Here is a 62,229-nt window from a genome sequence, read left to right on the forward strand (position 1 = left end):
GGCTTTTTATGGGGGTGGAGCAGACAGGCAGAGAGAGAGTAGGCCCTTGTTCCTGTGGGCTGGCTGAGGGCCCGAAACGCTTTTTCTGGACCTTGTCCCCAGAACCCTCTACACACCCGTACACCCACCCACTCAGGGCCCTCCATCTGGGCTCTGGAGCTGTCCGCGACCCCAGGTGCTGAAATTTCAGCTCCAGTGCCTGGCAGGGGGTGTGCGCTCCAAACGTATCCCTGACTTCATGCCCGACGGCAACGCTCTTTCTTTGCTATTAGTATGCGCTGATTTCCCAACCTGTATTGTACAGACTCCTAAAAAGAGGCAGGTATGTGTTGCTCTAAGTCAGTTCCAAACTCCCTGCTCTGCAGGAGGTTACTGCGCCTTTAAGTATAGCTGACTGCATCACTTCTAAGGTCACAACCGCCGAGGCTCTAAAGACAGGCCTGAGTTTAGGCTGTGGATTGGCTGATGGGTCCATGAATATGTAGATAATCTCCACCTCCACCTCGTTCTGGTAGGCTCAGGAAAGAGAGGGGCGGAGATGAGGCGGGGTCGTGGCCAGGGGCTGGGGGCATAGTCAGGGCTGTGTGTGTGTGTGTGTGTGTGTGTGTGTGTGTGTGCAATTTGTTCCCGGCTGTGTCTCCAGGACCTACCTATAGCAGCGCCTGGCACACGACTGGAGCTCAATAAATGCCTGTTGACATTCGAATCCCCAGTGTTCACTTTTCTGATTCAGGAGATCTTGTATATCAGTGTTGTATTATAATGACAATGGCTGTTATTCGTATGCATTAATCTTGATTGTCTCAACAATCCTGGATGGTGCACAGTATTTTACAGATTAAGAAACAGGCTTGGAGAGAGAATGACAAATATTGAGGATCCAGATGTAAGCATACTGGTCTCTGTCCTCGTGGGCTTCACATCCTATGTCACCATGTTTAACCACCACATGCCCTGCTTGCACCCTCCGTGTAGCTGTGAGGCCAACCAGGGTGAAAGGTTCCCTGTTCTGTCACTAGGACCTAGGTCATTGCCACCTCTCCACCTCGGCCAGTTCTGTTCCCTCTGCTCAGAAGATTTCCTGTGCCCTCATCCCAAGTCAGTGTCTCAGAACTCCAGGGTGGGAGGGTTTCCCGGTGGAGGAAACCACAGATGGAGAGTCCTGGCAGCTGGAGAGAAGAGGGGACAGAAGGGAGGTGGGATTGATCCCACAGGCTTTAAGGGACGGGCTAAGAAATTTGGGCAAGGTAGCTTTCATGTCCCAGGAGAGAGCCCAGGGGTCTCCTTCACCACCTCATCCAGCCCCCAGCACGCGTGCAACACACATTTGTTGTTTAGTCGCTATGTCGTGTCTGACTCTTTTGCGACCCCATGGACTGTAGCCTGCCAGGCTTCTCTGTCCATGGGATTTCCTAGGCAAGAATACTGAAATGGGTTGCCATTTCCTTCTCCAGGAGATCTTCCCGATCCAAGAATCGGACCCGTTTCTCCTGTTTGGCAGGCGGATTCTTTACCACTGAGCAACTGGGAAGCCTCATTGGGTGCTCAATAAATGCTTGTTCCATTTCAAGCGAAGGCGCCAATACTACTGAAAGAAGGCGTGGGTCTCTGTTGCCCCCTACTGGTGGCCAGGAGCCAAGATTCTGGAAAGTGAATTTTCTATGGGATTGATTTCTTTTCCACGCTTCTGTAGCACTTACTCTTGGCTTTATAGATATTAACTCACTCATTCACACAACAACTCTCAGAAGTGTGTGCCCATTTAGCCTCATATTCCAGCCGTGGGGGCGACTGAGCCTCAGAGAGATGAGCCACTGGCCTGATAAATGTCATAATTGAGATTCAAACCCTGGGCAGTCTCTAGACTTAAGCTTAAGCCTCCAGATTTAAACACTATAATTTTAGGACAGTCAGCAAGCATATACTATGTACTGGGATCTACGGAACAGAAGAGCAAATAAAACAGGACAGGCACTGATGATGCATAATTTTAGTTACTATCGTTTTATAACATGTCTTTCTGTTCTGTAGGGCCATGTGGATTCTTTATCCCAGTTCAGTGGGCAGACCATGGCCAGTCACCCAATCTCTCTGTATTCCCCATCTGTGAACGAGATATCACCTCCTGGGGTGATAAATGAGTTAAACCTAATGGTGCACCAGGAACTGTGCCCGACACATAGTATATGCTAAATAAACAGCCATTCATCTCAGAACATTCCAGCCTTGCTTCCCTTACGATTCAATGATCCACATGAATTTGAGAAATGGCCTATCCAGTTCCAAGCAAACTTTGTAGGGATCTGAATTGTGATGAAGTTCAAGGTTCATCTGGGAGAGAACTGATCCCTTAAGATCGTGAGTTGCCCCAGGTACCTCTGTCACCCAGTTCACCACTTGTCTGCTTTTCCATTTATGTCTTTCAGTAAGATCTTACCATTTTCTCTCTACAGGTTTTTCTGAGGTTTATTCCAGGTACGTAGTAGTCTCTGTCATAGTTGATGAGCTTTTGCTGATGTGTTGTTTACCACTGCTGCGTGGTAAATTTACCTTAAAACTTCATGGCTTAAACCATTTCCTAGTTTCAGAAATCTAGGGGTGCTTACCTGGGTTCTCTGCTTTAGGGTCTCCCACAGGCTGCAATCAAGGTGTTGTGCTGGGGTGGTGTCTCATCTGAAAGCTTGACTGAGGCAGGATCCACTTCCAAGCCCAAGTGGTTGCTGGTAGACTTCAGTTCCTTGCAGGCTGTTGGCTGGAGGAGGCCCCCACTCCCCACCCCATTCCTTGCCCTGAGGGCCTCTCTGAAGGACAGTGGAGCACTTGAGTTAAATGTAGGTATTTTCCCCCAAATAACTCTCATACCTGTCATTTCCATTCTTTCATCTTCAAAAAAAGAATATTTGGGGACTTCCCTGGTAGTCCAGTGGTTAAGACTTCACCTTCTAAAGCAAGGGTTGTGGGTTCAATCCCTGGTCAGGGAGCTAGGATCCCACATACCTTGTGGCCAAAGAACAAAAATATAAAACAGAAGCAATGTTGTAACAAATTCAATTAAAGACTTTAAAGATGGTCCACATCAAAAAATCTTTTTTAAAAAAGAATATTTAAAACTAATTCTTAATTTCCTAAATAATAATATATTCATCTTGTAAAGACTGCAGCTGAGGTTCAACTCTGCTTAATCTTGGCCTCCAATTCTTCACTTCCCCAAAGCCACCCCCATCATTATTTTGGTAAATGTACTTCTAGCCTTTTCTTCTCATTCTTACAATAATATACGTGTCCTCAGAGAGAATGTTTTAAATATGTATGTTATTTTTTCTCTCTCCAGCTCTCTCTCTCCCCCATGTTGGATCATGCTCTCTCTGGGAGAAGCCAGCTTCCATGTCATGAGCAGCCCTGTGGGCAGGTCCATGCAGTAAGGAACTGAGACCTCCAGCCAACAGCTATGTGAGGGTGCCAGCTTGGATGCAGCTCCTCCAGCCTCAGCTGAGCCTCAGATGATGTCTTAACTTTGACTTTGTGAGAGACCCTGAACCACAACAACTCAGTTAAGTTACTCCTGGATTTCTGATCCATAGAAACTGGGTGAGATAATAAATGTATGGGGTGTTTTAAGCAGCTAATTTGAAGATGGAATATTTGTTATGCAGCAACAGCTAACTGATACACCCTGGGTGTCACTTAGCCTACTTTCCCTGGATGAACACCCTACCTAATAACCAGGACTCAGCCATCCCAAGCACACCCCTAAGTCACTCTATGGAGATACTCAGGTACAATTGCACATTTTAAATGTTTAATGACTTTGAGTTAAATTTAAAAGCTTAAATTGGACTATCTCAAATAACAACTTGGACTAAGATCTAATACATCTCATTTCAGCCACTACACAGTACAGGGAAATAGGATAGCACAGTGGTTGAGCCCAACCTGAGATCCTGGGTTCACCTCTGGCTATGCAGCCTCAGGCAGGTTATTTAACCTCTCTGAGCTTCAGATTACTGACTCACAAAGTGAGGCTATTGATAGGACACACCTCACAAGGTTGTGACAGGCTATGTCATGTACAATGTTTAGACTGGTGTTGTCCGAGAGAACTCCAGAAGTGATGAACATGTGGCTCTTGAGCCCTTGAAATGTGGCTTAGTGTGACTGAGGAAATTATAGATTGATAAACTGATCGAAATGTAAATAGCCACAGGTGGCCAGTGGCTACTGTACTGGATGACATAGGTTTGAAACAACACTTGGCAAACAGTAAGTGCTTAATAAATGCTTAATAGAAATATTACCCTGCCCAGTTGTTCTCCAGAATGCCAATTTACACCTCAATAGCAGCACAGAAGTCACCTGAGGTATCCTATCACGCCCCTCCCCTCTTCAAAATCCTCTGTGACTCCCTATTGACATCAAGATAATGTCCCAGGGAATTCCCTGGGGGTCCAGTTAGGACTCCCCATTTCCACTGCAGGAGGCATGTGTTCGATCTCCGGTTGGAGAACTAAGATCACACATGCCATGTGCCACTGCCAAAAGAAAAAAAAAAGGTAATGTCCCAGATTTGTTGGTCTCATTGTGATTACAACTTTTAGCACATTGCAAATTACTTTTTCTTGTGGGGATGGAGTACTCTTGATTTTTTTTTTTTTGTCCTATAAGTACTTTCTCCTCAACTGCAACTTTGGAGGGCAGAGACAAGGTCCAGCACATGGTAGGTGCTCAGTCACAAAAGAACCTCTGTAACCCATCACCTCTGCATACATCTCTTCATCCAGTGCTGTGGTCTTAGCCAGTGGCCCAACTACAAACCACATCCCAAGCGTTTGAGCCTTTGCCCAGGCTGTTCCTTCCACCCAGAAAACCCTTCCAGGTGGACTCGGACTCACCTTTCCATCTCCCACCTGAGCTGGGCCTCTCTGCTGGAGCTGGACCAAGCATTTCCTGTCTCTGAGCCTCAGTTTCCTCAACTGTAAAATGGAGTCATTGATAAGATTAAAAGACATAGTTTCTGCAAAGCCCCTGGCAGGACATGAGTAGCTCATTAAATCAAGTGCTTAGTATCCATCCCATGAATTTGGAAAGACTCAGCTTGGGTGTGGCCACCCCCCTCTACTCACATCCCCACTACAGGCTCTTACCCTGGAGCCCACTCTTCTGCATCCCAGGTCTCAGGATTTTTTTTTTAGGACCTTTGAGGACTTCATTGGAGTGGGGCAGGGTCTGCAGGCTGTCTTATATGTGCTTTTTCAGCCAAAGCCAATTCCTTTCTTGGATCTTACCTCCTTCAGGTCTCACCTTTTCAGTACACTTCTGGGTCCTTGACTGCCTCAGCTCCAATGGGGGGATTTCTCCCTCCACATTCCAATTTGAATCTGTTGTATAACAAGTATTGGTGAGGATGTGGAGGCATGGGAACTCTCATGAGCTGCTGGTGGGAACACAGGGTGACCAGGACCCAGCAATTCTGCCCCTAGTATGTACCTTAGAGAACTGAGATGGGTGTTCAGGCAGAAACTTACACATGAATAATTATAGTAGCATAATTCATAGTGACCAAAAAGCAGACCCAAATGTCCATCAATGGATGAATGGTCCATCCACAGACTGGAATATGATTCAGATTTAAAAAGAAGAGAAGCACTGTCACTCGTTACAACGTGGCTAGACCTTGAGAACACGATGACGATGTTCAGTGAGAGAAGCCAGACACAAAAGGACACACAGCCATGGGATTTATCTGGTGGTCCAGTGGCTCAGGCTCCGTGCTTTCAATGCAGGGGACCTGGGTTCCATCCTTGGTTAGGGAACTAGATCCCATATGCTGAAACTGAAGAGTTCAAACGGCGCAACTAAAGACCCCATGTGCTGCAACTAAGACCTGGCACAGCCAAATAAATGAATATATTTTTTAAAAAGGACGCAAGGTCATTTTGCTATACACCTGAAACTAAAACAGCACTGTAAATCAACTATAGCCCCAATAAAAATTTTTAAAAAAGAAAAAGAGGACACACAGTGTGTGATTCCCTTGATGGGAAATGTCCAGAACAGGCAAATCCATAGAGAGTGGGTTCCTGGTTTTCAGGGGCTTGGGGAGGGGCTGGGGAGTGAGTGTTCATGGGGACAGGGCTTCTTTTTGGGGTGATGAACTCTATCGTCTGGGACTAGATAGACATGATGGTTGCACAACATTGTGAATGTACTTAATGACACTGAATTGTATGCTTGAAAATGGTGAATTTTACCCCAATTACAAAAATATGTATTGTACAGTGTCTCCCCTGCCCCCACCACTGGCTGCCTCCTTGAGGCCAGAGCCCAGAAACATCTGGTCACTGTTATGTCCCTGATGGCCAGCATGGGGTCAGTCATTCAGCTGCTGCTGTTTTAGTTGCTGAGTGGTGTCGACTCCTTTGCAACCCCATGGACTGTAGCCGCCAGGCTCCTCTGACCATGGCATTTCCCAGGCAAGAAAACTGGAGTGGGTTGCCACTCCCTTCTATAGGGGATTTTCCCTATCCAGAGATTGAACCCTCATCCCCTGCATTCACAGGTGGATTCTTTACCACTAAGCCGCCAGGGAAGCCATAGTCACTCAGTTGGCATTCAATAAACAGTAGACATTTGTTGAATGAATGAATGAATGAACGTGTGAATCAACAAACTTAGGCACCTGCTCTTCCTGAGAAAGAACGCTCCATTTCTTCAGTGTCTGGATGATTCTGTCAGAATTCAGCCATGGGAACATCAAACCCTTCTCCCCACACACCCCTCACTCTAAATCCGGATTCATCTCTAGCCCAGGCACCCGACTTGACCAGAAGCACGTGGTCTTTCATCGACAAGAGGAGGGCAAATGAGGGAGGGCCCAGTCCTTTAGCAAGTAAAACTTTTATTAAATAAACTTTCAGTTTCTCCAGACCAAAGAGAGGCATTTTGGACATGAAGGTGATGACTGCAGCTTCTCACCTGAAACACGCCACAGTGACAAGGACCTCAAGATTCAAAGCAAGTCAACTCAAAGTTCCCTCCAAGTCTTTTTCTCCTCTTTGTGTGTGTGTGTGTGTGTGCGTGTGCGTGTGTGTATGTGTGTGTGGCGGTTTGTCTCCAAAAGTCAGTTTTGCAAGTTGAAACTTCATGAAATTACTCGTAGCAGAAATAAAGTACATCGTACAAATCACGTCGGTCTTTGATGTGGAGTATAAAAATGGTATTTACAGCCAGTAAACATGGACCAAAGGACACACACCACTGCACGCCGGCACGCAGTCCCAAGCAGGCCTGGCGGGGGCCAGGTGGGGCAGGACATAGCCGAAGCCCCGCGGCCCCTGAGCACACACACACGCAGACTCACAGAACACAGGCACACTAGAGAGGGTCTCGGAACAATTATCAAACTCTGGAATATCGAAACAGGTTTGTCAGATTTTTTTCTTCTTCTTTTTTTTTTTTGCTATGTTTTTTTTTCTTCCTTTTTTTTTTTTTTTTTTTTGCTTTTTTGTTTTTTTTCTGGGTCCGTCAACACATTTTGGTAGAAACAAAAGGGGATGCTTTTTTTTTTTCCTTTTCAAAAATTTTTTTTCTCTTGAGCTTATGAAGTTCTCTGGTGCCTCGTCTGGCGTGAGGCCCCACCGGATGTCCAATAAAAAGAAAAAAAAGAACTTGACTCTGTGCTTCAAGGGGGGTTTTCACGGTTTGAGTAGCTATACAGAGGCGCCCCACGGGATATCCCTCCCCGCCCCAACTAAGAAACAAAAAAAATCCATTGTCGTTTGATGTTCCCCCCATTCCTTTTCTTCTTTGTACCTGCTCAGAAAGACCAAAAAAAAAAAAAAAATTCTTTGTAGAGGTATCTCCGGTGAAGGGGTGCTGGGCCAGCGCGCACTGGGCTCCTCCGGTGCACGTGGCGATCTTGGTCATGACATTGTGAATTCCAGGCTGGTGATCCAAAGGCAGGGAGGGTGGCTGCCTGCCCTCGGGAGGGGGCTCAAGGGGTGGGGGGCGCTTCCCCCGGCCCTGTCTGCCCCTGACGGAAAGCTAAGGGCTATTGGCCACATGAGTAAGGCTATGACTGGGGGTGGGGGGAAGGGTCGGGGGAGGCCAAGGGGTCTCTTTTGTGCCTACGTCCGGAGAAGGCAGGGCCCTGGGATGCGGGGGAGGGGGCTCAGGAAGCTGCAGCTAGGACCAGGGACACTAAAGCCGGCTGAGCCCTCAGGCCCACGAGAATTATCGGTGGCGGGGGGGTCAAAAGTCCTGGAGGTATATCGCGTTCGTTGGCTGATTCCCAGTGCTTGACCGGCGCCCTGGTCTGACATGACAGCGGGAGGTGGGGAGACACTGGGCTGCCCCGCCAGCCTCAGCCCTTCTGAGCATCCCTGCTGGGTGACTGGCCCAGGGTCACCTTCTCTTGGATGGAAAGAAGTCGGAAAAGTTTGGTCCCATGATCTATACTCAAAAAATATATATACTGTCTATAGCTCTATATATATATGCATATATATATATATAGGAAAAGTTGCGATTTCGTTTGGGGAAGCCATTAAGGTTGTGTGTGTGGGAAGGGGGTGGAAGCAAGGAAACCTCCGTGGAGGGGGCAGTGAATCCTTGGCCCCCACCTCGGGAGTCCCCCGAAGACCACGAAGCCCCTTCCCCACTCCATGGGGCCTTGGGCAGCGTTTCACATTTTGGGGAGGGAAGCAGGGGAGAAGGGAGAGGAGGGAAGGGGGCTGGTGTCCAAACTCTGTTGTAATTTACGGAAAAGTCCTGGATCGGTTGGAAGCGGGAAACCCTCCTGGGGTGGGAAGGCCCCTGACCTGGCGGAGAAGGGAGGGGCGTTAGGGCGCCGCGTGAAGAGAGGGGGAGGGTGGGCGCCGCGTAGGCCGCCGCATCACCTCCCTCAGCTCCCCTGCCCTGGCCAGACTGGGATCTGGGACCCCAAGGACCCCTGTCTTTGCAGAAAGAGTCCATTTTGGGGTTTGGAGGTTGACACACACGGCTCGGAGGGGTCGCCAAGCCCCGTGTCCTCGTCTGGCCACTGGGCACAAATATTTGTTTCCTTCCGTCTCCTCTCCCCTGCTCCCTGTGGCTCCACGAAGCAGCGCCCCGCCCCCATTTCTGTTCACTCGTGGCGCTGGAAACAGTGCCTGGTGCACAGTAGGTGCTTAGTAAAGACTTGCTGTCAGAGTGTTCCAAGCGCGCGGATCACAGATGTTGGCTTCCGGTGGCGGGTCTCCGAACATGCCCCCAAAGACCTACAACCCTCGAATCTGTGGGTGCTGAACACCCTCGAATGTGTGGGTCCTGCCCTGGCAGGGGGTCTGGGAGCAGACCCTCACTGAACACCTACTTCACACCAGACCCTACGGTGGGGAGCCTCTGTGATGACCGCGGCAATGGTGGGTTTAGTGGAGAAAAATCGAAATAAGTTATCAAGAGCTTTCCAGGTGGTGGGTCCTGGGCTCAGCTGGGAAAACACCAAGTGCCCCGTGTGAATCCACCCTGCAGCCCCTGGGGGAGGCCACGTGCATGAGCCCATTTCACAGATGAGACTTGTCGAGGCTAGAGCACAGTTATAAGTTTCCCCACTGGCCGTGGAGGCTCACAGTTCATGCCTCCAAAGAAGTGATGAGTTGACAGGGTCATTCACTCTGATGGTGCAGACATTAGGGGATTTGTTTGTTTGTTCAGGGGATTTCCGCCCCTCCCCACCGTCACCCCTGGCATGCCCTTAGGTGGGGCAAACATTCCACTCTCTCTCAACCCACTGGGTGTGAATTGTGCCAAAGGAAGGGCTCCCAAAGGGGCCTAGCTGGGAGAACTGATTCTTAGGACAGGACAGAAGCCCCTCCCCACAGCCCGCCTCACCCCAGACCATGCCCATCTCTCAGGTGAACTTCTATTCATCCTTCAAAGCCTTCTCCAGGAAAGATTCCCTAACTGCCCTTCCCACCCCCATCTTACTGCTCCGGTTCCAGCCCTGACCATGGGGTGGGGGTAGAGGGTTGGGGGGACTGGGGGGAGTATCTTTGTCCAGCTCTGTCCCCGTCAAACCTGGGGGCTCCTTGAAGCCTCTTGCAGCATCCCCCCAGCCTGGGGAGGGTTTGGAGAAGAGGAGAGGGTGCGGACAAGAAGGGGTGGGAGCAGGGCAGGGGTGGGGCCGCCTAGCGGCTCACCTGGGCCAAGCCCGCAGCCTCTGAGTGGCTGTGGGCCCGGTCAGTAGGGGTGTCCCGGGTCTTTGGGCCGCTTCAGCTGCACTTTGAGCCTCTTCATGCCGATCTGAAAGCCATTCATGGCCTGGATGGCGGTCTGCGCGCTGGCCGGGTTGTCAAAGCTCACGAAGCCTGCGGAGACCGGGGTGGACCCACGATGGTGGGCAACGTGGGCGTCCTCGGCTCGCTCCAGTGCTGCAGCCCTGGCTGCCCGGCTTGTGGGGTCCTGGGGGTGGGGGTGTGCGCTCACAGGAGCAGACGACCCGGGGGAGGTAGGGGGGCTTCCCAGAACAAGCACAGCAGTCCTGATCTGGTTCTGACATCCTGGGGGCTTGCATGCCTCTGGGGATAGGGCACTCACTCCTTACCTGGGCTCTGCTCTGATGAGGCTTCCCAACTGATGCGGGAAGAGGGGGACAGGTGGGGCTTCTGGGGATCCAGGGAACGCCACGGTCTCCCTCCCCAACCCCATGCCCACCTCCTTCTAGGCTCTGGATCCCTACCTTTTGCCTCCTCTAAGCCCTCCATCCATTTGAGGTCTTGTCTGTCAATCTGACTCCTCCTATCTGTCTCTGTGTCTGTCCATCCTTGTCTCTCTTCTTCTCTCCTTGTGTGTGTGTCTTTGTGTTTCTTCTCTATGTCTCTCCCTCCCTCTCTTTTCTCTTTTTGTGTCTGTCTCTCTCTTTGCCACCATCAGTCATTCCAGCCCCAGATACCCCCCAACCTGGACCATCAGAAACACTCTGGCGCACCACCTCCTGACACACACACCTTAAGCTTCCACCACATAATTCCCTCCACCCGGCCCTACTCCTACCCCTTACCTGTTGGTTCTCATAGACTTCCTGGGGGGCTCTGCAGAGGCTACAGGGGCTGAGGGCCACCCCAGGGGGAGGGGAACCACAAGTGTGAGCATTTGGGAGCAAAGTACCTGAGATCCCTGGGAAAGGCAGAGAGGTCAGGCAGAGAGATGGTGGGATCAGGGATGAGGGGTCTGGCTGAGGCCCACGGGGAGCCATAGGGGAATCTGGAAATGGGGTAGGGGGGTGTCTTCATATCACTCACACCTCCCATTATACAGACGAGGAAACTGAGGCTCAGAGAAGGCATGTGACCACCTGACTGCTGAATGTTATGGAGGTTTTCTTCTAGAAATTTCTTTCTTCTTCCTAGAAGCAGGATGTTTCCAGAGGCAAAAACGACACCCAGTTGTGGATGTGACTGGTGATGGAAGTAAAGTTCGATGCTGTAAAGAACAATACTGCATAGGAACCTGGAATGTTAGGTCCATGAATCAAGGTAAACTGGAAGTGGTCAAGCAGGAGATGGCAAGGGTGAACATCGACATTTTAGGAATCAGTGAACTAAAATGGACTGGAATGGGTGAATTTAACTCAGATGACCATTATATCTACTACTGTGGGCAAGAATCCCTTAGAAGAAATGAGGTAGCCCTACAGGTGAAAAAAATGTCTGAAATGCAGTACTTGGATGCAAATCTCAAAAACAACAGAATGATCTCTGTTAGTTTCCAAGGCAAACCATTCAATATTACAGTAATCCAAGTCTATGCCCCTACCAGTAAAGCTGAAGAAGCTGAAGTTGAATGGTTCTATTAAGACCTGCAAGACCTTCTAGAAATAACACCCAAAAAAGATGTCCTTTTCATCACAGGGGACTGGAATGCAAAACTAGGAAGTCAAGAGATATGTAGCAAGGCAAATTTGGCCCTGGAGTACAAAATGAAACAGGGCAAAGGCTAAGAGTTTTGCCAAGAGAATGCACTGGTCATAGCAAACACCCTCTGCCAACAACACAAGAGAAGACTCTACACATGGACATCACCAGATGCTCAATACCGAAATCAGACTGATTACATTCTCTGCAGCCAAAGATGGAAAAGCTCTATAACGTCAGCAAAAACAAGACCGGGAGCTGACTGTGGCTCAGATCATGAACTCCTTATTGCCAAATTCAGACTTAAATTGAAGAAAGTAGGGAAAACCACGAGACCATTCAGATATTACCTAAATCAAATCCCTTATGACTATACAGTGGAAGTGACAAATATATTCAAGGGATTAGATCTGATAGACAGAGTGCCTAAAGAACTACGGACGGAGGTTCATGACATTGGTACAGGATGCAGTGATCAAGACCATCCCCAAGAAAAAGAAATGCAAAATGGAAAAATGGTTGTCTGAGGAGGCCTTACAAATAGCTGAGAAAAGAAGAGAAGCTAAAGGCAAAGGAGAAAAGGAAAGATAAACCCATTTAAATGCAGAGCTCCAAAGAATAGCAAGGAGACATAAGAAAGCCTTCCTTAGTCAATGCAAATAAATAGAGGAAAACAATAGAATGGAAAAGACTAGTGATCTCTTCAAGAAAATTAGAGATACCAAGGGAACATTTCATGCAAAGATGGGGACAATAAAGGACAGAAATGGTATGGATCTAACAGAAGCAGAAGATACTAAGAAGAGGTGGCAAGAATATACAGAAGAAGTATACAAAAAAGATCTTCATGACCCAGATAATCACAATGGTGTGATCACCCACCTAGAGCCAGACATCCTGGAATGCAAAGTCAAGTGGGCCTCAGGAAGCATCACTATGAACAAAGCTAGTGGAGGTAATGGAACTCCAGTTGAGCTCTTTCAAATCCTAAATGATGATGCTGTGAAAGTGCTGCACTCAATATGCCAACAAATTTGGAAAACTCAGCAGTGGCCACAGGACTGGAAAAGTCAGTTTTCATTCCAATCCCAAAGAAAGGCAATGCCAAAGGATGTTCAAACTACACTCAATTGCACTCATCTCACACGCTGGCAAAGTAATACTCAAAATTCTCCAAGCCAGGCTTCAATAGTACGTGAACTGTGAACTTCCAGATCTTCAAGCTGGATTTAGAAAAGGCAGAGGAACCAGAGATCAAATTGCCAACATCTGTTAGATCATAGAAAAAGCAAGAAAGTTCCAGAAAAACATCTACTTCTGCTTTATTGACTATGCCAAAGCCTTTGTCTGTGTGGATCACAACAAACTGTGGAAAATTCTTAAAGAAATGGGAATACCAGACCACCTTACCTGTCTCCTGAGAAATCTATATGCAGGTCAAGAAGCAACAGTTAGAACTGGACACGAAACAACATACTGTTGTTTGTTCCCAAATCGGGAAAGGAGTACATCAAGGTTGTATATTGTCACCCTGCTTATTTAACTTATATGCAGAGTACATCATGCTAAATGCTGGATAAAGCGCAAGCTGGAATCAAGATTGCCGGGAGAAATATCAATAACTTCAGATATGCAGATGACATCATCCTTATGGCAGAAAGTGAAGAAGAACTAAAGAGCCTCTTGATGAAAGTGAAAGGAGAGTGAAAAAGTTGGCTTAAAACTCAACCTTCAGGAAACTAAGATCATGGCATCCGGTCCCATCACTTCATGGCAAATAGATGGGGAAACAATGGAAACCGCGAGACTTTCTTTCTTGGGGCTCCAAAATCACTGCAGATGGTGATTGCAGCCATGAAATTAAAAGACAATTGCTCCTTGGAAGAAAAGCTATGACCAACCTAGACCCCATATTAAAAAGCAGAGACATTACTTTGCCATCAAAGGTCCGTCTAGTCAAAAGCTACGGTTTTTCCAACAGTTATATATGGATGTGAGAGTTGGACTATAAAGAAAGCTGAGTGCTGAAGAATGATGCTTTTGAACTGTGGTGTTGGAGAAGACTCTTGAGAGTCCCTTGGACTGCAAGAAGATCAAACCAGTCAATCCTAAAGGAAATCAGCCCTGAATATTCATTGGAAGGACTGATGCTGAAGCTGAAATTCCAATACTTTGGCCACCTGATGGGAAATGACTCATTGGAAAAGACGCTGATGCTGGGAAAGATTGAAGGCAGGAGAAGAAGGGGACGACAGAGGACGAGATGGTTGGATGGCATCACCGACTTGATGGACATGAGTTTGAGCAAGCTCTGGGAGTTGGTGATGGACAGGCAAGCCTGGTGTGCTGCAGTCCATGGGGTTGCAAAGAGTCAGACATGACTGAGTGACTGAACTGAACTGAGAAGCAGGATGTGGGAGCAGGGGGGCTGGGTACTGGGTCGGGGGGGGTGGTGTTGTTCCTAACTTGCTGTGTGACCTCAAGCATGTTGTTTGACCATTCTGTACCTCTCCTTCCTCCCCATTTAAATGGGGACAAGTCTTCCCTTTTATGGTTGGATAATGAGTACATACAGCAGGGCTTCCCAGGTGGCTCAGTGGTCAAGAATCTACCTGCCAATGCAGGAAACCTGGGTTCGATCCCTGGGTCTGGAAGATACCCTGGAAAAGGGAATGGCAACCCACTGCAGTATTCTTGCCTGGGAAACCCATGGACAGATGAGTCTGGTGGTATACAGTCCATGGGGCTGCAAAGAATTGGACACAACTTAGTGACTAAACAGCAGGAGCTTAATAAACAGTCAAGAATCAGCCCTTCTCAAAGGACAGGGTGGGGTTCAGAGTCCAGATTTTGGAGTCAAACAGATTGTTTCTAATTTAGGTTCTTGCCTGTGACTTTGGGCAAGTTACATATCTCTGAGCCTTAACATCCTCTGTGTCTGGGGACAAGGAAGTCCTCCCTGTGGCCCACAAGGCCCTTCACGACCTGCACTTCCCCTCCTTACCTTCCTCTCCTCCCTCTCTCCTCCTGGCTCACTTTGCTTCAGACACTCGGGCTTCCTCATTGTTCCCCCAATGTACCAGGCCCTGTCCTGCCCCAGGGCCTTTGCACATGTGGTTCTCTCCACCTAGAACACTCTTCCCCTAGACACTCCTATGATTAGCTCATCATTCAGGCCTCAGCTGAAGCACTGCCTCCTCCTATCAGTCTGTATTTTCTTTTTTATTTTTTTCAGTCTGTATTTTCTTACCAGTTTTATTTTACTCTATACCATTTATAATTCCCTGGCCTATATCCTGGGCTTCCCTGGTGGCTCAGACAGTGAACAATCTGCCTGCAGTGCAGAAGACTTGGGTTCCATCCCTGGGTCGAGAAGATCCCCTGGAGAAGAGAATGGCACCCCACTCCAGTATTCTTGCCTGTTTATTTCCACCTCCTCCCCCTGGACCTGTGCTTTCCAATTCAGTTGGCAGCCACTGGCCATGAGTTGTTATTGAAATTGAAATTCATTAAAATTAAGTAAAATAAAAAATTCAGTGCTTTGGCCACACTAGCCACACTTCAAATGCTCAGCAGTCACATGGGGTTGAAGGCTCAGATAGTGGGGATACAGAACATTTCTATCCTCAGAGAAAGTTCTACAGGCAGGGTGGCAGGGCTATGAGCTCTCAGAGGGCAGTGATTTTTATTGGCTTCCTTCACCGATTTGTGCCAGGAACTGTGCTGGGCACTGGCACACAGTAGGTACACTGTATGTCTACTGTTTTTTTTTTTAATCTTATATACAGACTGGTTCCAAATAGGAAAAGGAGTACGTCAAGGCTGTATATTGTCACCCTGCATCTTTAACTTACATGCAGAGCACATCATGAGAAACGTTGGGCTGGAGGAGGCACATGCTGGAATCAAGATTGCCAGGAGAAATATCAATAACCTCAGATATGCAGATGACAACACCCTTATGGCAGAAAGTGAAGAAGAACAAAGAGCCTCTTGACGAAAGTGAAAGAGGAGAGTGAAAAAGTTGGCTTAAAGCTCAACATTCAGAAAACTAAGATCACGGCATCTGATCCCATCACTTCATGGCAGATAGATGGACAAACAGTGGAAACAGTGGCTGACTTTATTTTTCTGGGATCCAAAATCACTGCAGATGGGTGATTGCAGCTATGAAATTGAAAGACACTTACTCCTTGGAAGGAAAGTTATGACCAACTTAGCGTATTAAAAAGCAGAGACATCACTTTGCCAACAAAGGTCCATCTAGTCAAGGCTATGGTTTGTCCAGTGGTCATGTATAGATGTGAGAGTTGGACTATAAAGAAAGCTGAGCGCCGAAGAACTGATGCTTTTGAACTGTGGTGTTGGAGAAGACTCTTGAGAGTCCCTTGGACTGCAAGGAGATCCAACCAGTCCTTCCTAAAGGAGATCAGTCCTGGTTGTTCATTGGAAGGACTGATGTTGAAGCTGAAACTCCAATACTTTGGCCATCTGATGTGAAGAGCTGACTCATTTGAAAAGACCCTGATGCTGGGAAAGATTGAGGGCAGGAGGAGAAGGGGATGACAGAGGATAAGATGGTTGGATGGCATCATCAACTCGATGGACATGGGTTTGGGTGGACTCCAGGAGTTGGTGATGGACAGGGAGGCCTGGCATGCTGCTGTTCATGGGGTCGCAAAGAGTCAGACACGACTGAGCAACTGAACTGACTGAACTGAATCTTATAAAGGGCTTGTGTCATTTATTTATTTATTGGCTGCACTCTGGGGCATGCAGGGTCCTAGTTCCCCCACCAGGGATCAAACCTGTGGCCCGACCCCCCACACACAGTGAAAGCCTGAAGTCTTAACCACTGGACCACCAGGGAAGCCCCTATGTGTCTATTTGTTTTTTTTTTTTTCCTATTTGTTGAATGAATAAATGAATGAACAAGGGAATCTTAGAAATGACTCATGCTAAGTGCTGGGTACACAGTAGGTGCTTAATAAGTGCTTGTTCTGATCATAAATGTGATTCTTTCTTTCTTTTTTCCCCTTTACCCCGCTGCACAGCTTATGGGATCTTACTTCTCCAACCAGGGATCAACCCCGGGCCTTCACTAGCGAAAGCACAGAGTCCTAACCACTGGACCTTCAGGGAAGCCCCCGAATATGGTTCTCTCAGACCAGAACTGTCTCGTGGCTGACCACACCCCCGCCCAGGGCAAGGGGTGTGCTGTTCCGGGGGCAGCAAGCAGGAAGGGGCGCCCACAGCAAGGACTCACCAAAACATTTGCTCTGGTTGGTGGCCCGATCCATAAACACCTTGGAGGAGATGATATTGCCGAAAGGCAGGAACATCTGCGTCAGCTCCGTGTCTCCAAACTCCTGGGGGAGGTGGTAGATAAACAGGTTACAGCCTTCGGGACCTGCAGGTGGGGGGAGAGAAAGACATAAAGCCCCCAAGGAGAGGAGGCCGACCCCCGGGGGAGGGGCATGGGTCCGGAGCCCACAGCTGGTGTCTCCAGCTATTGGGGGAGGGGTGCACCCTGACACCCAGAAAGAAGGGGCGTGGAAACAGCGGGGAGGGGAGGCAGGGTGCCCTGAGCCTTTGTCTGTAAAAATCCCACATTCAGATGCTCCACACCTCTGCTGATCCTCAGGCCCCAGAGAACTGACAAACTTTAGATGATCCCTAGCCCCCCAAACTGAAATAAAGCCTTTCATCCCAGACTGCAGATAACCCAAAACTCCCAGACAACCTCAACACCCCCCAGAAAACCCCTAAACGTCAAACTCCTGGTCATTGACAGAAATCAGATGAACTGGTTGTAGGGTATAACAGAAACTCTGTACTGTCTTTGCCATCACTCCATAAATCTAAAATTGTTTTAAATGGAAATATTCACCTTTTGAAAGTCTAATGATCACAGATTAGAATAAGACGAGTAACTCCCTGGTCCCAAACCCCAAACATCCAGATAATTTTCAAAACCTTGGCTAACCCTCCAAACCTTGGCTAATTTTTAAAAGCTTGGATAATTTCAAAACTGATGCAAAAATAAAATGTAGGGAAATAAAAAGATTATTCTCCAGTCCCGAATCTCAGATATCCTGAAACCACTGGTCATGTTTAAATGATATGCTATACCAACCAGAAATAATTTTTTAAAGCATAGCTAACCGTCAGAATCATTCCTTCCCGAAGAATCCCCAGTGCATGGCTCATATAAGAATTATAAATAATAATAGCATTTTAAAACCTTGATTACCCAGTTTAGTCCTCAAACCTGCTGCTAATCCCAAACCTACAGATTATCTTCTCCCAGGTCCCCTCAAACAAAGGAAAGGAAAGGAAAGGAAAGGAAAGTCGCTCAGTCGTGTCCGACTCTTTGCGACCCCGTGGACTGTAGCCTGCCAGGCTCCTCCGTCCATGGGATTCTCCAGGCAAGAATACTGGAGTGGTTTGCCATTTCCTTCTCCAGGGGATCTTCCCGACCCAGGGATCGAACGCAGGTCTCCCACATTGGAGGCAGACGCTTTAACCTCTGAGCCACCAGAGAAGTCCAAGGTAACCCTCAAACCACCAAGAAATCCCAACACTTGCAATGAACATTCCCCACCCCAGAAAATACAAAATTCAAGATTACACATTCACATCCACCCTTACCTTCCTGATGAGGACCACAGTTCTGTTAATGTGCTTGTCTGCTGTTGTTGTTTGGTTATTTGTTTGTCTGGCCCTGTCGCAAGGTTTGTCTGAATTTAGTTCCCCGCTCAGGGATTGAACTCGAGGTCACGGCAGTGAAAGCGCCGAGTCCTAATCAGTGGACCTCTAGGGAATTCCTTAACGTGCTTGTTTTTAAAATACAAGTGTGTTTCCACACAACTAATACGTTACAGAACAATTCTGAGCAAAGACGAATTTTGTGTTTGCTTGTGTGCTAGCTCAACTCCAAGAAACACTAGGTGAAGGCAGAAAACCACACCTAGCTGAACTGAACCTCATAAGAAAGCAAAATGCACACACATATGCAAACGCAGCTTCAACATTCATCAGCTTTCTCAGTTCTCCAAGTGTATTAGGAGGAGGACCTGTTCCTGTCTGAGGTTCCAACTCTCCGTTTGATTTCAGACAAAGCTTTCCATCACTTCACGGTAACTCACATGCTACAACCCATCTGACGCCACTTCCCTGTGCAAACTTCTAATGCCCAATTTATTGTACTATTCATGGATTTCTTAATCATCTAACATGCATAAAACTGTGGTACCATTTTTATTAGGGTCTTATCTTTTTTTTTCTTTTGGCCACGTCACAGCCAACTTCTAAAAAAAAAAAATTTTGGCCACACCAGGGCTGCATGAGGTATCTTAGTTTCTCAACCAGGGACTGAACTTGTGCCCCCTGTAGTGGAAGCACAGAGTCTTAACCACTGGGCTGCCAGAGAACTCCCACAGCCAACATTTTGAGTGGTGTACCCTGACCCAACTTCTCCCATGAGCCTTGTAGTTGGTATTGTGAGGTTCTACAACTCGGGTGGCTTTCCAGAAAGCAGATATCCTGTCCTGTTACAGCAGCACCAAAGGCATCGGAACCAGCTTTTACCCACAGCATCCTGCTGGGCAAGGAATTGAACAGAACCTCACAGAACTCAGTCTACAGGCCAGGCCATCCATAAACTTCCCATGTCCTGGGGGAGTCAGGGGACTTTTCTGGCTGGTCACCTGGCCCCAGCTCTCCACCCCTACCCCCACTAGATGGATTAAGGCTAAGAAAAGCCTCCCAGGCTGAGTGCCTACTATGTGTCAGGAACCGTGCTGCTCACTCCCAGCAAGGCCTTGTGGCACGGGTGGTCGCTGTGTGGCCGCCGTGTGGCCGATGAGGAAACAGAGGCACGGGGCAGGGGGCTGCCTTCCTGACGATGCCTCAAGTCAGCATTGGGTGGATTTGAACCCCCGAGGTCCGACTCCAGAATCTAACTCCTCTCCTACTTGACTTTACTGAGGAGGCCTCGTCTCACCAGAGATATCTCATCATCCCACCCCCTGACCTCAAACTGAAAAAAAGTCATTCCACTCTGGAGAGAGCTCCTGCTGGGGACAGGGTCACTGCTATCCCTATGGGGTCGGGACTAGCCGGATTCCCACTTTCCAGAGGAGAAGACGGAGGCTCAGAGATGAAGAGTCAATTGCCTCCCAAACACCCAGGTGATGCCGGGAACTGAACGCACATCTCTCTGGACCTCAGGCCGAGCGGTTCCCCGAGGCCAGGCCAGACAGGGCAGGAGGTCCTGGAGGTGGAGGGGGGCGGTCAAAGGGCGGGGCTGGCGCCCAGGGGAGGTCGCGGCCCCCTCACCTTCTCGCTGCTGCTGCTGTAGGAGGGGCGGCGGCTGGGGGACGCTGTGCGCGATGGGCGTGATGGCCGCGGTGGGGTACATGGCTGCAGAGACCGGGAGCGAGACACAGGGCGGAGCGGGCGTGAGGCCGGTGGGCAGCCCGGGCGCGTGGGGCGGGGCTAAGACTGAGGGCCGGGGTCACAACCTAGGGTGGGGCCAAGATGGGTCTTGGGACGGTGGAGGGGCGTGGTCACAGGGGAGAGTTGGTCTGAGGGAAGTACTAAGACGACTGGGAAGAGTAGAAGAGAAAGGGGTCATATTAGAAGGGTGGGGCCATGGCTGAGGGCAGAGTCAAGGCCAGATTTTAGGAAGAAGAAGGGGGCGTGGTCACATGGGGCAGACAGTCTGAGGGAGGGGCCAAGGCCACAGGAAAGAACACAGTGGGCGTGGTTGTGGCTGAGGGTGGGGCCACCTAGAGGATGGGGCCAAGACAGGTCTTGGGACGGCGGAGGGGCGTGGTCACATGGGAGATAGTATGAGGGAGGGAAGCGTTTAATGGGCGGGGCCATATTTGAGGGGTGGGGCCATGGCTGAAGGCGGAGAATGAGGGGGCGTGGTCACATCGGGGAGCGGGTCTGAGCAGTACACTAGCTGGACCAAAAGCAGGTTATGAGGGGCAGGGCCAAATGTCGAAGGAGGGTGAGACGGGGGCCAAGCCACACAGAAGAGGGAAGGTAGAATGAGAGGGCGGCCCTGAGGAGTGGAACCAGGTCTAAGTGCGGCTAGGGGCATGGAGTGGCTAGCCCAGGTAGGAAACTGAAGGCCGAGGGGGGTGCCCCGCTTGGGGTTGGGGGTGGCGCACTGCCTCCCTACCTGTGTACTGCTGGACTCCAGAGAAGGCAGGATGGAGGGTCTCGGCTACCGTTGGACTCTGAGCTGCGGGGCAGACGGAGGGGCTCAGTGGGGCGAGGGCAGCAGAAGTCTTCCATCCACCCCACAGCATCCACCCCGGCTTCATTTCTGCATAAACATTTTACAGGTATGACCCTCACTCCACAGGTGAGGAAAACGGAAGCTCAGGGAACCTCTTACAGATGGGGAAACAGCAGCTGGCACAGGGACACTCAACTCGAATCCAGTTTTCTGACTCCAGAGAGGTTTAACTCCCAACTCTTTGTCTCCATCCAGACCCCCTTGCTCTTCCCCCTTTTTTCTCTGGATTTTCTAGGGCTCCAGGTCTCTGCAGTTGATCACCACCCATTCACATCTCTTCCCCCTTTTCCCTCCCTACACCTTGATCATCAGAGAGCCTATGGATCCCGTATGTGACCGTGACCTTCCAACAGTCCCTAGTGGAGGACACAGGGGGAGGAGAGGGCTTGTCGAGGCAACTAAAAATCTCCTTGAATGGAGAGAGGTTGTTAGAAGATGGGGTAGTGAGGGCAGAGAGATAAGCCAGTAAAGGGGTCACATGAATGAATTTGTAGTAATGGAACAGTGCTGTATGTTGATTGTGGTGGTGGTTACACAAAACTATACCTGTGATGAAATGACATAAAATGAACGAACCACAGACACACACAAGTGCCTGTAAATAGTGAAGTCTGTGAATAGTGAGGGTCTCCAACACCTGTTCAGTTCATTATACTGTACTGATACCAGTTTCCTAGTTTTGACAACATACTGTTGTTATGTAAGATGTTAGCATACGGAGACACTGGGTGAGGGCTAACCAGGACCTCTCTGTACTATGTTTGAAACTCCCTGTGAGAGCCAATTATCGCAAAATAAACAGATTCTCAGCAGTGGAAACCCAGATGACAAACTTCACCTAAGCAAGGTGTGGGAAGACGTTTGCCTTGAAATCAGGGTATAGGGTAGAGAAAGGTGAGACCTCTGCTTCAGGAGGGCAGAGTCCAGTGCAACAAATCAGTGCATGCTCAATCCTGGATGAATGAATGAATGAATATGGGCACTGATCCCAAATGGTAACGATTAATAGTGAAGATTGATGGCACCCTTCTTGGTACCAGGAGATGGGTTAGCATCTTACAGACTGATCGCCTCATCAGAGCAACATCATGAGATGAATGATACTATCTGTCCCATTTTCCAGATGAGCAAACTGAGGCTCGGAGATGTAAAGAAGCTCCCCACAAGGGCCACTGAATTGGAATTTGAAGCCAGGAAGTCTGGCTGCAAGCTTCCTATGTTTAACCCCCTTCCCTGTGCCCATGTGTGTGTGCACTTAGTTTCTCAGTCGTGTCTGACTCTTTGTGACACCATGGACTGTAGCCCTCTAAGCTCCTTTGTCCATGAAGACTCTCCAGGCAAGAATACTGGAGTGGGTTGCCGTGCCCTCCTCCAGGGGATCTTCCCAACCCAGGGATTGAACCCAGGTCTCCTGCACTGCAGGCAGATTCTTTACTGTCTGAGCCACCAGAGAAGCCCACGAATACTGGAGTGAGTAGCCTATCCTTTCTCCAGGGGATCTTCCTGACCCAGGAATCAAAACAGGGTCTCCTGCATTGCAGGTGGATTCTTTACCAGCTGAACTACCAGGAAAGCCCCTCTGCACCCATAGCTAGTATCTATTCACCTAAGATTCCCTGCTTCCTGTACTTTTGTCCTCTGGACACCAAGGCAAAGGAATTCATGCTTGTCCCAGGGACACCCTCCCTGCCTCCTGTCACTCTCCTCGGCCCCAGGGGATCACCAGAGTTACCTGGGTACGGCACAAGGCCATTGGCATATACGGTTTCTAGGGCAGGGTGCCCACCAGGGAAGGGCACGACACCTGCGAAGCCGTTGGTGATGGGGGCCACGAGGCCGGGCACGGCGGCGGTGCCGAGCAGCGGGGGCGAATGCAGTCCTGGGGAGCAGAAGAGCATCATGGGGAGCCTTAGCCCTGGCTAAGGATAAGAGTCGTAGCCCCGGCTCTGCCCCCCATCTGTGGGCCCCTGGCAAACTCTCACCAGAGGCAGGGGCGATGGGCGTGGCAGGCAGCCCGTTAAGGCTGACAGCGCCAATCTGCTGGATGTGGCAGGGTGAGAAGGCCACGCCGGGGCTCAGGTAGCTGCCTGATGTGGACAGGACCGTCGTCTGCTGCTGCATGAGCTGGGGGTGGAGAGGGAGTCAGGTACACAGTCCAAGTGGCACCTGGCCTTCAATCATGGCTCATGGGGTTCGGGGGCCAGTCCTCCAGAAATGGGGGCAGGGAGTCAGGCCAGGTATCTTGGCTCAGGTCGGGTTAGGGCTCAGTTAGGAATTGGGGCTCAGCCCGGGATTAAGCCTCAGCATAGGATCAGGGCTCAGACTATGTTCAAGGATCATTTGGGAATCAGAGCTCAGCCAAGGACTGGCGCTCAGTCTATGATCAAAACTTAGTCTGGGACCAGGGCTCAGCCAATGTTTTTTTGTGTATTCTTTTTTTTGGTTGTGCCATGCATACAGCATGTGGGATCTTATTTCCCTAGCCAGGGATCGAACCTGTGCACCCTGCATTGGAGGCATGGAGTCTTAATGGCAGGACTGCCAGGGAAGTCCCAAGCTCAGCCAATGTTGAACTCACTCAGGGCTGGGTCTCAGTTTGGAGTCAGCCTGGAGGTTTAGCTAGAATTGGGGCTTATCTAGATTTGGGGAACAGCCAGGATCTGGGGGTCAACTGAAGACTGGGTCTTGATTTGACATTCACCCAGGGTTGTGGCTCAGGCTGGATTTGGTGGCTGAGCCTGGGGTCCTGTCAGTTGGGGTTCAGCTTGGGCTCAGAGCATAGTTCATGATGGGGGGCTAAGGCGAGATTGAGATCAGGAAGTGGACTGGATCTGGGGACTTAGCCACAGCCAGAATAAGGCCATGAGTCAGAGATTGGGCAAGAGAAACGGAAAGATAGACAAAGAGACAGAGCCCTCGACAGAGAATAGATGGAGAAAGGGAGAGACACACTGAGCTGGGCCCTCAAAACAGCAGTGTCAGAAGCCCTGCCAGAGACAGAAGTGTGTCCGCTGGTCACTCACAGCCTGGGCGTAGGCACTGTAGGGGCTGAAGGGCAGGGTGAGGGACGGAGTCAGGATGCCCAGCTGGCCCACCATCTGCTGCATGCGCCTCAGCGTCCGCTCCTTGTCCGTGTCGGCAAACTTGACCACCAGGCTGGAGGAGGCACCCTGCAAGGGCAGCCGCAAGCAGGGAGGGAAAGAAGGCGGACATTGCCAGGACTCTGAGGTACCTTGGGGGGTGTGTAGGGGTGTGGGTGGCAGCAACTATCAGCCTCTCCCTCAAGGTCCCAGGGGCCACAGTGAGGATAGTCTGGAGATCAGCATCCTGGGTCTTGCACTTGACCTTGTAGGCTGCTATGCACACAAGTGGGGCAACCAGGTTCAGTAGGGGCTGCCTCTGGGAAGCAGAGGAGGACCTGACTGTCAGCCATACTTTCAAAAAAGGTGGAGAACCCAAGTGCTGGAGAGGAACAATGAAGGCCCATACAGAGGATTCGATAGCTGCCCACACCTGAGAACAGGTGAGGCTCCAATCATTTGAGAAATTGAATACCTCCTTTGATGGGGAGCTCACTGTCTCTCCACTCACCAGCTCCATCAGTGGACAGCTCTGAGGAGGAGAAAGCCTGACCTTGGGTTAAGTTGATTCCTGCCTCTCCAGGGACTAGAACTAACGCACAATGACCCAGAGAGCAAGAGAAGGGAGGATCTGAGACTGCCCTACTCTTCATACCATGTTGCAGAACAACAGAAAGGAGAGTGGGTTCCCCAAGGCCTGTCTTCCCTGCGGCAGATTCGGACATTTTTGTACAGTGATGGAGGCTCCCAGGGCCACTTTTCCAGGCGGCAGGGCCACCTCCAACACCCGAGTGGTCTCCTCCAGCCTCTCACGGCTGCAGGCCAACCAGCTCCCAGCTCTAGACTTGCCACCTGCTTATCTCCCACACTGGCCCCACGGAGACATTTCCAAATGGCCTGCCCCTTCCTTCTCCTGGGGGAAACCCTGGGGCCTCCCCATTGCCCTGGGAGGAATCCCAAGCTTCTTGGCCTTGAACTGCAGGCCCCTCCAGCCCCATCCCCTCCTGTTCCTCTGGAGCTCACACATATCTGCACACACACAGGCATTCCACCCACAGAGACTCACACTCACCATCCACATTCACACACATGCATACACTCACAATACATGCACATATACTGACACACTCTTCTGCACACACATATGTACACACATATTTGTCTACATTCATACACATGTGCTCACCCCTCCACACACACTCACACACTCTTACAGATGCACACACATGCACTCATTCCCCCCATATCACTGGGCACACTCACACACAAACACACATGTGCACTTACCTATATAACTTACATATGTGCACTCACATGAACACACCCACTCAACACACTTGCATGCATGCACAGTGTACACACATGCATATGCATCAGCATACACATGAACATATATCCATTTGCACACACTTCATGTGCACACTGACACCCACCTACTCACAACCACACACTCACATACAGGCATGGAAGCACACTCTCAGGCACATGCACACGTGTGCACACCAACACACACACTGGCCCACACATACTCAAACATGAGCAGCCAAACACTGGCAGGACATTCTGCATAGTCTACACTTGCACGCTCACACACACACACAAGTACATACATACACCCAGTCATACCACCATCAGAGACACACTTCTTTCTCCTCACCCTGTACCCTCTCTGAAGAAGGGCCAGGGGTTACTAGATGGCTGGGATGGTCAGGCCAGGCCCCTCCCCCTTGCCTACCCTGACCCAAATCACCCAGGGCAGCTCTGACTCACCGGCATGGTCTGGCTACCGTGCAGGGCGTGGATGGCCGCCTGAGCCTCGGTGTGGGAGGAGAACTTCACGAAGGCACAGCCTGCTCCGAGAGAAGGGGAGGGGTGAGGGGACATAGGAGAGGGGCTGGCAGCCCTGCATAGCAGGTCAGCATGGACATGGGCGGCCCACAGGTCAGACAACAGAGAGACAGGCAGCCATATGTTCAGACAGACAGTGGGACAACAAAGAATCAGACAGTAAGACAACTGTTTGTCCAACACATCATCAGAGGGTGTGAGGCAGTGCCCAGGGTAGGGAGGCAGGAACTGCCCATTAGAACAAGCGAAGGGGACAGGATTAGAGAACACCCACCAGCCACCAATACCACGAGATCCAGAGTTGTAATCAGATAGGCTGAATTAAAGTGTCAAACCATCAGACACAGAGAGAGATGTGGACACACTTGGGCAGAGGTACACTCAGACCCAGATGGCTACACCCATGTGACCAGAGTTGGATAGATGGGGATGAAGAGTCATCGGGCAAGGGCAGAATCAGGCAGACAGACAACCAGAGACCACTAGACACAGGCAGATCCAGACAGATGGTCATAGGATACAGTTCCAGACAGAGGGCTATGGAAGGGTCACACAAATTTGGGGGAGAGGAGTGAAGATGTTCTGGAATTCGATGATGATAGTTGCACAGTTCTGTGAATTTTGTGAAGCATTTCATTGTCCACTTTTTTTTTGCCGCTGTCCACTTTTAAAAGGTGATTTTTACAGTATGTGTGTGTGTGTGTATGTGTACTCAGTCTTGTCCAGCTCTTTGTGACTCTGTACTGTAGCCTGCCAGGCTCCTCTGTCCATGGGATTTCCCAGGCAAGAAGAATGCTGGAGTGGGTTGTCATTTCCCCCTCCAGGGGATCTTCCTGACTCACGGATCAAACCCACGTCTCTTGCGTCTCCTGCATTGGCAGTTGGTGATTACAGTATGTGATCATATCTCAATTTTTAGAAAAGAGCCAGGCAAATAAATAGACAGGGACCATCAAATATATTCAGTCCTAGTAAGATGAAGTCACAAGGGCAGAGACAGGCCAGTTCTGGACAGATAAACCTGAACAAGTAGAATCAGGTAGACAGAGATCACCAGACACCTGAAGTCCCAAACAGAGCTGACCAGAAAACAAGTTGCTGGAGATCATAAAACAATCATTCCTGGATGGTACAACCTTATAGGAACGGTGGAGCAAGTAGGATCAGGTAGACCGACAGTCCAGGAGACACAGGCAAATCCAGACAGAAACAGTCTGATGGACACAGACACAGGAGGTAGCCCCAGACGGTCCCGGGCTAGCGGGTGGGACCAGGTGAGACTAGACAGCCTCTGCTCGCCCCGCCCCCTGGGCCAGTCCCGCCGTTTTGTGTACCTAAAGGAACCCCATCTGGCCAGCCCACTCTCCACGTGCCATGCCACGCCCACTGTGGGCCAGTCCCTCCCCATAAGCCCGGCCCCGCCCCCTGGACCCAACTTCCTTCTCCTGGGCCCGCGCCGTCCCATCCCACCAGCCCCGCCCACCTACAGTCCCGCCCCCGGAGCTAGCCCCGCCCCCAGCCGGTCACCTTTGCTGCTGCCATCAGGTCCCCGGAGCACGGTGCACTCGTCGATGACCCCGAAGGGCTGGAACAGCCGCAGCACGTCCTCCTCTGACTGCTGCTTGTTCAGCATCCCCACAAACAGCTTCCGGTCCCCTGTGGGCGGAGACACCACCTCAGCCAAGTCCTAGCCTCCGGGAACTTTCGCATCCCTCCAGCAGAGAGCGGAGGCACCGGGGCGTGGAGCGGAGCCCCTGGACCTCCCCGGGGCCCTCTTCTGCGCGTGTGAAGGAGGACGCAGCTTTCCCTGCCTGTGTTTCTCATCCGCCCACTTGCCTGAGGCCTCCCACCTCATTCAGTGCCCTCTGCCTAGAATGCCCTCTCTGCCCAACTGCTCCCCATTCTGGGCCAAACAGCTCCTCCCACCTCTCTGAGCTCTTCAGAAAGCCCACACACAGTACTAGGGTCTATGCCTTGCCTGGCCTGGGTCCATGTCTGTCTGCCATCTAAATTTTCCAGGCAGGGGTGAGCACTGAGGGCGCCTGCATTCTCACAGTGCCCAGCAGAGCTCCCCATCGGACTTTCCCAGGGCTCCGGAGAAGCCAAAAAATCAATGTCTGATGAATGAATAAAGGCATATGTGTGCAGCAGACCAGGTATCTGGGGAGCCTGGAACTGGCTGGAGGCCTGACTGGGACCTGCCCAAGCCTAAGGCCAGGGGCCAGTCTAGCCCATCCTCTCCAATGTGAGGGACTAGAGCCCTGCCCTGCCTCCCGGGGGAGTTGCACTGCTCCCCAGTAATCAGGGATCAGGCAGCTTCCTCTGTGAGGAATGGTGAGTTGGGTTGCTATGGAAACCCGTTCTCTGGCAGCTGTCATTCATGGGGGTGGGAGGGAGAGAGAGAGACAGGGAGAGACCAAGATACAGAGATAGGCAAAGAGAGAAACAGGAGAGACAAAGAGAGACACACAGAGAGGCTCAGAGAGAACCAGAGAGACAGGAGGAGAGAAAAAAATGAGAGAGAAACAGATGGAGGGAGAGGGAGAGAGAGACAAAGAGAGACAGAGATGAAAACATGCAGAGCCCCTTCTCCAATCCCTGACCCTCACTGGAAGCCAGGTTGAAAGTGTGAAAATGGGCTCCCGGCCCAGATGGGCTTTACCATGCTCCTATGCATACACAGAGGTCCTAACAGCCCTGCCCCACACACCATCTCCAAGGCTGAGTGCTCTCCTTCAGGCCTGCAATCCATCTGAGATGGGGAGGAGGGGTCAAAGTATTTAAGAATAACTAGTCTTGGATCCCATGGGGGACAGTCAAACATCTCCTGATGGCATGCACCCACCCTGAGGTCCAACCTCACGTAGACACAAGACCGAGCCTGCACACCCACACTCCCAGCCTAGAACAGTCAAGCACACAGGCTTGCACATATACACCTACGCACCTATGCACAGCCCAGGCACACAGATGTGCACACAGATGGGCAATGAACCAGCCAGAAAACACATGCCCATGTGCACACACCCATACACATCTGCACACAGGCATGCCCAGGAATGCATGCTCACATGCACGCATATGCACTGGCTCATATATCCAGTTGTGCACACACACAACCCAGAAAGCAATCCATAGTCCTTTGGGGACCCCTAGTGCCTCTGCATCTGAAGATATCCAGCATTGCAACCTGAAATGAATCAGGTATTTCACGTTCTAGAGGAAAGCAGCAGGGCCTGACCGTACCCTCCACAGCTGGACCTGTGGCCCTGTGGTTAGGAGGAGGGACCCATGCCTTCCTTCTCTACCACCTTGCCCCACCCCCGTGGGGGCCTCTGCCTCTCCCACCACCTTTTGTGCAAGAATTTCCCTCCTCCCATTCCTCCATCAACCCACAGCCTGGCAGCCATGGAGAGATGACAACTACCTCCACGGCTTTCGCTGTCCGCAGGCTTCACCTGGATTGGCCGCGCCATCTGTGAAGAGAAGGGGAGGGAAGTCAAGGTGGACAGTGGGGGTAGCGTGGTGGGAGCTTCATCTGAGCCCTGCCAGGCACTCCTGCCCACTTCCCCAGCCTCAGCATCCCACCAGCTTCTGGCAGCAACCAGCACCTCAGTCACACCCAATGACACATGGTCCTACCTCCAGGGCTTTACTCTTGCTACCTGGAAAACTCCTACTTTGCCTTCAAAACCCAGGAACAATACCCCTTCATCCAGGAAGTCTCCCTGCCATACTCCACACCCCCCCCACGAAGTGTGATAGATTGCTTGCCAAGATGGCACAACTCCTGTGGTCACTGTACATGATGGGACATTGTGGCTCCTCTCATAGAGAACTGGAGTCTATTGCTTTACCTCTTCTATCTGGACTTGGCCATGCAACTTGTTTTGACCAATAGAATATAGTGGAAGTGAAGTAGTGGGAGTTCCAAGCTTTGGCCTCAAGAGACTTGGCCATCTTGGAACCCTGGAGATTTCAGGGTGGACAATTCCAGATGACTCACTGGAGGATAGGAGATCTCATGCACAGAGATGCCCTGCTGACAGCTCATGGGGGTCCCAGCCCAGCTAACCCCAGTCAAGCCCCAGTTGACTACAGCTGCATGAATGACTCAGGACGAATCAGCCAAATTGTCCAGTTAAGCCCACCCTGGGCTTGCTAACCCACAGAATCATGAATAAATAAAATGGTTGAGGCAGCTTATTACTCAGCAGCAGCTGAGTACACCAAGGCAGCTACTTTTAGCTAGCTCCCTGAGCCACAAGTCAGGGGAACTGTCATACTTGAATGGACCAGCCTTCATTGTTCTGGCCTCATTGTTCTGGACACTTCTGTCCACCACCCCCTAGCACTGAAACTGGAAGAAACGAATGAACTATTCAGTGGAAGAAATTCTTCCCTAACTCTCGCTCCTGCAACTTATCCAGCCTTGGGTATGAGCTAATGCAAGTATTTCAGAACAGACTTGAGGGATGTGGGGTTGGGTGGCATTTACTTCTCTCTTGGCTCTAGGACAGAATCTTCTTCCCAACCTGGTGTCTCTGGTAAACCATTCATCCCAGTTCAAAAGCCCCCAGGCAGGCAATCCTTCCACCTGTTGGGGCCCCTTCCTCTCTCTGCCTCAGGGCAGGAAGTGTCTCCATGTTTCTGTTTCCCTCCAGACTGAGACCTTCACATTACTCCCCAGCCTTCAGAGCAGGGTACAGGAAAGAATCAGAGGAGTCTGCTGAACTGAAGTGACTAGAAGGAAGTGGTCAACACCTGCCATCACTGAAAGGCGCCTGGTTCCTCTCCACCAGGCCTGAGGTCGGAACAAGAGGGTCCCAGCCCCCCTCCCAAGTCAGTCTTGGAGTAGATCCCCACAGCCATTCGGAGGTACTTGATGATACTTGACAAGTGTTTTCTAATCACAACACAGCCGCCCAGCAAGTTTTCAGAGAGAGAGGCACAATTTTTATGCTGTTTTTTACGGATGTCAAAATCAAGGCCTGGAGAGGTATTTTTCTGCTCCCGCTCCCCTAGTGGGCCCCCCTCATCTGATATGCTCCCCCATTTCAAGTGTGTGTCTGAAGCATACATGGGCCTCCTCAATGTGAACTCAGCCTTGGGAGCCCCAGAACTCAAGGGGCTTCTGTTTCCCCTATCTTGGCCCCCAATTCCCCCAGCCCAATCCTCCTGGCACCCAACCACATCCTCAGAGGGACCCTGACCACCTGGGAAAGGCCCAACCACATCTCCCTTCCCCCACCACACACACATACACACAAACATACACATGCGCGCATGTGCGTGCACACACATCTCGGACCCTCTTCACCTGGGTACCACACCCCTCTAGCTGGAAGCCTGAGGAGAGATTATTTCAACCAGATGGGACCAGTTTCTGGGCTGAGGGCAGACTGAAGTGGTGAAGGGAGATGGGGGGGAGGGGGCACCTGGGCTCTAGTCTCCCTCTCCCCCACCTCTCCCACCCGCCTCCGCTGGCCCTCACCTCCTCCCCGCCTTCCAGCACCTTGGGCAGATGAGGATGGGGTTGCCATGGCAACGCTGATTCACCACACGGAAGCTGGCAATTGTTGTTGCCATGGAAACAGCCTCTTAGGGGTGAGCCCAGCTCCTGCCTTGCACAAAAGAGATATTTAAATATAATCTTCTGGAGATGGATGAGCCGAGGGAGGGAGCGACGGAGGAGGACCACAGGGAGGGAACCTGCCCCCATCAGGGCACCCTCCACCCTTACCCCGTTCTCTCGGCCTGGGTACCTGCTTCCCATCTCCCCCACCTGCTGCAGAGCCTGGGACCTTCCGCCCCCTACTAGGAGGCCCCTTCCCCCTCCTGGGTCAGCTCAGCGGGAGGGAAGGGGTCCTGGCCTGGCTCTAAGAAGCCTGGTGGGCATCCCCTTCCTCTCCAGTCCCCCACTCGAAAGTCGAGGTTCTGAGGCCCGGCCATCCACATCCCGCAGATCCGCGCCTCGCCTTACCCACCGGCCTAGAGATGCGCGCCAGGCTGGCATCCATGTGCCGCCGCCCGCCCGGCTGGCCCTGAGAGCATAGGCGCGCACACGCGCGCACGCTCGGGCTCCGCGCCTCCCTCTCCGTTCTCCGCGCCCAACGCCCAGGCAATCCGCACGCCAGAGGCCGGGCCCTGCCCGTGCTGCCTGCCCAAGACCGGAGAAGGCGTGCCGGGGAGAGTTGGGTCTCCCCTCACCCCACCCCTCCTGTCGCCCCTGCCCACCCATCTGGCTCTGCCCACCTCCTTCCGGCTCCTTCTCTCCATCTGTCCCACCAAGGTCTCTGCCGAATGCCCTTCCTGGCTCCTCTACCTTCCCTGGCTCCCCATTGTTGTATCATTTCCCTGCCCCCTCCCTCCCTCTTTACACTTATTCAACAACATTCTCATGTGCTTCAAGCTGAGTAATTCTGCAACCTCAGGGAGCATTCCACTAGTCAGGCAGTGGGGGAAACAGAAGAATATGCAAACACTTCCAGACTCATGGGGTCAAGTGCTGGGAGCGCCTAGAGCAGAGAACAGTGAAGAGCCAAAGGCTTTCCTGGAGATGCACTGAAGATGGAAAATTTGCAGTGGGTTTTAAAGTATGAATAGGAGTTCATGGCAGGGGGGGTGAGGAACAAATTGGAGCAATTCCTATGTCCATTGATTCATTTAATCTCCAAACAACTTTATGAAATTGAAACATGCCCCTTTTACAGATGGGCAAATCAAAAAGGGAGAGAAGAAAATCAGAAGCAGAGACCAGATCTCCTGCCAGTTTTCTCAGGGAGAGTGGGGGTTTCCAAGAACCCAGCCATCCCTCCAGCCAAGGATCAGGTGGACTAGGGCTCTGGGCGGGCATACGTTAAGTGACTGGAAGCCAGTACTTGCTCTGCCACCCAGCTCTTGATAAATGACTACAACCAAGCCATATACCATCGGGAAAATAGGATCCTTTGTGTCTGACTTATGTATATGAGAGATGAGGAAACTGGTGCCACTTCAGGGAAGGACTGCAGGAAGATCCTTTGGTAGACAGGCTGGGACCCCAAATATTCTCCTGGGTTTGCAAAGCTGTGCCTTTTGAAGGTGTGGGGGCCCAGAGAAAGCCCTGACTGGGTTGTTTCTGTATGGTGTGGAGGGGGTTGAAGCAGGTGGATCCCTATCTGGGCTGCCTGGGCTAGCATTCCATGCTCTTCCTCTCCCACCCAAGCCCCTCTCCTGTTCTAGATTCTGCCATGGCTCCCTGTTGCCCTTGGGGTGGAGTGCCAACTCCTCATCCTGGCATCCAAGGCAACTTTGTTGCTCTGTCCCAACCATTCCTGCCCCATTCTCCTCCCCCACCCTGAGGACAACGGACTGGAACACACCCCTGTGCACCTTATCCTTGCCCAACAAGCCCCTTGGAATGTAACCTCCCCCCGAAGACTTCCCCTCCATCCTCCCTGCTTCAGTTGCTTTGCCCAGTCATTGGCTTGATGACAGCATCTCCCCCTACCTCAGCACATATTCTGTTCCTCTTTTGGAGGGGTTCCCAGGGTCAGGGCTGGGGTGAGGGGCTCTAAGACCTCCTCCCGAGAAAGACCCAGCATAGGGTCCACAAGTGGCAAACGAGATGAGACAAGACAAGACCTATGGTTTCCAGACTCCTGTCCCGCAGGCAAGAGTGGGGCAGGCGTGCTGGGCAGAGTGCCCAGCACGGGAAGTAACCCAAGAGCTTGTGCCAGGCGTGTCTGAGCTGTCCCTGTTTCACGGGAGAACACAAGTTCGGGAAGAGACGTGACTGGCCAGACTCCCACAGCTCGACTCTCCTGGGACCATGAGTTCATTCATTCAGCTGTGTATTTGCCAAGTGCATGCTCAGCCTCTAGCATGTCCCAGCTCACAGGACCCTCAAAACATACCACAAACCCATTTTACAGATGAGGACACTGAGGCCTCGAAAGCCATATCCTGAGACACATGGCACCTCAGGGGCCTCCTGCTCATTCCCAGGACTGGCTTGACTCTGAGCCAAGTCATGAGATGTGGGGGTGGGTTCTGCAAACAGACCACCTCAGATACCCCTGTGTACACAGAAGGGGGTTCAAAGGATCAGGGAGGGGCCTGTGATGGGGGCTCACAGCGTGACAAACTCAAACTCATCCCTTTTCCAGAATGCTCAGATGAGCAGCATGGCTGCTGCCCGATCTGGCTCATCCCTCACTCCCAAGACCTTCACAAAGAAAGAGATAGTGTTGCCTCAAATGGCCACCCAGCCCCTTGCCATCCTCAAGGTGGGAGCTGGACCTGTTGCCTTTTGTCGCCGGAATGGGGCTTTCTTCCATCCCCAGGATTCCCACCCTGGGTTTGACAAGCCAGCAGAGAATCCCTGTGACAATCGGAGGCATCGGCCCTGTGTGGATTCCAGGGTCCTGTGGTCCATTTTGGGCTCTATTCTGGGATTCTGTTATTCATTGTAGGATCTTATTCCAGAATGCTGAGATTTGATTAAACTGCATCCCCCATGGACTCCGCTGTCACATTCGAGGTGGGAATTGGAAGGGGTGTGTGCACTTGCTGCAGACAACAGCACTGTCGGGGGGGGAGGAGGTGTCAGCTGTGCCAAGGTGGGGGAAGATGCACTGAGCTGGCAACCACCGGGACCACTCCCTCGTTCATCAAAAGATGAAGAGACAGAGGTGTCGATCCGTACTGTGTCCCCCAATACACACACATACACAAACACACACACAAACACACACACACATACAAAGGGATAGGAAAGGTGCTGGCTGTCTTTGTCTAACATGGCCCAGCCCAGGCCCCCTGTAACCCAGGAAGTGCGCAGGCATGTGCACCATGTGACCCTGCAGGGCAGGCTTTCTTCTGCAGCCAAGGCTCCATCCTCTGGCCTTGACACCTAGGAGGAGGCTTAGACTCCTGTGCTCAGACATGCTGACAGGCAAAGGGGCCTCCTGTCCGATAGACCCTATGTCTCCTTGTGCAATTAGTCAGCAAGTCTCCAGCTCTCCCTACTGTAAGACTGGATCCATTTCTGTGGGTGTTCTTGTGGAGGGAAGCTCACCCCCAAAATCAACCCCTTCTCTCATCAGAATAGGAAGACACACATAGTCAGGGATCCCAAACTCCTGTGTATGAGACTGACCCAAACGTGGCATGTGTCCACCCAGAGCAAAACACTGGCAAGGATCTCTGTGCCTTAACAGCAAAACTAGAAACAACTCACATGTCCACCAGCAGGAGGATGGATGAATAAATGGTGCACCCAGGCTATGGAATACCACACAGCAACGACAAAGCACAAAGCTACAAGGCATGATATTGAATCTCATCCTCATGGTAACAGAAGAAAAGCAAGGGGTGATTGCCATAAAAGTCAGAACAGTGGTTCCTCCAATGAGAAGAGAGGGGCTTGGGCTTGGGGACATGGGTCGGGGTGGTTTCTGGGTGCACAGTGGTAACAGGGTGCTTGCTTTATAGTCAGTTGGGTTGCATGCACTTTTCGCTAAATGTACAGTATTTTCCAAATTTTAAGAAAAAAAAATTTAAGCCAAGCCCCTCTGTCCCAGGATCCAGCTCTGAACCTCCCCTTTATTTACCAAACATCTGCCCTCACCTCCAGGGCGCAGGGGACAGCTTACAGCAAATTCAACCAGAGAAGCCACAGGTTCAAGGTCTGTGAAGCAGGGTGGGTGGAGCCATAGTGCTCACCCTGCTGAGTGACCTGGGACAAGTCCCCTCCTCTCTCACCACAATCTCCTTGCCTGTCACATGGGGCCAGAAGCAGACCCAGGGCCCTGCTGACATGACAGCTGGATGAAGTGCCCCCAAAGTGCTGGAAGACAATAATAATACCATGGAAACTGAGACTTGAGAGGAGAAGAGGTGGCTTGAGACCCCTAACCCCTCCTCAACTGTGAGCTGGTGTCAAAGAGAGACAGACAACTCCCTAACATAGATGTATGATGACCCTGCACCATGCTCCTGGGTCTAGAATGTTCTAGGTCTACGCTGTCGAACAGTCTAGAACATTCTAGATCTACACTGTCTAACGTCGTAGCTGATCCCTGATCTAGAATATTCTAGATTTTACACTGTTTAGGATGGTAGCCTCTAGCCACATGTAGCCAGTGGAAGTTTAAATTTATGTCTATTAAAATTAAATAACATTAAAAATTCCGTCCCTGAGTCACACTCACCCCTTTTCAAAGGCTCCATAGCCAAACGGAGCAAGTGTCCACCCTACTGGACAGCGGAGACAGAACATCCAGTAAATTCTATTGGATGGTGATAGCTCAATATGGGGATGGGCAAACTACAGCCCTTTTCTGCACCCCACTCCAGCCAGTTTTTGTCAATAAAGTTTTATTGGCACTTAGTCACACCCATTGTGATTGTTTTGTGCTTTCAACAGAGGCAACAGAGGCTGTATGGCTGGCAAAGCTGAAAACATTTGTTCTCTGATCCTTTACAGAAAAGTCTAAAAACTGACTCCATTCTTGGAAAAGCTCTGAATAGGTTTACAACAGCTTGAGCAAAGGAATCTACTTTTTCAACTGTCAATTTTATAAAATGCAACTCCACACTGAGCATCTCTGATAACCACTAAGTGTTCTGATTGAGAGGGATTGAGGGTGTGCAAGACACACCAGATTTTCAAACACTGAAGATGAAATAAAAAGAATGTGAACTATCTCATTAGTAAGTTTTACGTGGGCCCTACTGACAGCCTCTTGATAGGATTTTGGAGACAGTGGGTTGGAATAAAAGAAAGCATTAAAATTCATTTCACCTGTTTCTTTCTACTCTTTAAACGCTGCTCCTAGAAAAATCTAAATGCTGTATGTGGTATGCATTCTATATATTTCTCTTAGCACTGTTCTAGAACATTCACCGGCTCCTTATTCTCCTAAACAAGGTTCCTCAACCTCAGCACTGCTGATTTGGGCCTGGATCATTTTCTGTTGGAGGGAGCTGTCCTGTGCACTGTAGGGTGTGGAACCGCAGCCCTGGCCTCTACCCATGAGATGCCACGGTCACGATGATCACAAATGTCCTCAGACATTGCCCAGTGTCCCTGGGGGCAGTAAACTCCTTCCATTAGGTTCTCGTGCATTCTCACACTCAGCTTGCCAGGCACACTCCTGCCTCCACGTCTAAGTATGCCCCATGTTCACACCATCCCCATCTCCGACCACCCTCCCCATCACTCAAGACTAGGCTCCAACGCTTCCCCCTCCAGAAAGCTGCCCTGTTTGCCCTCCATGAGGTCATCACCACAGGTCACCTGGTTCTCCCTTGAGATGCTGTTCCTCAGTCACTCTTCCATCCAGCTGTTCATTTTGTGGTCACCCCCTGCAGTGAAGTGAATGGCTGTCCTCCCCAAAAATGTGTCCAGTACCTAACCCCTGCAATCTATGAGTGAGAAATGGTATGTTTATAGATGTAATTAAGTGACAGATCTGTGCACAAGGTCATCCTGGATTTAGGTGTCCAGGACTGGACTGGTGTCCTCATAAGAGAAAGGCGGTGGAGATGGCAGAGATGTAGACATGGAGGAGAAGGCCACCTGACAACAGAGGCAGGAATTGGAAGGATTACAGGCCAAGGATTGTCAGCGACCATGAGAAGCTGGGGCGGGGCAAGGGGAAGGGAGGAAAAACTAGTTCAAAGGAGATGCTGTGGGCAATTTGAGCTCTGCTGGGTATGGGGTACCTGAAGGAGTCACCAAGGGGCATCTCCTGTACACAGAACTGGTGAGAGCAGTGCAGCATCAGGCCTATTAAGTAGGTGCTTAATAAAAGGTTGCTGGCTGGCTGGCAGGACAGATATGGATGAAAGAATTGGATCCATGTGCTAGGAGAGTGAGCAGAGAGAGGAGGATAAAGAGCCCTGATGGGACTTCCCTGATGGTCCAGTTGCTAAGACTCCATGCTTCCAATGCAGGGGTCCAAGTTCTATCCCTGGTCAGAGAACTAGATCCCACATGCTGCAAGTAAAGATCCTGCATGTTGCAACTAAGACCCAGTGCAGCCAAATAAATAGATAAATACATAATTTTTTTTAAAAAAGATGCTGTGTCTTGCTCCTGGCTCACTCTCAGATCACATGTCCTGGGGGAAGCCAGTTGCCATGCTGTGAGGTCTCTCAGGTAGCAAGCACTGGGGAGATGCCCACAGAGAGGAGCTGAGGCCTCCAGCCAACAGCCACGCACTGGGCCAGATTTGCCAGCCACAGTCAGCTCTGGCTGTTGACTCTACTGCAACCTCAGGAGAGACCAGAAGCCAGAGCCATGCAGCCAACTCACACCCCAGTTCCTGACCCCTGGCAGCTGTGAGATAATGAATGCTGATTGAAGCCACTAAGTTGAGGAGTAATTTGTTATTTATTTTTATAAATATAAATCTTGGCCACACAGTGAGGCATGCAGGATCCTAGTTCCCCAACCAGGGACCGAACCTGTGCCCCCTGAAGTGGAAATGTGGAGTCTTAACCACTGGACCACCAGGGGAGTCCCTGAAGAGTAATTTGTGACACGTTGGGAGATGACTAATAGAACCCACAGAACTCCACTGTGCCCCTGGGTGCTACCAACGGACTTTCCCTCCAGTTTCCTGTTGGTTTGGGGAGCTGTTGGCAGAAGGTCCAAGTGAGGGAGAAGAGTGAATTCCAGATGGTGTTTGTTCACCTTTGCATATCCTGTCCCTTCTCCTAGCATGTCCTTCCTCCTCACCTTTCAAGTCTCTTCTCAAATGCCACCTCCTCGGTGAAGCCCTCAATGACCTCCTCTACAGTTGCTTCCCTCTACCCCACCACATTATACTCTTCTGGTGCAGAAAATCAGAGAGGTTGAGTTACTGATTCATTGTCACGTGGCAACAACAGGTGGAAACTAAACAAGGAGCCCACTGATGTGGCCGCCATAGCGTATGCTCTTGCTTCTGCCACTTCATCTTTCAAAGAGGGGCTCTTTGCTCTGCAAGGTAAGTTTGAGGCCACCCCCCAAACCTTTGGATGCTTGCTCAGAGTTGAGTCAAACTCATACCACAGCTTCTTGTTCCTGGCAGGTGAACCCCAGATGGTCCACTGTCAGCCATGTGGCATCCATGCTCCCAGCAGGAATGGCAAGATGCCACCCTAGCATCCTCTGAAGCCCCATGATACTGAAAGGCCCCTGAGATTTCTAGAGGGAAGGGCGACAACCCCTGCCCCCAAACTCATGGGGTGGGGTGCTACAGATATCACTGGAGACCCGGCTTGGCAGGCTGAGGGGGACCTTCCATCTTTTCCTGGGGGCAGGGACCTCCTGCTCACCCAAAGAGGACAGGGCTGACAGGAGAGAACAAGCAGGCCCAGAGCCTGGGCCAGCCTCCCCTGGGGAGGATGTCACATAAGGAGCCATAGCTTTACTTGCTCCATAAGGACAAGAGGAAAGAAAATCCCCTCCCTTCCTATGGTGAGAGGTAGGTAGGGTCTAGTCTCCTCCCTGAGGCCCATAAGGCCCTGAACATCTGCCTCCATCCCCTCCTTGCCCTCCCCTCCTCCCTCTCTCCCCCTCGCTCTCTCTGCTCCAGCAAAGCGGCCCTCCTGGCTGTTCCTCCAACACACCAGGCACCATCCTGCCCCTGGACCTTTGCCCCTGCTGTCCCTCTGCCTGCTAATGCTTCTTCATCCTCCAATGACACTCTCATGTGAAGTCAGGTGCCCTCGTGCAGTGTACCTCCACAACCACACACAACCACCCTGACATGAAGTATACATACAGCCTGGGATGCAGTTAACACACAAGAAATGCCCATCCGGGTGATGATTTCTGTGTCTCTGCTCTGTTCGTCTCATTGTGAGTTCGGAGGCAGATGAGCTTCACAGCTGATCCCAGGAAGGACCTTAGCCTTCCTCAAACTGACAGCATCCCCTCCATCTGCCCCTTCACTTCCCAGCACCATCCAGCACTTACCCCGGGCAAGGTCTTCTGTTCGTGCAGGGCAGTCTGAGCTTTGATGGCAGAGTCCCTGGCACAGTAGGTGAGAAAGGCACAGCCTGGAGGGGAGAGAAATAGAGGTGTTAGGAGAAAAAGAGGCTGTGCACCCATGTTCACAGGAAGTTCCACTGTGAACCACTCACAGGAGATCCATAGAGTCAGATGCACAGAGATAGAAAGTAGATGGTGGGGGCCAGGGGCTGGGGAAGGGGATGGGGAGTCAGTGTTTAATAGGGACAGAGTTCCAGTTTGGGAAGATGAGAAAGTTCTGGAGATGGATGGTGGAGATGGTTGCACAACAATGGGAGTGTTCTTAAAGCCACTAATTTCTGCACTTAAGAATGGTTAAAATGGCAAACTTTGTTATGTGTATTTAACCACAATTTTTAAAACTTAGGAAATAAAAGGAGGACAAGTGATTAAGGTGGTAAATTTAAATTATGTGTTTTTCACTATAATTTTAAAAATAGAGAAAAGGAGGCTGGAGCCCCCTTTGGGGTGGGGCAGTTAGGAGTAGCTCAGCTCTCCCTTCCCATACCCACACTTCCCAAAGGGTGAGACGGGAAAGGCAGTGAGGCGAATCAGCTGTTAATTAAATCGGTGGCTGATGCTAAAAAGAGGGGTGAGGTGGTGGAAGGGGAAAGGGGCAGAGATGCCGCCCCAGGGAGGAGGATGGTGAGGGGCATCAGCAGCCACAAGGAACCAGAAGAGGCCTCAACACTGGAGTGAGGAGCACAGTGACTGCCACTAACCAACTCTGTGGCCTCGGATGGCCCGCTGCACCTGTGTGGGCGCCTCAGTTTTCCCCATCAGAACGGATACTCTGAGGGTGCAGTGGAATGGACCAACCTAGGAGCGGGGGCGGAGCTAGAGGGGTGGGGTGTGGCGTCAAATGAAAGGACCAATCAGGAGAGTCAAGGGGAGGGGCCGGCTCTAAAGTGGTCCAGAGCCGGGGTGTGATTGGAAGACGTCCTGAGTGGGGGCAAGGGGTGCGAGGCATAAGAGCCATAGAGACAAGAAAGGTTGAAAGACAGAGACAGAAGAGAACTGAGCAGAGGGAGGCGCCCAGAGAAAGGCCAATGAGATTAAAGATATTTTAAAAGATTTTGCGGGGTGGAGGATGCAGGCAGGTTCTTTGGGATGGACACAGGGATCCGGGCCTCAGAGCTGGGTTTGCCTCTCTAACCCCAGGGGACCTCAGTTTCACTGACTGAAATGAGACCATCGTTGGCTGCTCTGATGCTGTCGAGTCCTGGGTCCTCTACCCCCAGCTCCCTTCCCATGGTCTCGCAGCTTCCCCCGACGGGGACCCCCTGTGAAGAGCCCCTGGGAACAGCTCTGGGGGCACCACTTTCGCCCCAGGCTAGAGTTAATTAAAGCTGCGTCCTGCTGGGCTGCGCTCACTTTGCCGGCTGCTCCCACCAGCTGGGCCTGGTGGTGGGGAGGAGTCTCTGACCCAGGCCCGAGAGGTGCCCTGGGGCCCTGGGGAAGGGGCACCAGGCAGAGCTGAGGGCAGCTTGTAACATTCATTTTTTAAAAAATTGTGTTGGGAATGTAAAATGGTGCGGCGGCTGTGGAGAACAGTTTGGCAGTTCCTCAAAAAAGTTAAACATAGAATTACCATATGATCCAGCATTTCCACTTCTGGGTATATATCCCCAAAGAACTGAAAGCAGGGACTCGAAAAGATATTTGCACACTAGTGCTCATACCAGCATTATTCAGGACAGCCAAAAGATGGAAACAACCCAAATACCCGTCAATAGATGAATGGATAACAAAACGCTGTCCATCTATACAAGGACCACAAAGAAAGGAGATTCTGACACCTGCTACAACATGAATGAACCCTGCAGACATGATGCTCAGTGAAATAAGCCAAACACAGAAGGACAAATACAGTATGATTCCACTCAAAGGAGGTCCTAGAGAAGTCAAATCCACAGAGAGAAGGAAGTAGATGGGGGGGGCCAGGGGCTGGGGGAGGGGATAGGAAGTCAGTGTTTCATGGGGACATAGTTTCAGTTTGGGAAGATGAGAAAGTTCTGGATCGTGGGGATGGTTGCACAACAATATGAATGTGCTCAGTGCCAGTGAGCTGTGGACTTAGAAATGGTCAAGATGGCAGATTTTGCTATGCATATTTTACCAGAATAAAAATTTGTAATGGGAGATATTACAAACACACCCTCTTTATATATTGTGTGTGTTTATCCTTTTTTGGTTATATTTAATATCCATATCTTCTCCCAATACACGTCTTCCTGCCTTTTTTTTTTTTTTTGGTGTTTCTGTTTTCTGAATTGAATCTCCAGGGCCCTCAAGGAATGCAGAGGCACTAAGAAAATAGCCATAAGGCCTGAGAGACATTAGGCATGGATGGAAAGAAACTGGGAGGTATAAAAGAGGGGCAAAGCCTTTTCTCCTTGGGTCTTTTCTTGCCTGTGGAGCCCTATATGCAGAAGACAGAGTGTGCCGGCTCTAGGAGGGTAGGTTATACCTGAACAACCTTCCACCAGCCTGTGGGTCTGTCTGGAAGGCTTGCAGCCAGATAGAGGGAAAACAACAACAAAAAACACGCGAACCGCTGTCCCTGGTACTGAAATGTCTCCTTGTTTTCTTGGCCCTGGCTCTTCCCAGCCTCTTAGCTTCTTTTTCTAACTGGTGAAAATGTGTCATATTTACCCATTTCTTGATAAACAGAGCCTTGAATTTCAGTTTATATTAGGGCTGAATTGTTTCCCTTCTCCATCAACTCAACTCATTCTCCTAATCTCCAGGACCTCAGAACGTGATCTTATTTCGTTGCAGATATAATAGTTAATTAAGGTGAGGTCATACTGGAAGTAGGGTAGACCCTAATCTAATAGGACTGGTACCCTTATAAAGGGGGAAAACTTTGATCCAGAGACAGGCACACAGGGAGAATGGCATGTGAGAATGAAGGCAGAAATCTGGATGATATATTGACAAGCCAAAGAACAGCAAGGATTTCCAGCACCACCGGAAGCTGGGAGATTTGGATCAGATTCCCAGTCACAGGCTCAGAAGGAGCTGGCCCTGCCAGCAACACCTTGATCTCAGACTTCTGGCCTCTAGCACTGTGAGAAAATACATTTCTGTTTTTTAAGCACATTATTTCGGCAGCCCTAACAAATAAATACAGTTCCCAATGAATACAGACCTCTAATGATGTCAAAGTTCCCTAAATTTTTTCTTTATTATTATTATTTGCCACACTGCACAGTATGTGGGATCTTAGTTCCCTGACCAGAGATCAAATTCAGGCCCCTTGTATTGGAAGTGTGGGGTCTCAACCACTGGACCACCAGGAAAGTCCCTAAAGCTCCATAGTTTTTAATGCTAAGTCCCTAAAGCTCCATAGTTTTTAATGCTAATAAGTTTATACTCAATATTGATTCATTTAATCCTCACAACAACCCCACTAAGGAGCTGTTAGCATCGTCTTCGCTCTGCAGATGAGGGTTGTGGTACCAAGAAGGGAAGTGACTTGCCCAGGGTCACACAGTGGAACATCAGAGGCACCGCAAACTGTGTGCTAACCACTTGGATACACTACCTGGAAATTGCATCTTTTCTAAAAATTTCTCCTAGGGCCTATGAGAAGGACCACAGGCCCTTGCTTTACCTTGTCCTGAAAGGAACCTTAAAATAGTGTTACCTTTCTGAGATGATTTGGGGCTGGATCTAATGGTGAAGAGGCCATGGAGCACATTTCAGTTGGGGAATGGGGGTCTGGTTTGCTGTGTCCTAGTCCTAAAGCGACCCTCCCAGGGAACTCTCAGTCCAGCCAATGCCCATAATGAGTGAGCCTCTTCTCAGAGATTCCAGCCCTGGTTACCCTCACCCCACACACCAGACTTGTCCATGGTAAGAGCGTGTATGTTAGTTTCTCAATCATGTCCAACTCTTTTGTGACCCCATGGACTGTGGCCCACCAGGCTCCCCTGTCCATGAGATTTCCCAGACAAGAATACTGGAGTGGGTTGCCATTTCCTTCTCCAGGGGATCTTCCTCACCCAGGGATAGAACCTGGGTCTCCTGCATTGTAGACAGATTCTTTACCATATGAGCCACTAGAGAAGCCCTATGATAAGAGTAGGGCCAGGTATTCAGCAAAACACACCCCAAGCCCCATTCTGGCCAAGTTCTGGGGTTCTGTAGAGGTGGGGTGAGTCAAGAGGGCAGCCCCACCTCCAAGAACCAATTGCCTAAAAGGCTCAACCCTATGATTTCCTTCACACCCATCCCTGTTTTCAAAGTCTGGACAAAGGTTGACCTCTTGACACCCAAGGTGGAGCAGGGACTAATGTTGGGGGGGGGAATCTTTGGGAAACAAGATATTTCCTCAATGTAAGAAAGCTGTCTACCAACTGATCCATCTCATCATGGTGCTCTTTGTAGGGAGGGAGCTCCCTGTCACTGGGATTAAGCAAGCAGCAGATCCCTAGAGAGGAAATTTCTTTGCTAGGAAATCCTGAGGATCCCTCCTCTCACCAAGATCCTCTGTTCTCTGCTCCAAGATCAGAGCTTTTGGGATTTCAAAAATCAAAGTTGTAACAATGATAGTAATAATTGAAGTCCAGTGAGTGCCAAGCATCTTACAGGGACATCACTCATACAAACCTTTTGAACCCTCAGCCTAGCCCAAAAGAATTGATACCATTGTATCCATCTTTCTCCTCATTTTAAGATGAGGAAACTGAAATACCAGACAGACATTGAGTTGTCTGCCCAAAGTCAGACAGAGGTGGGATTTGAACCCTTGAAGTTTAACCCCAGTCCTAACACTTTTGCACCACAATATCCCCCATTATTATAAGATAATGATAATAGTAGCAGTAAACAGCCAATTCACTGAGCCCTTAGGGCAGTCGCTGTCCTGGGTACTTTACTTCACGCCCCTCTTTTCTCTGTAGGAATCCTGTAGGGGGTGGGTGTGATGCACTGCATGGAGGAATTGAGGTTCAGAGAGGTAAAGTGACTTGCCTATAACTGCACGGCACATAAGGGGTGGGGATGGACTTTGAAGCCAGGAATATCTGATGCCATGGGCTTCCCTCCCATCCACTGCATCTCTAGGGTTTTGGTCCTTGGAGTAGAGTGGCAGAAGCACCCAATTCTACCATCTTCCCTAAAACTCACTTCAAACCTTTCATACTTCAAGACAAAGGTGGCCTTAAGTGTTTCCATGAAAAGACCCTTGTGGGCCATGGACAATCTAGACACCAATTGTTTGATGCACGGATAAACTGAATCATTAATGCTACAGGCCTCCCAAAAGTGGAGCCCCAGGGTTACCCCGCAGAGCCTTCAATGGTGGGGAGAAGAGTGCCCACCTTATAGATAGGAGACTGAGGTTCCCAGTGGCCCAGGTCATCCACAGAAATGACAGGGCTGGGACTTAAACCCATATCTGCATGACCCATGACAAAGGGCTCTTCCCCCAGCCCACAAGGATGCTCCTTTCTCCAGCCCTGGAGATGCTCCTCTCTGAGAAAGGGAGCAAAAGTGGCCATGGTCCCTCCACAGCAACAGGTCTCTGTTCAGCTGGGGCTCTGGGAAAATACTTTGACAGATGGGTGATGCTAAGGCTCCCAGGTTGGGTAGAGACAGAGATGGACACATCTCCCTGTGTGTATCAGCCTGGGAGACAGAGTGAGGGATACAGAGCTGAGGGAAGCCCAGAAGATGAGGAGCATCTTCAGGCACTCAATGGTGATCCTCCTAGAAAAGATACATCCACTCCAGGAACCCGTGAACGGGATCTGATCTGGGAAAAAGTTCTTTGCAGATGTAACCAAAGATCCTGACATGAGGTCATTTTGGACAGCTAGGTGGACCCCAATCCAATGCCAAGCATCCTTATTCGAGACAGAAGAGGAGAGACAGATGGAAGGACAGGGGAAGATGAAAGCAGAGACTGGACAGATGCAGACACAAGCCAGGGGGTATGTGGAGCCTCCAGAAGCTGGAAGAGGCCAGAGGGACCCTCCCTGAGCCTCCAGAGGGAGCAGAGCTTTGATCTCAGACTTCTGACCTTCAGGGCTAAGAATCTGTGGTCATTTGTAACGGCCACCTCAGCAAACCAGTATAGATGGGAACCCAGGAGGAGAAGCGGTTTGGAAGGAAGATGCGGAACCCAGTTTAAGCCCTGCTGAATCTGAGGGTTTGCAGGTCTTTATGGGAAGGACCCTCCAGGACTGACTAAAACCCCCCCCAAGTGGCCCAGGAAGATGTACCAGCTGTGTACATGGAGCCAAGCTCTGCTGAAGCCCCTGCCTCATTATCCCTGGAGCTTCACACTGCTTTTATCCTCACATTACAGGTGAGTGAACCCATGCCCAGAGATGCTGAGCCACTTTCTTGATGTCACACAGCAAGTTGGAAACAACCCTTGCTACTAAAGGCAAACTGGGGGTGGCTAAAGGGCTTCTGAGTCCCAGAAAATTCCACAGCACTGGGGATGACTTAGGTCTTGGGAGCTTAATACACTGATCTAATGAACTAAAAAAAAATTGTTTTAAAGACAAAAACGGAATTCCCTGGCAGTCCAGTGGTTAAGACTCTGTGTTCTCACTGTGGAGGGCCTGGGTTCAATCCCTACTCAGGGAACTAAGATTCCACAAGCCATGCAGTGTGACCAAGAAATACACAAAACAAACAAAACACCACCAAGAAAACACAAAATAAACTCAAAAAAAATGAAAGGAAAATTCATATCTCTCATGTTCAGGCATAAGTCTGGGATTTTTGTCACTTCCCAGGGAGTCTGACAGGTCTAGGGACTGATCCCTATGGACACTGGTGGTGTCCCTGTCTGCATCCTGACCCCGGATACACCCCACACCTGGCCTCTCGCTGACCTGCCTTTGAATTTGCCATTTCTTTGGTCCACACACCCTCGCCCTCATCTTTACCTGGCTCATTTCTCCTCAACCTGTAGGTCCCAGCTGAGTCACTCTTCCTCCAGGAAATCTCCCCATCCCCGAATGATGCTGGGGCAGGAGGGTTGGCGACAGGTAGTGTCTATGTCTGGAGAAGGAAATGGCAACCCACTCCAGTGTTCTTGCCTGGAAAATCCCAGGGACGGCAGAGCCTGGCGGGTTGCTGTCTATGGGGTCACACAGAGTCAGACACGACTAAAGCAACTTAGCAGCAGCAGAAGCAGCAGCAGTGTCCATGTCACTGATGTGTCCCCAGTGCTCAGCGTTGGGCCCAATACACACCACGTGCCCAGTAAGAATCTGGCCACTGTACATGGTCTCCATCCTTGTCCAGCCCTACCTGGACTGCTCATTTCTCCTCCCCACTGGTCCTCGGCTCCGCCCTCCTCCCCACATTCTGTCCTCCCCAGAGAAGCCACGAGAGGGCGCCCGGGAGCGCCTGAGTCAGGCCCCGCCCCTCCTCTGCCCACAGCCCTCCGGGGTTCCCACCTCCCTGGGGTAAAAGTCCAAGTCCTTCCACAAGGCCCTGCACAACTAGCTCCTTCCTCTCCCTGCCCTCCCCTCCTTCCTCTCTCCCTCTCGCTCACTCTGCTCCAGACACACAGGCCTCCTGACTGTTCCTCCACACACCAGGAATGGTCCTGCCCCAGGGTCTTTGCACGAGCCATTCTGGGATATATTTTCCCTCTGATCTCTGCACGGTTTACTCTCTTACTTAAGGTCTTGGCTCAAATGTCACCTCCCCCAGTGAAACCTCCTTGGAGCACTCCGTTTCAAATGACAGTCCTCAAACATGCCCCCCCCCCGCCCCGTTCTATATTTTCCAGTGCCCTTAGAACCATCTTAAATGTCACATTTTTTTTTCTTGTTTCTCCCCTACTGAAATGTCACTCCAAGAGGATGGGAGAGGGGGTTGTTCAGTTTTGGGCCCCTAGTACCTAAATAGTGTCAGGCACACAGTAGGTGCTCAGCAAATACTGACTGCAAAATGAATGATTTTGCTTCCAAGATGACCTGCTAATATCAAGACCACCTTGTGGGCAACGACCCCATTTGATTTGTTTTCCTGCCTCCCCTCCCCCACCATGCCCAGCATGGGGTCAGTTGGTATTTCCCAAGCACCGATCATGTGCCAGCTGTGCTGGGAAAACAGAAGCAGGAAAGACAACCTGTTTCATTTCTCTCTGATCACCAACATCTCCCCTCTCCAGCCATAACCAACTGTGCGAACCCCTCATCTCAAGCCCTTTTGATCCCACCCCCTCACCACACACTGGCACCCCTGATTCTAGTTCTTTAAATTCAGCTCGAATCTGGTGACTAAAGATGGGATCTAACCCTGCCCAATGCCTTCCTGCTGTGTGCTCTAGGGCCAGCCACTTAACCTCTCTGAGCCTCCACTTTCTCATCCATAAAATCACAACATCATCCATTCAGCACTATAGGCGACACTCCCGTCTGTTGTGGGGCCACCTCTCCACCACCCCTGCCCCTGGCTGCCCTCTCCACCTCCTCCTCCATCCTCTCATCCTGAAGCTGTCCCCCACTTCACTGGGAACAGAGGGGCTGATGGACCCCACTCCCCTATTCACTGTCCCTCTCTCCACTTATGAACTCATTGGCTCCTGTCCAGGAGGGCAAGACCAAGGACCCAGTGCTCATGCCTCATCAGGCACACTGTTCTAGCCTGACCTCCTATCTCCTTGCCTGCTGCTCCTTAGCCTCTGTTGCTGCCTGCTTCTCTGTCTCCACTTTACAAACAGGGCTTCTCAGGGTTCATGTGGACCTATGACTTTGTGCCTGCACCCATGTCAACTCCTCCCATGGATTTAGTCACCATCACTGCACCAGTGGTTACTCCATCAGGGCACCCACCCATCCATCCACCCATTCATCTGTCCATCCACCCATCCACCTGTCCATCTATCCATCCACCTGTCCATCCATCCATTCATCTGTCCATCCATCCATCCATCCACCTGTCCATCCATCCATTCGTCTGTCCATACACCCACCAACCATCTGCCTGTCCATCCAGGTATCTACCTGTCCATCTACCATTCACTGGTCCATCCACCTATTCACCTCATCCACCCACCCATCCATCCATCCATCTGTCCATCCTTTTATCTATCCATCCATTCACCCATCCATCTATACATTCATTTATCATCCATTCATGTATCCATCCATCATTCACTCATTTACCCATTCATCCATCTACCATCAAGCTATCTCTCCATCCAGCCATACATCTATGCATCTACCCATCCACCTGTTGAGTTTCAGGCACTCACTGTTCTGGGCACTGGCGACATAGCAGTGAACACAAAAGGCAAAAATACCTCATTTTAATAGGGCTTCTAGTCTACTGGGAGGAGAGAAACACAAATAAAATAAATAAACTCTACGGTACATCAGAAGTTTTCATTTTCACAGAGGAAAAAAAAAGGAAGCAGGGAAGAGGGATGTGGAGTGTTGGAGAGTGGCTGAGATTATAAATCAGGTCCACAGTGTGGCTTCACTGAGAAGGTGGGGTTTGCAGAGGATGAGGGAGGAAGTGTGGTCCAGACAGCAGGCACAGCCTGTGCAAAGGCCCTGGGGCAGGACCATTCCTGGTGTACTGAAGGAACAGCAAGGAGCTTGTGTGTCTGGAGCAGAGTGAGAGAGGGAAAGAGAGGGAAGAGGGGAGGGGCAGGTCATAAAGGGCTTTGTAGGCTATGGGGAGGACTTTGGGTTTTACACTCAGGCAGGTGAGAACCCTGGAGGCCTGTGAGCAGAGGAGGGGTGGGGCCTGACTCAGGTGCTCACAGGGATCTTCAGCTTGCTGGGAGAAGTTCAGACTGTGGCAGGTGAGGGTGGGAGCTGGGAGACCAGGGGAGAGGAGACTAAGCTAGTCCAGGGGGTGATGATGGGGTGGACAAAGGAGTGGGGAGACATGAGTGGACTGGAGATGTTTAGAAGGCAGAGCCATCAGGAGGGAGGGATAGAGGAGCAGAAGTGTGAGACAGGGAGAGTCTGGGTGACTCCAAGTTTCTGTTCTGACACAGTGAGGGCTTGTCTCCATGACACCACACTGACCACCAACTGCTCAGGCCAGAATGTTAGTGTGATCCTAGATCAGGGTCCCCCTCAGCACTGCTGACATCCAGGCTGGGTCATCCTCTGTGTGTGTGTGGAGGGCTGTCCTGGGCACTGTGGGGATGGAGCAGCACCCCTGGCCCCACCCACAGCCAGCAGCCCCCTCAGTCATGACCACCACAGATATCCCCAGACATTTCCCAGTGTTCCCTGGTTAAGGATCGCCCTGGGTGAGGCCTACTTCACCAGATTCCTCCCTATTAGATCCCACCAAGAGATGACGATTTGACTTTTTAAATCACTGCACATCACCACTCTTAGGACTGCTCAACATTCTGTCCACTATCTCACAGTGCATCTCGCTCCTCTTGGTCACACAGTAGGTCTGGTTCACTCAAAGGTGGCACATAGCAGGGACTCAAAAAAAAAAAACCAGTTGAGGTTGAGAGAAGGGGTGGGTAAGTAGGTGAACAAACAAACTTGCAGCCCTGCCTAACCATACGGGGCAGCTCTAGATGACGACAAATTCCTTCCAGCATAGACATTGCTGTGATTAACTTGCTGTGTGTCCTTGGGGAGGTGCTCTCCCCTCTCTGAGCCTGCACTTCCCACATATATCATGTTGCTCTGGAGACCCCTAGCTGGGGCGAGAACGACTCCTTGGGTCCCTCCTCCTAGCAGAGGGTCAGGGACAAGGATGTGATGAGTGCCCCCTTCTCACCTCTTGGATGTGGGGAACTCCACCCCCAAAGGCTGCTGGGGGAAGCGAGAGGACTGGTGAGGGAGCTCACACAATCTACTCTCGTGGCACCTCCAGGCAAGTTGTCACCTTTCAGAAGCTCCTCAGAGGAGCTGAGCTCAACTGTGGTGGCAGAAATGTCCAGCCACGTTCTGGGACTCTTTGTGCCTTAGTTTTCCCACCTCAAAAACGGAGGATGCAAAGTTTACTTCCCTCAGATTCAGAGCTCCCTAAGGGACCCTGACCTTCCCCTACCCACAGCCCTCCAGGGCTCCCACCAACCTACCTGAAAAAGCTCAAAGTCCCCTCCCTGTCCTCCCCTCCTCCCTCTCTCCTGCTGGCTCACTCTGCTCCAACCCCGTTCTCCCATCACTGCAAACTCATTCTGACCTCAGGACCTTTGCACATGCCATGTCCACTTCCTGGAATGCCTTTTTCTTGGCTTTAGAACAACAGCTTTCTCATTTGCCATGCAGGGCTCATCCCAGATGTTGCCTCCTGACATCTTTGGTCACCTGCAGTAAGTTGTCACCCTTCAACACACATCCCTCTTCACTTCCTCCATAGCAACTTGCTCCTACCCAAGTCTTACCTGTTTGCTCATTTAATGTCAATCCCTCTTCTCCCCCAGATTGATTTGTGTCCTCCCAAACCAGGCACAATGCCTGGCACACCCCAGAGACTGGACAGATAGTTGTTAACTGTCTGGCCACCTGACCATTTATTAACACCAATGATGTGCAAGACACTATTGACAGGGATTGCATTAACCCTGTCATTATTTGCATTCTACAAATTAATGTTAATTCTTACAACTACTCTGTAAGAGAAGTCTAGATACTCCTTCTCTTTTACAAGTGAGGATGGTAAGGCTCAGGAAAGATAAGGTGGTTTGTCCAAGATCACACAGAAATGAAAAGCAGAGTCAGGAATAGAAACAAAGCCTCTTGGGCTGCAAAGCTGATGGTCATTCCCACTCACCTGGTGGGGATGAAGGTGGTAAATGTTGAGGTATCCACCAATCCATCCACTCACCTATCCATCCACCCATCTACCCATGCATTCCTCCATGCATTCACCCATCTTCCATGCATCCATCCATTTCTCCATCCTCCCATCCATCCATCCACTCACCTAGTCCATTCCTCTATGCTTCTATTCCTCCATTCCTCTATCATCTCTCTACCCAACCATCTTTCCATCTATCTATCCATCCATCCATTCCTCCATCCATCCATCCATCTATTCATCCACCCATTCACTCACCTACATATCTATCAATCCATTCAGCCTTTCATCTACCTACCCACTCTTGCATCCAGCAATCCACTTATCCACCCACCAAGTCATCGCCATCCATCCATTCATGCCTGCAAACATCTACATATCATCTGTTGGCCAGGCCACCCCCCACCACATCCAAGCACCCCCTCACCCTCTTATCTTCTCCTTCCCTTAGGCCTTTGTTCATCCACATGCTCCACTTCAAAATGGTGGACAGGACACGGTCCCTACCCTCACAGAACTTACATGTCAGTGATGATCACCATGACCCCAGATCAACAGGACTATTGCTAGGTCAATGTCTTCCAAACCTAGTAGTCCCTCCCTCTGGCCCTGGTCACCTTCAAGGAGAACGGGCAAGCCTGGATGGCTTTCACCTTGAGTCTACATCTCCACAATCACATCTCTTTCTCTACTTCCCTTATTTCTCTTCCAAGATGGGTCAAGTCTCAGGCTGGGAGGTGTGACACCTAACTATATTGCTGTGTGACTTGGGTGTGGGTGTTGCCTGTCTCTGAGCCCCAATTCCTTGTCTATCCACGTGTGTGTGTGTGGGGGGGGAACCTGGTTCTCTAAGAACCATTGTGACCTAAGCATGTGTCTGTTTATTTGTGTCCCTTTCATCCCACACTGTGAGCCTCACCACAAGGGGAGGCTTCTGTTGTATCTACCCAGGTGTGTGAGAAGTGTGCATATCACAAATAAGGCTGGGAGGCTGGAAAGAGGCTGATGGTAGCAATGACAGTTAACAGGACATGAAGCTCTCTTCCCACACAGGTCTGAGCTCCTCCTCTGCTCTAAATTCTTCCATGGCTCCCCAGCGTTCTCAGTAAAGATCCAAGCTCAGTCCAGCATTAAGAGGCTCTTCAGGGTTGAGTCCATGACCTCAAGGTTGACTCCCTGGCCTCAACTACCCTGCCTCATCTAATTCCTCCTTGACTCCAGCTGTGCTCCTTCACACCTCCAGGCCTTTGCAAACCAGTTGCCTCTGCCCACATTCACAAGGACAGAGACATTCACCTGGCTGACTCACTGCTGTGTTTCATATCCACCATAGGGCTCGGAACACAGAAAGTGCTTCTGTGAATAAGTACATGAAATACTTTCTCCACCTGGCAAGTTCCTATTTACCCTTCAAAGCCCCAGTTTTAATCCCCCTCCTTCACCAAGCTGGATTCCCTAGGCAGAGCCTTCAACCCCCTATCCAGTTCTCTCAACATTGCATCCCTTCCCTTTGAAACACCCTGACCATTCCAGCTGTAGGTGCCAATGTGTAGCTGTGCTCATTACGGGGGCTCAGATCTCTCTTGCCTAGTACAAGGCCCCAGAAGGCTTTCAGGAAGTGTTGGTTAAATGAATGAGTGTGGTCCTACTGAGTGCTCCTAATGGCCAGGGTCTCATCACAGGGTTTAAAGAGAGAGTAGATGTCATCAAAAGGGAACCATGGGGCTCCCAGGACCCTCTGCTGTTTCCCCACCAAGGCAAAACTCCATCCACTCCCAACCTGGAGGGTCTTTGCACATGCTCTGCCAGGATCACCTTTCCCCATCAACAGATCCTTCAGGTCTCAGCTTAGTAGCATAACAAGCATAGACTCTGTGCCCAGCCCTGTGTCAAGAGCTTTAACCACTATTCTGGCCCTCATCTCCCTTAACTCTCCTCAAGATGGGAGCCCCCTCTGGTCTCACGACTCTTTTACAGATGACAACACTGAGCCTTGAAGAGTTGAAGGTAGCTGCCCAAGTTTCCATAACCAAGAAGATGCAGAGAAACCAGACATTCTAACTGCTCTCCCTTATCAACTGCCTCCTCCAGGAAGCCCTCCTGGTCTCCACACCTGCAGCAGTTGGGGCCTCCTCTGGGTTGTCCCTGCGGATGAGCGTCCACCATCTCAGACCTGACATCAATGCCTTGGAACTTCTGGTTCCTCACTGTGTGCCCTACCCCCCCACCACCACCATATGGGATCTGGGGGTGGGAGGAGTCTGGGAGAGGATTTTTCTCTATTTTGCCCGACACCGTATCCTGGGTCTGGAAGAAATAGTGGTTCTATTAGTAGGTGGCTTCACAGCCTGTTGACTCCATCATGCCCCCCAGGAATTCCTGTTTGCCTGGAATCTCAAACTCGCACACAACAGGCGCTCAACCAATGCACTCTGCCTAACGGAAGGCAGAAACGATATCATGGTCACCCATAACGCCCCCCGGGGCTTCATAAAAGCCTGTTAACCCCCCGAGGATGGAGTGGTTGAGGAAACTGAGGCATGGAAGGAGGCGTGCCCAGCTCGAAGCCACACAGCCAGCCCTGGTGGCTTGCCCCCCACCCCCTCTCTGCCCACCAGGGAGGGCAGCTGTCCCCTCCCTTCGTCCCTCCCCACCGGGCAGCGCCTGCCGGCAGCCCAGCCCGCCATCTCCCTGGGGCTGAGGACGTCACACACGGAATTTCATGCCTGGAGCTCTGCGTGCTCCAGCCTCTCCCCCCACCCCCTGTCACCCCCCAACCGCCAGCCGAGCAGCTGGTGCTCCCATGGAAACTGCAGGCCCCCACCCGGCCCCCCCACCCTCACCGGCCCCCTTCACAACCTCCGCTTTAAGACAAATATTGTCATTAACATGCAAATGCATATACGATTACCATAAAGGGGGCCGCGCTGCGGCGGCGGACGAAGAGATCGCATCGCGGGCGCCTGCCCGGGGCAGGGCGGGTATTAATATTCAAGCCGATCGCGCGAGAGACCGAGCCGCACCAGGAGGAGGGGAGGGCACGTGCACCCAGCCCTCTCCGAGGGAGGGTCCCAGAGGGGGCCCGTCCCCCCAGCAGGGGGCTGGAGGGGGCGATGACTGGACCCTGATCAGTGGGAGCCCCCCAATTCCTGTCCTGAGCCCCTGGCTGGGCTGGGGGCACCAGGCAAGGCCTTTCTCTGGATGAGGCGCAGATCTGATTGGGGGGAAGCGGTCTCGGGCCTCCCTGCGCCCCCCAACTCTCTCCCCAACTCCCACCCTCTCTCTGTCTTCCCCTGTGGGTGGGGGTGGGGGGAGGCTTCATCAGTCTCCCCCTCCCTCTGTCTCTGTGTATCTCTCTCCTCCGCTCTTGCCATGTCTCTCCACTTCTGTCTCTGTCTCCATCTCTCTAGCTTAAAAACAAAAACAGCCAGCACCCATGGGTCTGCCCTCTTCCAGAGAAACCTCCACTTCCCCCCTGCCTTCCTCTTGGTCCCAGCAGGGAGGCCCCCTGAACAGACCCTTAGGAATGGGGGTGCCCCCACCTCACCCCTGGCCGTGGCTGTCAGATGTCATAGCCCTGCCCCTTCCCTTCCCTTCCCCAAAACCAACCCTGGGGAAGGGGGAGTCCTGCCGCGGCTTGTCACTCCTTCATCCCACAGATACACTTCTGCTTCTTTGGCCTGGGTGGGAGACAGGTGTGTGACAGCTGGGTGAGGGGCAGCTCTGGTCAGTCCTCGGGACCCAGTATTTGCCCCTCCGGCCTCAGTTTCCCTTCCACATGAAATGCAGAGATGCTCACAAGCCCGTGGGAGTCACGATCCCATTAGCAGTGATCAACCAGGCCCCCCAGGGTGAAAATTAAGGGTGAGACAGTGATCATGGGAATAATGCAATACTGGATGTCCGTTCTCCTGCTGGGTACAGGGGCCACGGGGACCACAATCGGTGTTCTCAGCTTCCCTAGTGCCCACCCTCCCGGGGCCCCCAAGGCTCTCTGGGGATTTCTCTCCACAACCTGAGGTCCACACTCCCACCCCTGGGCTCTCAGTCAGCACCCTCAGTAGACACCCTGCACCCTGAAGGTTCCCTAGAAACAAAACCAGATGAGTGTTAGCAGGAGGTGTCTGGACCTCCCCACCACGCCACAACTCCCCACACATCATTCCACTTCCCTTTGGCTGAGGCCCAGAGAGGGACAGCCACTGGACAGAGGTCACACAGCTAAGCGCCCCCACAACAGGCCTCCAGCCCAGCTGCTGACTCTTGAGACAGCCCCCAACTTCAACACCCCCTCAACTCCCTCCCACAGATAAAGTCCTACAAGGCCCAGCACAGGTGGGATAAGGAGGGGCCTCCACTGGTGTCCTGAGGGTACTGGGGTGGGCAGGTGGATATGAAGAGAAGGCCTTCCACCCCATTACCCCCAGGCCCTATATCCGGGGCTCCAACCTGCCTAGGGCTCCTTCAAAGTGGATGTCATGGACACCCAGCTTCTTGATTTTCACCCTCCAAGGAAAGACTGCAAATGGGAAACATCCTGAGGCACCCCAGTCCTAACATTCACCAGCCAGAAAAAAAACCCCACATTCATGAGACCCTGTTCTGTCGACAACAGGTAAACTGAGGCTCTCAGGTCAGTGAAAATCCAACCACAGTCTCTCCCTTACCCTTCCATGCTGTGGGGGTGGTAGGGTTCTCCAGGAGAGATTTAAAAACGAGAAAAGAGGGGAGGATCACCGGGTGGCTCCATCTCCCCACGCCCCATCTGTCTCCGAGACCCAGAGCTCGCCAGCAGCCTTTCATTCAATGTTTAGGGGGGGCACGTGGACACCACCCCCATCAGAATCTTTCTAGAAATGAGCACTTCGAACACACTGGGGGTTCGGGATGTGGGAAGACCCCTCACACAGCCGTGGACCCCTCAGCCTGATTCGTGGGTGAGCACAAGCCCTCTGCCCTCCTAGGCCATAGGGAGTGGTTAGATTTTCCAGGCCCATTTTTTTTTTTTTTTTTTGGTGATGGTTGGATTTGAAAGAGATGGGGGATGGGAGGAGCTGCTTTCCTCCCCCTGGGTACCAGCTGGAGGGGCTAGTTGAAGTGGCAGGCCTGGACTCCAACCCACCAGATCCTCCCTATGGCCTGTCCCAACCCATCATTCATTGATTCATTCACTTGTTCATTATTCATTCATTCATTCATTCATTCAACAAACATGTATTCATGCTTACCATGCCTGCCACACAGAGAGGAAGACAGGGATGAATGCGGTCTGAAATAGGTCACGGGCCCTGATCCATCCCCAAGGCCCTTCCAGGGTCTCACCAGGGGTGTCAGCACAAAGTCTTCACTGTCCCCACCCTCCAGTCCCCATCCCCTGCCAGGAGAACTGCCAGGGCCACCCCAATCCAGACACTGTGCTGTGATCAGAGCCCAGGGCTGGGGCCACAGTCCCCAGCACCCCCTCTCAGCATGCCAAAAGAGAATCAGGTGGCAGGGAGGCAGGCAGGCCTTCCCACCTAACCTGCATCCTCTGCTGTGCTCACAGGTCGCCCACACCTCCCCGTCCACCCCAGGATCTGGACTCTGCCAGATGGACAGTCCAGGCTCATCGTCTTTGGCCTCAGCCCTCAACACACTGCTAACAGGCTTGGCCAGTTTTAACTTGAGCCAAAGGTGGAGGCGGCAGTCCGGGTGCGGAGGGGGGGGGGTATAGAGAAATGGAGGGGGAATGCTGATCCAAACAGAGAGGGTAGGCATGGCGGGGGAGGGCACACGGTAGCCTTTAAACCACCCAAGAGGCCGGTGCTCCCCCTGACTGGCTTAGCTGCCTGCACCCCCACCCCCCCAACCTCTTTCTTTGTAGTTACCGATTAGCCCGAGATCCTGAGCATCCGTGTCCCCCGCGGCCGGCTGGACCTGCCCTGCCGGCCTGGCTTTGTGAAAATGACCAAGGCAATGAAATCCAGTGGTGCAAACTTCCCCGACGGGGCCTGGGGAGGCCGAATGAATGGGGGGGGGCGCACAGGGAGGGGTGGCAGTGTTTAGGCAGCTTCCCAGCAAAGGGGCAAGAAAGAGTGGGTGAGGGAGGGAAGAAGGGGTGGAGGTCTAGAGGGAATGAGAGGGAGAGGGAGAGAGGGAAGGATGCTGGGTGGGGGGAGGATGGGAGGTAGGGGGAGATGAGAGAGGAGAGAAAAGGGAAGAGAAGAGAGAGAGAGGGAGAGGGAGAGAGAGACAGAGAGAGAGAATGCCGGAAGGTGGGGAGGGAGGGAGTGGGGGCGGAGGAGGGGAGGGGGCCAGCTCGGATCTGTCAGCTGCACCCCCAGAGCAGGGAGGAGGAGGTGGGTAGAACGGGGTTGGGGGGGAAGAAATGATGCCGTGGCAGAGGCAAGCGGAGGGAGGAGGTTAGGAGAGGAAGGTTGGTGGCGGGGAGAAGATGCCGGAAGGTGGGGTGGGGAGGCCGAGGGAGGAGAGGAGAGAGGAGGGGAGCGAGCCAGGCGCCCACCTTTGTGCATGCCCGTGTAGGGGTCTTTGAGCACCGTGAGCTCATAGATGCGGCCAAACTGCTCGAAGAGTGGCTTGAGGTCCTTCTCGTCCAGGTTGCGCGGGATCTGGCCCACGAAGAGCTTGATGGCGTCCAGGTCCTTCGTGCCGTCGGGCTGCCCCCCGGGGGGCTCGGGCCCGCTGCTGCCCACGGGCGAGGGCCGCGGCTGCAGGAGCTGCTGCTGCTGCCGGCGCGCCTCGCTCTCCGTCAGGCGGGCCATGGCGGGCAAAGGCGGGCGGCGGGCGCGGGACCGAGCCGGCGGCGGCGGCGGCGGCGGGCGGCGGGCGGACTCGCAGCTGGAGCGACGGACACCGCCTCCCGCCTCCCTCCCGCCCGGTCCCCGCGCCCTCCTCCCTCCTCCGCGCGCCCGCTCGCGCCAGCATCAGGACCACAAAAGGGCGGCTCCGCAGCGCCCCCTGGCGGCCAGAGCTCGCCTCGCCACGGCGGCGCCCCTGCGCGCATCGTCTATCCCGAATCACACTTGGAACATCCTACATCCCACACATTCGGCATCCCGCCTGGCCGCCCAATCCGGGCCGGTAAACTGAGGCCAGCGGGCTCGTAACCCCTGCCTTCTGGGTGGGTGACGGCAAATCTTTAGGCAAGACCGACCGGGCTTCGAGGTGGCTCAAGGTCTTCCCATTGATAACAACAGGAAAAACACAAAAAGTAGCACACAGTTCTATACGGCACTCAGTTGGCTTTTACAGGACTGTCCATGGAATGTTTAAGCAGACAGAATAATAACATTAATAATAATAAAAATAACAGCAACAAGAAAGAGCATTTTGATAATACTATGCTCAGCACTTTTAAGTTTGTAACTTATGGAATAGAAACAGCGATCATTGTGTTATATCCTCAGCAACACTTCTAATCACACTTGCCACGTGCACATACTGTTTAAAATATTTAGAAAGAAGTGGATACATTTGGGCCAAGTGCTCTATGGGCACCATGCCACCCCTGCTAAAACTCTCCATCAAAACCACGAGGAGGTTATCACCTCACACTGACCATCATCAAAAAGCCTACAAACAATAAATGCTACAGAGGGTGTGGAAAGAAGGGACCCCTCCTACACTGTTGGTGGGAATGTAAATTGGAGCAGTCACTATGGAGAACAGTATGGAGGTTCCTCAAGAAGCTGAAAATAGATCTATCATATGATCCAGCAATCCCATTCTTGGGCATATATTTGGAGAAAACTTGAATTTGAAAAGATACTTGCATTCTAAAGATACATAGCAGCACTATTTACAATAGCCAAGAAATGGAAGCAACCTAAATGTCCATCAACAGATGAATGGATAAAGAAGATGCGGTATGTATGTCTGTGTGTATGCACACACACACACACACACACACACACACACACACACACACCAGAATTAATTTAATTCTAATATGTTATGTTCAGTTCAGTTCAGTCACTCACTCATGTCTGACTCTTTGTGACCCCATGGACTGCAGCATGCAAGGCTTCCCTGTGTATCACCAACTCCTGGAGGTTACTCAAACTCATGTCCATTGAGTCAGTGATGCCATCCAACCATCTCATCCTCTGTCATCCCCTTCTCCTCCTGCCTTCAATCTTTCCCAGCATCAGGGTCTTTTCAAATGAGTCAGTTCTTCACATCATTATATATTTATTTATGTATTGATAAGTCACTTTGCTCTCTTTCCAACACCAGGCTCTGTGCTAAGTGCTTCACTCAATCCACAGCACCAATGCCTGGGATGAGTACAGACAAATAAACCAGATACTTTATTATTATTAGCCATGCTGCAAGACATGTGGGCTCCTAGTTTCCCAACCAGGGATAGCCCTCTGCAGAGTCTTAACCACTGGACCACCAGGGAAGCCCCTAAACAAGATACTTTAGACTGTGGTCAATGCAATGGAGGAAACAGAAGTGGAGAGATGGCTTTAGGAGGCAAACTCAGGGAAGGCTTAGAGAGGATGGCCTTTAAGCTAAGAATGAAAAGGCAGATGCAAAGGCCCTGAGGCAGGGTTGGAGGAACTGGGTCAGAGGTTGTAAGATAAAAAGCACCACACAGCCACTAGGGGTCAGTCTACTGACCCTGACTTTATTTTAAATTTATTTTGTGTTTTTTTGTGTTTTTTCATAATAAAGGAGGCTTCTTCTTCTTTTTTTTTTTTTACAATTTATTTTTTGGTCATGTAGCATGTGGGATCTTAGTCCCCTGATCGGGGATCAAACTCATGCCCCTGCAGTGGAAGCATGGAGTCTTAACCACTGGACCACCAGCGAAGTCCCTATTTCTTTTTTTTTATTTTGAAACAAAAACAGGATCAGTCATAGTGCTGTGATGAGCCAAAGGAAAAATCAGTAATTCTGATTCTATTTAAAATGTTGACCTTTTTGTTATTCATGGATTTTTTTCAGCACTACTTTTAGTCTTTGAAAACTATTGTATTAAAATATTCTTTATTTTCTCTAACCTTAAAGTTTGCTCCTCAGGAGAGGTCACCCTCATAGCAAGCATAAGAGGTGGGTACTGTTACTATACCCACTTTACAGAGGGGGAAACTGAGGCCCAGAGAGGTTGAGTCACTTGGGCAAGGTCACACACTGAGACTGCTGGGATATGAACCCACATGCTTCCCACGATCTCACAGCATCTTCCCCACTCTTTAGACACCCAAGCTCCAGTTTCCTTATTTGCCAAGTTAAGAATAAAGAGGGTGAAACCCCTGGCATGGATTCAGTGATGCTAATAGGTAAGGCTCAGCTTAACACCAGGAGCACCTTTAGCATTCAATAAATGGCTGTTACCCTGCCTGATACCAGCAGCCACCCCAAGACAGGATTGAGGGAGGAGCAGAGCCTGGGCGAGGGGTCCAGCATCCTCCTAGAACACCCCACCCCTTGGCCCTGCCCAGCCCCTGGTTCTTGGCTCAGCCCCAGGCTGAGCTGGTAGAGCTGGGCTGGAGACAGGCTCTATCTCCATGGAGACAGGATGCTGAAGCCCTGTGGCCCTCTGATATGCTGGAAGAGTCATTTAAAAGAATAAAAATAAAACCCCACCAGCTCTCTTGCAAGTCAAAAAGGCACTTTCCTCAGCCTCTTTCTCCCACTGTGGACAAGGGGTGGGGAAGAGCCCAGTCTAACTTGAGTCTGACTTCCACGACCTAAAATTCAGCAACTGTGTGTATGATCAGTCGTGTCCAACTCTTAGTGACCCCCATGGACTGTAGCCCACCAGGTTCCTCTGTCCATGGAATTCTCCAGGCAAGACTAGTGGAGTGGGTTGCCATTTCCTTCTCCAGGGGAATCTTCCTTCTCCGGGGATCAAACCCTCATCTATTGCATCTCCTGCACTGGCAGGAGAATTCTTTACCACTAGCATCCCACCTCCTGAGCAATCTTCACCCCTGGCGTTTATTCCCTGACACACATCAGCCATATCAGGGAACAGGTCATGGCAGAGAAAACCAAGACTGTGTGCCTGAGGGCACCTGGAACACTTAAGGCTGACTTTGATTTTATTATCAGCAGAAGAAAGCTGGTCACATCGGCTTTGTGGCAGGAGGTCCTTGGTCTGGGCTGTTACTTAAAAGACAGTGAGGGTGGGAACAGAGCCTGATGGGGAATCTGCGGCTGAGATACCTCCTAGCCAGTCGACTGGCTCTCAGGATCTGTTGTCGAAAACCTGCCCCAGGACCTTTGCACAGTCTCCCAGAATAGAGTTTCTCAAAATAATTACACAGACTTAATTTATCTTAAAGGAAAACTCTCTACAGTTGGGATCAGGTCATT

The 62,229-nt window shown here is 51.2% G+C and overlaps 1 protein-coding gene across 2 annotated transcripts; it reads right to left on the reverse strand.

The window, feature by feature from the left end:
• Nucleotides 1–8,739: 8,739 nt before the first annotated feature.
• On the reverse strand, nucleotides 8,740–58,664 carry CELF5 (CUGBP Elav-like family member 5). 2 transcript variants are annotated; one of them, XM_081499848.1, is made up of 13 exons: nucleotides 58,406–58,664; nucleotides 40,084–40,166; nucleotides 29,554–29,605; nucleotides 27,657–27,785; nucleotides 26,052–26,131; nucleotides 24,225–24,371; nucleotides 23,184–23,325; nucleotides 22,934–23,080; nucleotides 21,082–21,144; nucleotides 20,229–20,312; nucleotides 17,155–17,298; nucleotides 10,176–10,343; nucleotides 8,740–8,816 (listed from the first exon to the last, which is right to left on the reverse strand). In XM_081499848.1, the coding sequence occupies exons 1-12, from the start codon at nucleotides 58,662–58,664 to the stop codon at nucleotides 10,216–10,218; spliced, it is 1,458 nt and encodes a 485-aa protein (XP_081355974.1). In that variant the 3' UTR covers nucleotides 8,740–8,816; nucleotides 10,176–10,215. The 2 variants fall into 2 exon arrangements, with proteins under 2 accessions (XP_081355974.1, XP_081355975.1); XM_081499849.1 differs by lacking the exons at nucleotides 40,084–40,166; nucleotides 58,406–58,664 and adding an exon at nucleotides 31,624–31,651 and having other exon boundaries at nucleotides 29,557–29,605.
• Between the last annotated feature and the right edge of the window lie 3,565 nt (nucleotides 58,665–62,229).

Source organism: Giraffa tippelskirchi, chromosome 6 (assembly GCF_054371585.1).
Source record: "Giraffa tippelskirchi isolate mGirTip1 chromosome 6, T2T-mGirTip1v1.2.pri, whole genome shotgun sequence".
NCBI lineage: Eukaryota > Metazoa > Chordata > Mammalia > Artiodactyla > Giraffidae > Giraffa > Giraffa tippelskirchi.

What these genes read in the sequence shown, in the direction of transcription:
- CELF5 (XM_081499848.1), bottom strand. Translation starts at nt 58,664, where the DNA reads ATGGCCCGCCTGACGGAGAGCGAGGCGCGCCGGCAGCAGCAGCAGCTC. An exon ending in CTACACGGGCATGCACAAAG is followed by an intron (nt 40,167 to 58,405) that starts GTGGGCGCCTGG and finishes TCTCCCCTCCAG; the next exon opens with GCTGTGCCTTTCTCACCTAC. An exon ending in TGGAGTCCAGCAGTACACAG is followed by an intron (nt 20,313 to 21,081) that starts GTAGGGAGGCAG and finishes CGGTCTCTGCAG; the next exon opens with CCATGTACCCCACCGCGGCC.